The following is a 69,946-nucleotide window of genomic DNA, read 5'->3' on the forward strand; positions in this document are numbered from 1 at the left end:
CTGCAGCCCACGGTTCAAGGGGGTGGTTGGTCGGTTCCAGAAGAGCCACGAGAATGAGGAAAGAATTAGAAAACCTGCTTCATCGCGACAGACTCCAGCAGCTCGATCCACTGAGCTTAGCACAGAGAAGGTCCAGGGATGACCTGATCAGAGGAAGGTCTGACGTGATCCCATGGCTGGAAGCTGGAGCTGAACAAAGTCAGACTGGGAATAAGATGAACGTGTTTACTAGGGAGAGGAATTATCCCTTGGAACAGTTTCCGAAGGGTCCTGCTGGGTTCTCCATCAGTGGCTATTTTCAAGGCAAGCCTGGGTGCTTTTGCTGAGAGACCTGCTCTGGGAATCCTGTGGGGGACGTTCCCTGGCCTGTGACACAGGCAGTGGTTTCCCCAGGAATTGAAATTAGGGGGGGTGTTCGAATTTACAGGGGGGGTGTCAGGACCAATGAGATATATAAAAAAGATATGAATAAAGTAAATGTTTTGTTAGGATTATGCAAATTTAACATAAGAATAATGCAAGTTACACCAAAACACATAACAGGTCTAGATTTCTAAAAAAACATACATTTTAAAAAAAAAGTATTTAATTTAAATTGACTTTTGAAAAGTAAGCCATCATAGCGTAAGAGGAAAGTCCTCTCATGGATCAGTAACTGGTTAAAAGATGGGAAACAAAGGGTAGGAATAAATTATCAGTTTTCAGAATGGAGAGATAAAAAGTGGTATCCCTGAGGGGTCGGTACTGGTGCTGTTCAACATATTCATAAATGATCTGGAAAAATGGGTAAACAGTGAGGTGGTAAAATTTGCAGATGATGCAAAATTATTCAAGATAGGTAAGTCCCAGACAGACTGCGAAGAATTACAAAGGGATCTCATGAAACTGGGTGACTGGGCAACAAAAATGGCAGATGAAATTTAATGTTGATAAATGCAAAGTAATGTACATTGGAAAACAATCTCAACTATACATAATGAAGGAGTCTGAATTAGCTGTTAACACTCAAGAAAGATCTTGCAGTCATTGTGGATAGTTCTCTGAAAACATCCACTCAGTGTGCAGCTGCAGCCAGTGATTCCCAACATTCTGTTTGCTTTTTTAAAAAGAACAGGAGCACTTGTGGCACCTTAGAGACTAACAAATTTATTTGAGCATAAGCTTTCGTGGGCTACAGTCCACTTCATCGGATGTAGCCCATGAAAGCTTATGTTCTTTTTGCAGTACAGACTAACATGGCTGCTACTCTGAAACCTTTGCATTTTAAAGAAAGTGATAGATAATAAGACAGAAAATATCATATTGCCTCTATATAAATCCATGGCACATGTACACCTTGAATACTGTGTGCAGATCTGGTTACCCCATCCCAAAAAAGACATACTGGAAAGGCACAAAGTACAGAAATGGGCAACTAAAATGATTAGGAGTATGAAATAGGAGAAGAAATTAAAATGACTGGGAATATTCAGCTTAGAAAAGAGATGACTAAGGGGGGATATGCTAAAGGTCTATAAAATCTTGACTGATGTGAAGAAAGTGAACAAAGTAAATGTTTTGTTAGGATAATGCAAATTTAACATGAGGAAAATGCAAGTTACACCAAAACACATAACAGATCTAGATTTCTAAAAAAATATATAATTTTAAAAAAATGTATTTAATTTAAATTGACTTTTGAAAAGTAAGCCATCATGGGGTAAGAGGGAATATCCTCTCATGGATCAGTAACTGGTTAAAAGATGGGAAACAAAGGGTAGGAATAAATTATCAGTTTTCAGAATGGAAAGAGATAAAAGTGGTATCCTTGAGGTGTCAGTACTGGGACCAGTCCTATTCAACATATTCATCTGGAAAAATGGGTAAACAGTGAGGTGGCAAAATTTGCAGATGATACAAAACTATTCAAGATAATTAAGTCCCAGGCAGACTGCGAAGAGCTACAAAGGGATCTCACACAACTGGGTGACTGGGCAATAAAATGGCAAATTAAATTCAGTGTTGATAAATGCAAAGTAATGCACATTGGAAAGCAATCTCAACTATACATACAAAATGATGGCATCTGAATTAGCTGTTAACACTCAAGGAAGAGATCTTGGAGTCATTGTGGATAGTTCTCTGAAAACATCCACTCCATGTGCAGCAACAGTCACAAAAGCAAACAATGTTGGGAATCATTAAGAAAGGGATAGATAATAAGACAGAAAATATCATATTGCCTCTATATAAATCCATGGTACGTGCACACCTTGAATAGTGTGTGTAGATCTGGTCACTCATCCTAAAAATATATATATTGGAATTGGAAAAGGTACAGAGATGGGCAACTAAAATGATGAGGGGTATGAAACAGGAGGAGAGATTAAAGTGACTGGGAATTTTCAGCTTAGAAAAGAGATGACTAATGGGGTTATGATAGAGGTCTACAAAATCTTGACTGGTGCGAAAAAGTGAATAAGGAAATTTTATTTAATTCTTCACATAACACAAGAACTAGCAGTCACCCAATTAAATTAATAGGCAGCAGATTTAAAAAAAACAAAAGAAAGTATTTCTTCACACAATATAAAGTCAACCCAGGGAACTCTTTGCCAGGGGATGCTGTGAAGACCAAAACTATAACAGGATTTTAAAAAGAACTAGATAAATTCCTGGAGAACAGGTCCATCTGTGGCTATTGGCCTGGATGAGAGGGATGCAACGCCATGCTCTGAGTGTCCCTAGCCTGTTTGCCAGAAGCTGGGAATGGGCAACAGGGGATGGATCACTTGATGATTCCCTGTTCTATTCATTCCCTCTGAAGCACCTGGCCTTGACCACTGTTGTAAGACAGGGTATTGGGCTATATGGACCATGGGTCTGACCCAGTATGACCATTCTTATGTAAAAATTAATTATAATAAAAATGTTTAGTACAGAAACTCCCCAACATAATGACCTTCCAAGATAGCAACAATGTGAGATAACAACCTTGGCAAATACTGCATTTTAAAAATCTTGGCCTACTGGGAAACATATTTATATAAGTTTCCATTCCCAGTCACAAATCCAGCATTCTGGAGCAAACTGACTAAAATATAGTCCAACAAACAAATGTTTATTTAACATGCCCCTCACTTTTCCCTCCACCACTCCACTCACCGGTGTTGTCCTTGGTCAGTGGAGACTCAGAGTTCAGAGGTGCTTTCACGTGAATACACCTTCCAGGTGGGGGACAAAAAGGCACAGTTTGCTCTGGCCACGGCTGTTCGTTGTGCCACCGTTCACTCCACCGCTCTGTTGCCAATGGCCCTGCACAGTCACCTTCTGCTGTCACCTACCACTGTGACCTCTATGAGTTGGTCTCTTGAGGTTCCACCAGCTCTCAGTGATTTCAGCTGAGCTCTCAGTGCGGGAACCTCGCTGCTAGTGCAGTCTGGGCTGTCTCTTACACAAAAACACTGTACCCACAGGAACACTGTCCCCACAACAGGACTAAGCACTTAGACCTGATTGTCAGTGATTTCAACTGCAGTGGTCACTTAACAGAACAAAAGACTATCTATGGAGCCTAGTCAGCTCTGTCTTTAAACAGTGGAGAGGGACAGGTCCCCACCCTCTCTCTTGATGCCTTCAAATCATCACAGGCTAAGCACAGTTCTACTGCCCTTTACTCATACAATAAGAACAACATTTCATCCCTTTTCCCCCCACATTCAAGTGGTTTGTAACCCAACCCCAGCCAAAATCTATCACTTGGACAACACAGCTCTGTTTGCTGGATACCTAGGTAGATTAGGTGTGAATGTGAATATAATCTGGCCCTGAAGTCTTAGCCCCCAGCTCATCACTAGCTGTCAGGGAGAGCTCATTTAGACTTTGCTTACAAATCATCATTTGAAATTATTAGGTTGGCCAACATCACCGAAATGAATGCACTGACATCATAAAAAACAGCTGTATAAGGAAGCAAGGAAGCTAGTCTATGTTCATACTTTTCAAATCTATTATACTTTTTCAGATACACATATTTTATCATACACTATATAAGCTTTTAAAGTGTGTATTAATGTTTCAGTTTAAATTCAGATTTCCAAACAGTCACTAAATTGGTATGTAACTAGCTCACAAAACTAGGGGGGGTGTTGGGAAAATTCAGGGTGGGTGTAGGGAAATCACTGGACAGGCGGTCGGACATGATGGCCCCGGTGGATCCCGTCTGGCCTGGGACGTCCAGGCAGAGGAAAGCATCACACCAGCCACTCCCACAGCCAGGATGAGCGCTCTAACCACTAGGTTGCTGGACAACACGAGGCTTCCTCGTCCGGCCATATTGTGGGGGGGTCAGCGTGCTCCATGACACGTGCTGGACTGGACCGCTCGGGCTCCTGCTCTCCCCTTAGCTCTGCCCTGCCTCAGCCAGCCCCAGCTCACACAGAGGACAGACCCTGGGCTCCTGACTCCCTCATTGGCCCACTGCCCTGTCAATCAGGCTGATCTGGAGTGCTGGCCTCTCCCTATTGGCCCTGAGGCCTGTCAGTCTCAGGACAATAACTCCTATTCGGACCTCCCCCTTTCTTTGGGTACTGGGAGAGGGCCAACCAACCCCTCCCCCCGTCACATTTCAGTGAGGGGCCAACAATGAGGGTGACGAGACGTCCCGATATTAGGGGCTTTGTCTTATATACACAACTATCCCCCTCTCCCCCCCCAAAAAAAGTGTCTGATTTTTCACTCTTGCTCTCTGGCCACCCTACCAATGGCCCTTGACAGTAGGACACGAGGAGCCAGTCTGGCCCAGCCGGGTGGGCAGGAGCCTCGGGGCACCGGCTGCCTGGTGGTCGTCAGGCGTTCTGCGGGTCTGGTGCCAAGGAGGGGATGGTGCCAAGAGCGGGATTTGCAGGCATACAATGAACTGGGTGAAGGTTTCCAACTGAAGCTTTTCTCGGAGAGGCACACGGCCCCGGAGGCCTGGAGACGCGCTGCGAGTTCTTGCCATGAAATCTCGAGCTAGCAAGTGCCAGGGTGGGAGCTCCCACCCCCGCCCTAGGGAACGGTTGGATGGATAATTCCCCTCCCTGCTAAACATTTGGCTTTTGCCCACTTTGGCCCAGATCAGCCCCAGCCATCTGTCATGCCCACCCCAAAGTTGTGTGGGGAGCCCCTCACCCCAGCACTCTGCAGCATCACTCCTCACCTTGGTCAGTGAGTCACATCAGGACAAACCCCTGCCTAGTTGAACCCAGGAGTCCTGACACTCAGCCCCTCCTGGCCCTGTGCTCTAACCACTAGACCTCCCTCCTAGGGCCAGCTCTAGGCACCAGCCGACCAAGCACGTGCTTGGGGAGGCACCTCATAAGGGGCAGCCAATCTTGGTTCGGTGGGGCAGAGCTCGGTTTTTTTGTTTGTTTGTTTTGTTTTTTGGTTCGGTGGGGCGGTGCTCCGAGGGGGAGGGAGTGATTTTCTTTTTGGTTTAGCGGAGTGGCGCTCGGGGGGTGGTGTTTTTGGTTCAGCGGAGCGGCGCTGGGTTTTTTGTTGTGGTGGTTTTCGGTTCGGCAGGGCAGCGCTCGGAGTTTTATGGTGGTGGTGGTTTTGGTTCGGCGCTCGTGGGGGTGTTGTTTTGGTACGGTGGGGCGGCACTGGGGGCATGTTTTTGGTTCGGCAGAGCAGCGCTCAGGTTTTTGTGGTTGTCGGTCTTGGTTCGGCGCTCGCGGGGGTGTTGTTTTTGGTTTGGCGGGGCGGCGCTCAGGTTCTTTTGTTGGTGGTGTTGGTTTTGGTTTGGCAGAGCTGCGCTCGGAGGGGTTGGTTTTGGTTCGGGGGGGGTGGCTCTTTGTTTTTTTATTGCTTGGGGTGGCAAAAAAGTTAGAGCCGCCCCTGCGCCCTCCAGTCCCTGAGCTGGGGATGGAACCCAGGAGTCCTGGCTCCCGGGAGATAGGGACAGAGCGGATTCTCCATTCTTAAATCAAGACACTTCTTTCTTTCTAAAGGATGTAGCTCGTTTCCACACTCCGCTCTGGGTAAAGGATCCCTGTATAAACAGCCCCCGTGCTCCACCCCAGAGACAGCTTGTGACGAAGTGGGGGATTTTCTTGGTTTTTCCAATGGTTTGCATGCAGAGGGAGGGGACTCAGTGTCCCTGGGTCTTACTGGTTAGACGAAGGGAGGGGAGAGGGAGTTTGTTGGTACAGAGGACCAGAGAGGGAGCTTGGGACCCCGGCCGATGGCCTGGAGGATGGAGACCCCAGGGACCTGGTCACCTGGTGACCCAGAGACCCAACTCAGGAGCCGCAGCTGGTTCTGTCCAGTGGGGACAACGGGCTGCAGGGAGAGGACGCCGGTGACCTGACCAGCTGGTTCCAGCCAGAAGGGCCAGAGGACAGAAGAGAGGAGAGGAGACCCAGGCGACCCTGTTTACGACCCTGTTTCCCTGGAGAGAAGCCAATGGACAGAGGGGGCTTGGGGCCACGGGTATCAGATGCCCAGCGGGGAAGCAGGGGGGCTCGGGGCTGGAGAGGGGGAGCAGGCAGAGCCCCCCTGGCTGCAGGGGGACTGGGATGTGCTGAGCTGGGGGAGGCCAGGCCTGAGGCTCTGAGAGTTTCCTGTGCTGGGTTCAACTCTCAATAAACCTCCTGTGTTATGCTGGGGGAGAGTCGCTCCGGGCTAGAGAACAGGGCTGGCGGGGGAGGGGGGGCATTATCCCCTTCGGGGGTGGAGGCCCAGGGGCCCAGAGCGAGGGGACTCGCTGAGGGGGCCCACGGCAGAGACAGACGTGCTGAGGATCAGAGAGGTGCGGCTCCAGACAGGGGCGACTCCAGGCCCCAGCACGCCAAGCATATGCTTGGGGCAGCATGCCACAGGGGGGCGCTCTGCCGGTCCACGGGAGGGCGGCAGGCAGCTCCAGTGGATCTCCCGCAGACGTGCCTGCGGAGGGTCCGCTGGTCCCACGCGGCTTCATTGGAGCTGCGGGACCAGCGGACCGTCCATAGGCACGCCTGCAGGAGGTCCACCGGAGCCGCGGGACCGGCGACCGGCAGAGCGCCCGCCGTGGCATGCCACCCTGCTTGGGGTGGTGAAATGTGTAGAGCCGCCCCTGGCTCCAGGGGATGGAGGGGCCTGACCCCGAGAGAGAGGGGACCCCCGAGAAGGGCTGTCACCCCGAAAGGGGCACCCCCCACGGACCGCACGGGGCCACCAGTGGGCACGATCTGTGAGTCCATGACACAGCTGCATCTCAGCACTGGGTGACCAGCAGTGTGGACGTTGCAGGGGAGAGCCCGCAGGGTCCCACAGCTCAGGCTTCAGGAAAGGTGCAAAATAAAACCCACGTTCGACATTCCCAGAACCCCATGTGGGTGCCCAGGGTGTGGATATACACAGAGCCGAGCAAATTCTCCTGTGGCTAATGCATCTGCCAGCGCCCCAGGCTCAGCCAGAGGCACCAACTTCCCGAGTTCCTGGGGAGTCCTCCCCCGCCTCCGCCTCAGGACCCACCCCCCACTCCACCCCTTCCCTGAAGCCCCGCCACTCCTCTTCCCACCCCCACTCTGCCCCTGCCCCTTCTTGCCCCTGCCCCTTCCTGCCCCCGCTCCCCCACTTCCCCCCAGCACCTCCTGCACTCCGCTGAACAGCTCAGCACCGGTGGGCGGGAGGGCTGGGGGGAGGGGGAGGAGCTGATCTGCGGGGCTGCCAGGGGGTGCCCCAGGGCTGGAGCACCCACGGAGTCGGTGCCTATGGGATCAGCAACGGGCAGCCCGCACACAACACCACACCGGGAGCTTTTATCTCGGATCCTGATTTATTTGGTGAATTTGCTAATGCACAGAGAGATTCCAGCCAGCCGTGAGGCACCGGGACAGACACACCCATACGCTGGGCAGACCCTTGGCTATGCAGCGGCCCCTTTGCATCGCCCGGCAGCGCGGAGGGGCCTCAGAGGGGGTGCAGCTGGGACTTCAGGCCTTTATTCACAGGCACCAGGTGCTGCGTGTGCCGGGCCGGGCGAGGGTCAGGAGAGCAGCTTCACCAGCAGCAGCCCAGTCAGGCCAGGCAGGTAGAGGGTGAAGGAGAATCTCCCCAGAGCCGGGCTGGCCCCACTGGTGGCTTTCTCCGCAGGTTTGGAGGTCGCCTGGGTGAACACGTACGTGTAGATGGTAGAAATCCGGGTGGTTAAACTTTTAATGTTTTGTGCAGATGCAGTAGCGCAGCCTTTTGCAACAAATGTTGCTTGATCTGAAGGAACTGTACCTGAGGAAGAAAAGCAGCATGTTATTAGGCGGGAGCAGCTCTGGTTCCTTCTCTGCCCCCGTAACCTCTGTCTCCACCATCCAGCGGTTCCCACCTCTGCCTCCCGTTCCCACCCCCCGGTGCTCTCCCTGCTCTCGCTGTAACCGGCCACGGCAGGGCGGGCGTCTGGTCCCCTCTTGCCTCCCCCGCGCCCCTTTCTGCAGCTTCACAAGGGACTGAAGCTGGAGTTTGGAACCAGCTGATCTCCGGGGAAGGCTCCTTCCCCAGCGCACGGCCCCCCGTGGAACATGCCCAGCTCTCACCCGACCGCTCGGTTCAGTTATTTTATAAACACCCCAAAGCGCTGGGAGTCCTGGACACACACTGAGAACAGGAGCTTCCGCACTGAGCAATAGCTTAGCTCCACCTTAAACATACAGGGAGTGGGGTCTAGTGGTTAGAGCAGTGGGGGCTGGGAGCAAGGACTCCTGGGTTCTCTCCCAAGCTCTGCATCATCGGCATAACAACCCTTCCCATGGCAAGAGACATGTTATCGTAACTCCAGGAGCAGGGCGCCATCACTCAGAGGTGGGAGCTGGCCTGGAAGGCAAAACTCCACGACAGTTTACAGTGGTATAAGTTATGTCACTGAGGGGTGTGAATAAGCCACTCCCCTGAGCAAGTTTCACCAACCTAAGTGCTGGTGTGCACAGCGCTATGCTGGCGGAGGAGCTGCCGTCGCTCGTGCAGATGGATTTATTATCCCGACTGGAGAGCTCTCTCCTGCCAGCACAGAGCATCTTCACCAGATGTGGTACAATGGTGCAGTGTAGACTGGCCCTAGGTTTCACCAGCTCTCTGGGGAGTTCCTGAGGTGTGAGATTCCCAGGGTAGCTCCCGCTCTGCAGCCAGCTGGCAGCATTTACCATTCACTAGGTACCCAGCGAAATCGACGCAATAGGTCTCGTTCCCGGTACAAGGGGTGATTTGGCTGTGGCAGGGATCAGAGTTCAGAGCGAAGCAGGTTGGGCACTGGAGCCCATTCGCGGTGGTGCTCCCCTTGGGTGCTGAAAACCGAGAGATTGAGAGACACATATGGTTACATGGTGGATTAAAGTTCATTTATCCCATGTTGTGCACCTGCTGTCCCGCATTCCCCATGCGTGCAAAGGCCCCACCCCCAGCCCGATGGCACATCTCTGTCTGTCTGTCACACGGCAACCTCTGAACCTCACAGCTGATGAATTCCAGAATTTCTGGGCATTTTCTCGGCACCCAGGGCCAGAAGTCTGCTGAGAAATCGGAACCCCACCCCCACCCTCGCCAGCTGATCAGCCCAGCCACCTCCGCGACTGTCTCAGATCAAACACCTGATCGATGGCCCCACTGACACCCCATCTCCGCTCTGCCCAGCGTCCCCGGAGGTGTAACATGGTGACACCCGGAATGACCCATCTCCCAGACAGAAAGGAGGATGGTGGGGGAGAGGGGGAATGTCGGCGAAGGGGGAATATACACATACCTGGCATGGGGGGAGGGGAGGAATGGGGCAAAAGGAGATGGGGGGGTGCCCTATATCTATGGCAGAGCAGGGGAAACTGGAATAAAAAGTTGTTGCTGAGGCATTCCAAAAATTTGTTGTACAATCTGTGCCCAGTTGTGTTATTTTCCCAGCCAATCTCTGGGTGGCTGAAGTGCCCCGTCATCCTGGGCTTTGCATGATTGTGTTAGCTACTTAAAGACAGCCTCATTCGCCTCTTCTTCTTGGTTAACTGGTCTGGAGCCGGCCCCTACCATGGCATCCCCCTGGTTTTTCCCCTTGTATCCTTCCTCAGAGACTTTCAACATGTCCGTCTCCTATTCCCATCTCAGCCTCTGAGCAGGTGCAGACACCTTTGCTATCCAAGGCAACCCCTCCTCCCGCTATCCCTGCCTGCCTGCCCGGAGCAAGCTGTGCCCCTGGGTGCGGATATCCCAGCCATGTGTGTTCTCCCCACACGGCTCTGTGACGCCGGCGATGTCACAGCTGGGATCACTCACTGCTTCAAACGCTGAAAGCGACAGGAAACCACATTGTTTGGGGAAATGGCCAAACGGGCGGTTTTGAATTATTTGCACAAGGACCCACGGGGATAAAGTGGCCGGCGATGAACAGCCCCAAGGATCCAAACCCAGTTTCCAGCCATCAGACGAGGGCGGTCTTGGAGCAGCTTCCCACGGGAAGAGTTGGAGGCAAAGCCCCTAACTAGTTTGAAGGTGGAGCCTGACAGGTTCAGGGAGGTTTAGATTGGAGCCCATCCCGGGTGCTGCCCCCTCTCTCGCGTGCCGCCCTCGCCCATCTGATTTCACAAGGGCCCCAACTGTTCCACCTCCTGGTTTGGGGACCTGCCAGCGACAGGCATTTCAGTGGCGACAGAAATGATATTTGAGTGAATGGATGTTGGGGGCAGTAAAGGGGAGAAATGAGAACAAATACAATTGTGCCGGGGCTGGTCCACATCAACCATTCGACTCTGGCAATGAGTGAGGGGATGTAAGGGTTCGGCGGGGTGTAAATCTACCCTGCCTGCCACGGCCCAGCTGTCTCTGTGCGCCCTGCTGACGCGCGTGAACCGTTCGTTAATGTGCTTTGAGCTAGTGCCCTTCCAAGGTGCTCGAATGGTGACGTGCATCAGCAGGGGGCACACGGAGAGCTGGATTCACACCCCAGCTCAGCACCATCTAACTGTGCGTGTGGACAAGCCATGAAACAGCGACAGTAAAAACAGACCCATAACTTACCTGCCAGTGTGCCCGAGTTACAGTTATCTGCGTTGTTGCATCGTGTGGTGCTGATCCTCAGATACTTGTCCTTCCCAGCAGTGAGAGTGATGAGGTCTTTTATGCCACTAGTATAGTCACTCAGACAGCGTCTGGAGAAGCCCGTGAACTTTGATCCATCTGTTGTAACTAAGAAAACAAAGAACGGAACTGAGAGGCTGGGAGGGGAACCTCGAGGAGGAGCAGGGTTAGTTATTTTTTATCTCCATATTTGGCCCTGGGGCGACGCAGCTGGGAGCCTGTGCCCAGTTCTGGGCCCCACCGTTCAGGAAGGAGGTTGGTCAGTTGGGGACGGGTCAGAGAAGAGCCGTGAGGACGATTGAAGGGTTAGAAAACCTGCCCTAGAGCGAGAGAGGCCAGGGGCTCGTTCCGTGGAGCTGAACACAGAGACGGTTCAGGGGCGACGTGGTCCCCGTCTGCCAGAACCTACCCGGGGAACAAACGTTCACTGACGGGCTCCTCAGTCGGGCGGCGGAAGGTCGGACGCCGTCCCGTGGCTGGGAGTTGGAGCCGGACACACTCAGACTGGGAATAAGGGGAAGGTTTTTCACAGGGAGGGTCGTTAACCACTGGGACGATTTCCCAGGGGCCGTGGTGGATTCTCCATCAGGGACAACGTGTAAAGCCAGACGGGAGGTTTCTTTCCCAGCTCTGCCCTAGGGATGATCTAGGGCAGGTCTCTGGCCTGTGCTGGGCCGGGGGTCAGACGAGACGATCCCAACAGTCCCTTGTGGCCATGGGGTCTAGGACTCGGTGGCCGTGTCTGCGCTGCAGAGTGAACCCGGGTTAGCCACGCCCTGGGGTGAGCGTCCGCACTGCGAAGCCTCCCGGGGGTTAGATCCACCCGGACACCACCCGGCCGGTGCTGCACTAACCCCGGGGCAGCGCTAGGCCTTTGGGGGCATGTCCCAGGTCTCCTAGCGCTGCCCTAAGCTGGGCCATTCTCTGCCGCGAGTCTCTGCGATGGCGTCTCTGCCTGAGAGCCGGGTAGAGCCGGAGCCGGCTGCAGGGGACGTGGGGTTTGAAACATCACCAAGGGCTGTGTAAACCAGCAGGTGACTTCTGGTGCAGCTAAAGGGGACAAGCAGAAGGGCAGGAAAACATAGGCCCAAAGGAATTATGGGAAGGCGTTGGAGGACTCTCAGCATCCCTGTGCGGTAACCTGGGTTCCAGTTGCATCCCAACTGCAAACCGGGTGGGTTCCAGCCTAAATTAAAGTGGAACCAGGGAATAAGTTACACTCCAAACAGCATCAGGTGCCCTGAGCTCAAATCTCGTATCCACTGAGTTTGAAGGTTTTTGTGTGTGAATAGTAGGTTGGGGGAGTCTTAGGGCTAAACCCTGGGTCACAGAGCTCATTAACTCTGCAGTGGGTGGAAGTTTATAAATCCATTTGTGACTGTGCTGGGAAAATTTCCTGTGTGGAGAGACAGAGATAGAGGGGATGTATGGGATACAGAGAGAGTGTGAGGGGTGTGTGGAGCTAGATAGCTAGATTGAGTGTATGGGGATAGATAGATAAACAGATAGGTAGGTAGATAATGACAGAGCACATCAAAGCTGATGCTGTGCTATGCATCCTTCTTACAGGGTAAATGGAAGGAGCCATTAAACCTCTTTAATTCAATGGAAGGATGAACAGAACTGGGTCTGTAACTCAGGTTTTTTATTCCAAAGGGCAAACATTGAGAAATGACAGGAACTAGTGGAGTCCACTGGCCTGAAGAGCTCAGGTAGCTGAACACGGGGAAGGTTCGGAATCTCTTTAAGTCAAAAGGGAAAAAACATCTTGAATTTGCATCCCAAGCAAGGGGCAAAATCTTGTACGGCAGGGCTCCAGCCCTGAGCAGTGACTAACAGCTTCATTGGGAGCAAGGCGGCAGTGTACAAGGGATCTCAGCGCCAATTTCCTGTTTTTAACATGATTCAGAATGGGCATCTCCACCCAAAGCAGCTTTGCTTGTTGCAGCGCAGCCGTCCATTGTGGAGATGAAAACTTAGTGAATAATATTCAATAAATAAAGAAAACCTGACCCCAGTGAAGTCAATGGGAGATTTGCAATTTGGGGCCAGGATTTCGAACCGCCATGTCTTCCAGTCGCTACGTAAGATACAGTAACGTTGCCTGAATGAATGAAGCGTCGAGCACAGACTGAGTGCTCTGTGCCGGGTGACCGTGCTTTGTTGATGGACTGTTTGGGGTTAGCCTTAGCGATGAGGTGAGGCTAGTGACAGATTGTGAGGTAGGATGTGCCTGGGTTGCTGGCAATGTCACCTACCCAGTGTATTTTCTTCTGCCACCGTAATGCAGCCGCCTGTAGCCTTTGGTACTGTGCAAGGCAGTTCCACATTCTGGCAGGTGTCTCCTGCGATGGCGCACTCGCTACATTTCAAGGTGTCACCTGGAGAAAGAAGAAGAAGTATTTCCTTCTTACTGTGGCGTGACAGTGTCACTCTGACACGTCCCTTAGCCCCAGTCGTCCCCCTTTGCTCTAAACAAGCCGAGGGGTTAACGGACCCAATTTCCTCCCGGACACTCGGTAATTGCACAATTTCAGCCACTGGGCCAGCTGTACCAGGGGGCCAGACTGGGGATGGGTGAAGGGGATGATGCTCTTCCCAAGCTCCGCTCACAAAATAAGCTCCGCCCACCCCATACGTGGCTTCCGTTGTGCACATATTTACAGTACTGGAGAGTCGCTCCCTTCGCAGCCTGTGTTGGCAGAGTCTGTCGCACCGCCAGGGGTTCCAGGCAGCCCCCATGGTCCTCACAGACTTCTCAGATGCCTCTCCCCCATATCTGTCTCAGGGATGCCATGCAAGCCCCCTACCTCATGCCAGGGGCTCTGTGTACCCCATCCCACATATCACGGTCTCCCATTTTCCCACCTCCCCCATGCCAGGGGCTCTGTGTGGCCCCCATTCCTCCTCCCCCACGCCATCATCCATCTTTCTATCTGGAGATCAGCTGCTCAGGGTGTAACATGTTACGCTTCATGGGGACACTGACAGAGCTGGGCTGGGGGGATTGATGGGCTGGAAGATATCAATGGCGCCACCAACTGTGATGCCAGAAACTTTGGAATTGATCACATGCAGGATTCAGATGTTATCACGTTGCAAGAAATAGGGAAATACCATTGAGGTGAGTGTGGCCAGGTTCTCCGGGCTGCCAGCCGGCCAGCAGAGGGGTCTGACGGAAAGGTTTGGGGTGCAGAAGCCATTGTCTTGGCCCCCAGACTCATGGGGATTGATCCCCATTGATAAGGCTCCCAGATGGACTAGACCCCAGGTTTACAGCCCGGTTACACGGCCCTGAGCCTCCGGGACATAAAAGTGGCTTAAGGAAAAGCCAGCTTTGCACACTTCCCTCTGGATCAGCCCTGCCATTGCAATATGTGGGGAATGGGAAGGATGGAAATTGTCAGGCAAAACACTGTGTTAAACAGAACAAAAGGATGTTCCTTGTCCCTTATTCTCTGAATTACCATAGACAGAAGTAGCATTAACCCCCGCGCATGGGCATGCGCAGACCTCTTGGGGACATGTAAAGTGTATAATCACTGCCCTTTAGTCCTTATGTACAAACAGCTTCGCAACTTTTCTTTTACAGAGGCTTAGATTTTCAGGCTATGACGATGATCATAGCCTGAAACCAGAGAACCTCGCCCAGCCATTCCTCCCTGCAGTCCACATCTGATATTTGAGCTTTTTAGAAGGATATCCAATCAGGGCCGGCTCCAGACCCCAGCGTGCCAAGCAGGTGCGTGGGGCGGCATTTTGCCGGCAGGGAGGCATTTGGCTCCGGCGGACCTTCCGCAGTCATGGCTGCGGGAGGTCCACCAGAGCCCCGGGACGAGCGGACCTGCCGCAGGCATGACTGCGGAGGGTGCGCTGGTCCTGCGGCTCGGACGGAGCTCCAGCAGGTATGCCTGTGGATGCTCCACCGGAGCCGCGGGGACCCTCTGCAGGCACTTCTGCCCTGGCCGCGGGACCGGGGAAGGGCGGCGGAATTTCTAGAGCTGCCCCTGCGTCCAATCTCAATGGAAAGATTCAACAAACATGTGGACAAGGGGGATCCGGTGGACATAGTGTACTTGGATTTCCAGAAAGCCTTTGAAAAGATCCCTCACCAAAGGCTCTTACGTAAATTAAGTTGTCATGGGATAAAGGGGAAGGTCCTTTCATGGATTGAGAACTGATTAAAAGACAGGGAACAAAGGGTAGGAATTAATGGTAAATTCTCAGAATGGAGAGGGGTAACTAGTGGTGTTCCCCAAGGGTCAGTCCTAGGACCAATCCTATTCAATTTATTCATAAATGATCTGGAGAAAGGGGTAAACAGTGAGGTGGCAAAGTTTGCAGATGATACTAAACTGCTCAAGATAGTTAAGACCAAAGCAGATTGTGAAGAACTTCAAAAAGATCTCACAAAACTAAGTGATTGGGCAACAAAAATGGCAAATGAAATTTAATGTGGAGAAATGTAAAGTAATGCACATTGGAAAAAATAACCCCAACTATACATACAATATGATGGGGGCTAATTTAGCTACAACGAGTCAAGAAAAAGATCTTGGAGTCATTGTGGATAGTTCTCTGAAGATGTCCACGCAGTGTGCAGAGGTGATCAAAAAAGCAAACAGGATGTTAGGAATCATTAAAAAGGGGATAGAGAACAAGACGGAGAATATAGTATTGCCCTTATATAAATCCATGGTACGCCCACATCTCGAATACTGTGTACAGATGTGGTCTCCTCACCTCAAAAAAGATATTCTAGTACTAGAAAAGGTTCAGAAAAGGGCAACTAAAATGATTAGGGGTTTGGAGAGGGTCCCATACGAGGAAAGATTAAAGAGGCTAGGACTCTTCAGCTTGGAAAAGAGGAGACTAAGGGGGGATATGATAGATGTATATAAAATCATGAGTGATGTTGAGAAAGTGGATAAGGAAAAGTTATTTACTTATTCCCATAATACGGGAACTAGGGGTCACCAAATGAAATTAATAGGCAGCAGGTTTAAAACAAATAAAAGGAAGTTCTTCTTCACGCAGCGCACAGTCAACTTGTGGAACTCCTTACCTGAGGAGGTTGTGAAGGCTAGGACTATAACAATGTTTAAAAGGGAACTGGATAAATTCATGGTGGCTAAGTCCACAAATGGCTATTAGCCAGGATGGGTAAGAATGGTGTCCCTAGCCTCTGTTCGTCAGGGGATGGAGATGGATGGCAGGAGGAAGATCACTTGATCATTGCCTGTTAGGTTCACTCCCTCTGGGGCACCTGGCATTGGCCACTGTCGGTAGACAGATACTGGGCTAGATGGACCTTTGGTCTGACCCGGTACGGCCTTTCTTATGTTCTTATGATTCCAAGTGATGGAGAATCCACCCCCCCCCACTCCTCTTGAGAACCTGCTGCCAGGGTTAATTCCACCTTGGACTGGTCTAAATTCAACTCCCAGCCATTGGAGCTCATTCGGCCTCTGTTTGCTCGGTTGGAGAGCCCGCTGCTACCGGAAACTGTCGGCCTGATTCCAGGTCACACTCAGTCCCCTAACAGTGTAATTTACTCCTGTATTTAGTCCCCTTTCTGCTGCCAAAGCTGGGCAGAGGGGCCTTCGTGGAAATTAGAATTCAGAGCAATGTCCAGTAATGGTGCCCCTCAGGCCTGGTCTACACTATACAGGTTGTTATAGCTACGGCACTTGGGGGGGGAGGGAGATCCACACCCTGAGCACTGCAGCTAGGCCGATCTAGTCCCTGGAGTAGGTGCAGGTCAATGTGTGGATCCCACAGGGATAGAAAAACCTCGTCCATTGGCATAGGCGGTGTCTTCACTATGGGGCTCTGCCGGCCCAGCTACAGCGCTGCGGGTAAGTCACTACAGCAGCCATAGTGTAGACAGGGCCCTGTACCCCACCCAGAGCTAATCCCCCCTCCTTGCATAGATTGTTCCCAGGACTGGGGATCCCTGGGGTGTAAAGTCTCCAAGTCCAGAGGGGGGGTTACATGGCCACAGCAGCGAGTGACTCACCTTGTGCACTCGTTGTAGCTAGGAGAGCAGGGAGCAGGCAGAGGATGAAGGAAACCATCCTGGTGCTGGGAGGCGCACAGGGCCGGGCTCGGAGCTGAATGGAACTTCTCACGCCTGACACGGTGAGCGCTGCCAGAAGGGAGGAGGAGAGAGTCAAGAGTGAAATGAGGAGGAAAAGGGAATAACAGCCGAGATCTTGGAGGGGTGCGGAAGCACCAGCCAACAGAGCCGAACAAACAACCAATTTTATGATTTGCTGGCAGTTCCAAAAGATCGGAAAAAAATCATTTTTGGTTGACCCAAAATTCTCGTCCAACTGAAAAGCTGTTCGAAAAAATGGTTTTAGTTCATTTTCAAGCATTTTAAAACATTTGTAAATTGGTTTTTAAATTAAAATTTCCATCAACTTTGAAAGGAATTTAAAAAAATTGATTAATTCTGGAGGTGTCCAGACAGAACATTTCCATTTTTCAGGATTTTTTTCCTGCTGAAGCAATGAAATCGACACAAACCTGCATTTTTCAGTGGAGAAAAGTTTTGGTTAGAGAATTTCCCCCAGCTCCCCATGGCACAGACATGCCCAGCAGTAGCAGAGCGGGGGCTCCGGGACATCTGGAGACGGGCGCTCGGTAGGGCAATCCCTGTAATAGTCATTGCTCTGGACGGAATCATGGTGACCAGCAAAGCGGAGACGTCAAATGGAGCCAGTGAGAGTCACGGGGACACGACCTGCCCCTGCCTCACGTCTTGTTACACCAAATAGATTGAATGTAGAAGGAAACAGTTAAACAGCAAGTCAGCCTATAGCCTGGGTGCTTACTGCCAGGCGGCCAGGGCCCTAGCAAGCAAATGGGTCCATTGACTTCAACAATTACACTGGTGAACACTGGCTGGGGATCCGGCCCCTTGAGTCTGATGAAACTAAGGCCAATTGATCCCAGCTGAGATCTGGGCCATGGACTCCAATGGAGCTGCAACCCATTGGGGTCCAGCTGGGATTTGGCCCCATTGACTCCAATGGAGCTATGACTGACTGACCCCAGCAGGGATCTAGCCCAGTTTTCACTCCCTCGTTCATATTTGCTCCAGGTCTGCACCGTCCCTTCTGACATGGGGCGACCAGCACGGCCTGTGGGGCGCCAGGGTCAGAGCATCCTGCTGGTCTGCAGAGGGGCCCTGCAGTGTTTTCACATTATCTCCATCCCCTTGGGCAGCCCAACAGCTTCTTCGCTTTTCTCTTCTGCAGCTGCACAGACAGCTGAGGTGTCCATTGAATGGGGACGCTCTGGTCCTTTCCCTGGATCAGCCTGGTTCAGTTAGAACCTGTCAGGTCTAGGAGGCTTCAAACCCCTCAGCCCCCATGTGCGTTACTTTGCATTGATCAAAACTCAGCTTCATCCGCCATCACATTGCCCATTGACCCAGCTCCGTTCGCTCTCGCTGAGGTTCCCGACTAACCTCAGTAAGTTGCCTCCTCTGCAGATTTCACCCACCTCCTTGCTCACCCCCCGTCAGATCATTTGAGTCACTTGAACGCTGGGTCTAGGATAGAGCTTGGAGGCCTCCACTTTTAAGTTTTTGCCATCACACAAAATTCCCATGAATTCTGGCTCTGTTTTCTAGAGACACAAGGTGGGGGAAGAGACGAGTGTCCGAGCAGCACTGAGCTCTTCTGCGGGTCAACGGAGCTCCAGAGCTTGTGTCTCTCCCCAGCAGAAGCTGGTCCAATAAAAGCTTTTCCCTCACCCACCTTTTCTGTCTAGAATCCTGGGACCCACACGGCTACAACAACGCTGGAAACTCCTCTGCTCTCTGGCTATTGTCCTGTTTCTGCTCCATGACACTCCCTTGCCTCCCGCCCCAGCACTGCTTCGATTCCTTACTGCCCCGCGGCGAGGGAGTTTGCCGAAGGCTTTTTGACAGTCCAAATCTGTTGGGAATGGAATGTGAAATGCTGAGATTGTTTAGGCTTCTGGGACGAGCCGATTACGCTGGGAACTGTGTGTAAGGCCTGGCCTTCAGCCCATTCTCATCGGCCAGCTAATTGTAAATAGGATGATAAGTCAAACAGGTGTTAGGATGATAATTACCCTATGGGGTTACAGCTGCGACTGTGTAAATTTAATTAACCAATTAGCAACTGTTTGATTGCTTGCTATAATGGTATATAAGAGCATGCTGGAAATGAATAAAGAACTCTCTGTTTTATCATCACATGGGTTGTCAGACTCTGTCCATGCTCTCCTGCGATGCAACAAATGGTGACCCCGACGTGATTGAACGAGGATAGTGTTGGTGGCCTGAACTGAAAAGAAGAAAAGGAGGCGCACCTGAGTCTCAGTGTCGAGCGGCTAGGAGCCGCAGGGCGTCCGAAAAGAGGGGCGCACCTGAGCTCAGTGTTGAGCGGCAGCCGCAGGGCGTCCGAAAAGAAGGGCGCACCTGAGTCTCAGTGTCGAGCGGCTAGGAGCCGCAGGGCGTCCGAAAAGAGGGGCGCACCTGAGCTCAGTGTTGAGCGGCAAGCCGCAGGGTGTCTGAAAAGGGAGGCACACCCCAGCCCAGAGGTGAGCAGCTAACATGGGAACCGCTGCATCAGCGGAAGAAAGGACGGTGCATGAATATTTGATGCGCATCGCGGAGCGGCAGGGAGAGAAGCTCCCCTCTGATACGTTATCCCGTCTGCTGCGGTGGGGACGGAGAAGGGGACTTTCTGTTCAACCAAGTACAATTTTTGATAAAACTGTTTGGGAGCGGCTAGGCTCCGAGCTTTGGAAGTCGGTGGCTCAGGGCGATAAGGAGGCCTTCTCCCTGAGTCCAGTATGGAATAAGGCGAAGGAGATAGTAGAAACTCTCGCGGCCGAGGCAGGAGTGCAGGCGGCCCTTTCTGAGCTCTGCCGCCCAACGCCCGGAATGCCTTCTGTGTTGCCGGTTGGAGCCAGAGAGTTTTTCGGTGGTGAGGACACAGTGATACCTTTGGCTTCCGACCCCTTCCCCATGGATGATGTTGCCCCTGCTACGGCCCCACTACCCTCCAATGTGGCTATCGGCCCCGACATGATTGATCCTGCTACGGTCCCGTTACCCCCCGATACGCCCGAGCCTATGGAGACAGCCTTGCCGTATGCACCCCCTCCAAAGCCATGCCGTGTCCACGGGGCCTGGGGGTGCCACGATTGCGGGGGGACAGAGGAGGTTCGGGTAGAACATGTGCCATCGAACCCATATCCCGATTTGACTACGTTTACTCAGTTTACTCAGTCTGATGCCTTCTATAAGGAGATGGAGCGCCAGGGTCGACATCTGCAGCATATATGTGACAAGTTGGACCAATTGGAAGGTTTTCCACCTGGATCATCGCGATCGCATCTTCACAAGTGCTTTCATTCGACTCACCCCCGCGCCCCGCCTGGCCCCGGGGACCCTCCAACTGGGGACCCTCCGGATCCGGTACAGCGCTGGCATGGGGTTTTAAGAGAAGCCATCCTTGAAGGTCTAACACCTGAGGCCTTTCCGGTGATTACGCCAGACCCTCAACACCCTAATCATAGACGGTGGGCCCCTTTGGATTGGAAGTTGATCCGTGAGGCACAGAAATCGATCATGGCTTATGGACTAGATAATCCGTATGTACAGTCTATCATTGAACAGGTATTTGCTGGCCAAGCAATGTGTCCGTACGATGCAATTAAGCTAGCTGACATGCTTCTTACACCAACACAGAAACTGTTGTGGAAAGATGATTGGGCTAAGAGAGTTGACTTGGCTCTTGTCCGCAATTTGGATTTACCGGATGATGATCCTCGGCGCGTGGCCACTGCTGATATGTTTTTGGGAGCCGGTCGCTTTGTTGACCCGCATTTGCAAGCTCGCCTTGAACCCCGGATCCTGCAGCAATCACAGGAACTAGCCTTGGCTGCCTTTAAAGCGGTGCCCCAGATGGGGAAGCCGACCCCTCCCTATGCTAAAATTACACAAGGCCCATCGGAACCGTATTCCACCTTTTTGGATCGCCTTCGAGAGGCTATTGATAGATCTCCTAATCTGACGCCAGAGGCCAGAACTGCAGTTGGACTTGATCTTGCAACCCAGAATGCAAATCCCACTTGCCGCCGTATATTAGCCACCTTGCCCAAGACTGCGACCCTGATGGAAATGATTGAGGCATGTGGTAGGGCCGCTATGCTTGAGGAGACGGATAAGGCAGCAATTCATGCTAAGGCACAGGCCTCTGCACTGGCCGTGGCGTTACAACCCCTGCTCGGGCGACAGCGGGGGGCTAGAAGACCGACCCGGCCAGCCGGCCCCTGTTTTGGTTGCGGAAAACCCGGGCATTTCCGGCGGGACTGCCCTATGCAAAATGAGCAGCGGGCCTCTGATGTGTTACCTGTAGCTGCAACTGGCGCTTGCACACGATGTGATAAGTTTGGACATCGCGCCGCCGACTGTTGGGCGCGTTACAAGAAGGATGGAACACCACTGCCGGGAAACGGATCACGGAGCGCCCCTCGGAGGAGCGCGACGACACAAGTGCCTCCACCCGCCAACCCGGCTGCCTGGAACACCTCACCGGAGCAACCCGTGGCAGTGCCGGAGTGGATTTGGCCACAGCGACAGATGTAGTTTTACAGACTGACGAGGTTCAAGTTCTTCCTTCCAACACCGATGGCCCATTAGGATTTGGATTGAGTGCCCTTTTGATTGGCCGTTCGTCAACATCGAAACAAGGTATTTTTGTTTTGCCTGGCCTTATTGATGCCGACCATACGGGGAATATTGGGATAATGGTACGCGCCCTTTGTCCCCCTGTGACTATAACTGCTGGTACACGTCTTGCTCAGTTAATACCTTTCGAGGGATGTGTGCCCCGATCGACCCCGATTGACCGCGGGTCTCGAGGGTTTGGATCCACTGGCCCTCCCCAACCTGCCTTTGCTATGGACATCACTTTGCGCAAGCCCACCCGAACTGCTCGGCTTCAGGGATCCGATGGGCGGCAGATCACTCAGGAAGCTTTTATTGGGGATGCAATGCAGAGTGGGGTAACTGAGGCACCTGTGACGACAGAGGTAGAAGATACTGTGTTTACCTTGGAATCAGAGCCCACTGAAGCGGTTGCAGCTGAGGCCCCCATGCAGAATGATGTAGGAGATGCGCCATCTAACCTAGTATCAGAATGCCCAGGGGCAGTTGTAAATGGGGCCCCTCTACAGAGCGACATGTGTCCTCAAGAACTGCCTGTGTGTGGAAAGGGAAACGAAGAGGAGCCTATGGAAGCAAAACAAACACTTCTACTGACTGCGACAAGTTCAAATGACAATCAGCGAGAGGAAACCAAGTTTGAGCTAATGACGGAAGTGGAAAAAGATTTGTTTGAATCTGGAAAATTAGAACTTGCAAGCGGTGATAAACTTTATTCAACTCCAGTGCAGCTGGAAGATATTGGCTCACCCATTCCTAGTACTGAAAGCTCTGAGGCTCAAAAAGCATCTGTGCCTGTTACAGCTGCAGCAATTGAAGAACAAATCATTGCAGAAATTGTAACATCTATGGAAACCTCAGCTGAAACTTTAAAGCCTTTAGAAGCAGTGCCTGGAAAACTATTTCCTGAACTAGTCCAAGATATTACCACTGCTCATTTGGGATTTGAGGCTGCAAACAGTAGGACTGAAGAAACTGCAACAGTGTCAGTATCAGAGATGACTGCTGCAATGGTGGATGGAATGACTGAGAAAGCAACAAGATGTACACACCCTGAGCCCCTGGAGGACAACTGCTTGTTAGCTGTGCCAGGATCCTTTTTGTTTGATCCTCCCTGAATGATTTAATTGATTGAGATAATTTTTGCTTTGCCTGAATGTATAGGATGATGTCCTGATAATTTCCCCCGTAGAACTTGAACCACGATGGTGGTGGAACAGAAGAAAAAACACTCACATCATTGATATTGCCAATGTCTAGAAATTCCTGACTAAAAGGGCATTGAGAACTGACCCTGGTAAAGAAGCAAAGAATTGCACACTGGCAGGAAAAAATTTGGGACTCCTGCTAAAAAATGTGGTATTGATTGGATTTTGGGGTTTATTTTACAGGCTGCGCCCTGTGTTGTGGAATTTTTTTTTAGCATGTATTGCCCTCCCTAATTGGATTGTAAATGATATTACCCCCCCCCCATTACTAACCCCTGTTTTTTAGAGCCTAATTGTTTTTTGTTTTTAAAGTTTGAGAAAACTCAGCCAAAAGGTTTGTTGAGTATTCTCAAAGGGGGGGGGGAGTTTATGGTGTTATTTAGGCATAAATCTAGGTAATTTGGGAGAATGGCTTTGAATTTATGTGACCCAAAATACCTTTATGTAAAGTGCCTTTGTTAGCCTTTTTAGATTTCTGTAAATTCTGTATTATGTATTGATTATTGGCAGTTGTATGATTGTTTGATATTTGATGTAGCCCCCATGGTGGGAAAGTACAGATAGTTGTTCACAGAAGATACCAGAAGGGTAGGGGCTAGTTAAGAAGTACACCCTCCTAGCTAAATTGATAGTGGGATAAGTTGGTGTCCATAAAAGGAACGGTTTAGCAAGAGGAAATATGGATCGGGCCCAGGCAGGCACGCAATAGATAGAGAACTTGAAGAGGAAAAAAGGATCGGGCCCAGGCGGCGGGCAACAGACAACAAGCTTGGAATACTGGTTGATAACCTTGAGGGTGTAGTTGATAGAAAAGGTAATTAACTACTAGCGAGTAATGTTAGGCAGAGTACAAAGTTAACTCTGTGGTTGCTGGAGGGAATAGCAGTTGAATTTTGTAAAGATGCTAAAGAGAAAAGTTTTTGGTGTTTTTGAAATGTTTGTACATAAATTTGGGCAAAGAAATTAGTTTGCAATTGTTTGATCATAAATAATTTTGTTGCATTAGTTGAAGATTGTATATTGTGCTATGTAATTGTAATTGTATTAGGCAAAGGGTATATAAGTGGTGATTTTTGGGGGGGGGTTAAAAGTAGAAGTTAATAGTAAGAACCCTTAATCTGTGAATAGCTTTGAATTCAGAAGTAAGTTAGGATGCAATTGTATTACTGTAAATGATTTAATTGATGATGTAATTTTTTTTGCCTGATGGTATTAAGGGTATTTGTATATTGTATGTAATGATTGCTCGCCCAGTAGGGGTAGTTTTGTTTTGTTTTTTAGATATTAAGAAAATTGGTGTTAGCTGCATAGCATTTTATGTACCATGCATTTATTTATAGAGTTAAATTTATGTTATGTGTCTTATGTTTTGTTTTGTGGTGTTTGTTTGTTTGTTTTTCTGGCCAGAATTGTCTTTTGCGTTTTATGTGGTTTATGTTGTGTTTTTTCTAGGACCCCCCCCCCCTCAGTGTCAGTTTGATCGCCTGACATCTGAGGGATGATTTGGTAATAGAAGTTTGCCACAAGTTGGTGTGCTATAGAGAAGGGGGGACTCCTGTAGAATTTACACCATTTATTTGTTGTGCTTTGTTTTTGTTTGGTGGTGTTGGGGTTATGTTAAGAATTGCATGGTTATATAGGTTGGCTTTATAAAGTTTTAATTTTGGCTTGTGATAGATTGTGGTGTTATGCTGTTATAAGTTGGAAATGTTTTGCTTATGTTTTTATTCCTTTTTTCTTTCCCTCCTTTTTGATTTTGGGTAGAGGGGGGAGGTGTTGGGAATGGAATGTGAAATGCTGAGATTGTTTAGGCTTCTGGGACGAGCCGATTACGCTGGGAACTGTGTGTAAGGGCTGGCCTTCAGCCCATTCTCATCGGCCAGCTAATTGTAAATAGGATGATAAGTCAAACAGGTGTTAGGATGATAATTACCCTATGGGGTTACAGCTGCGGCTGTGTAAATTTAATTAACCAATTAGCAACTGTTTGATTGCTTGCTATAATGGTATATAAGAGCATGCTGGAAATGAATAAAGAACTCTCTGTTTTATCATCACATGGGTTGTCAGACTCTGTCCATGCTCTCCTGCGATGCAACACAAATCAAGTACGTCAACTGGTTCCTCTCTGCTCCCTAAGCCTGGATGTTCAGAGCAGCCGAACGGAGTTCGAGGCCCGACTCCCAGGGAGTTTCAACAGACGCTGGCCCCCTCGCTTCCAGTTTAGCCTTTGAAAATCTCCCTATTTCGCTCACACACCATTCCATGAGTGGGGCTGCTTTTCCTTTGCACAAACTGAGCTGCTTTATCCCTGCAGCTTGCATTTACAAGCTTTCAGCAGATCATCAGTGATGACAAGCAATAATTTAACACGGCATTAAAAACTCTTACCTTCAGCCGCACCACGGTTCCGTTCACCTCCAAGTTCTCTGTAATATCGAAGAGGTGAACTGACCTGTCGAGCACGGCCCCTTCCTCTGTACATAGTCCAATGACACAGTCTGATTAATCTAGAAACTGGGAGTAACAGTGAATGATTTACTGAAATGTAATAAATTGCACAACCCCCATACCTGGCCACTCCCTCTTCAAATACCATTCAGATCGACCCTTTCTCAATCCATCAGCTATTGTTTTATTGAACTTGTCCCATACTGTCTGCTGGTTCATGCAACAGAGATACGGGGCGATACTCAGCTCAGTCACGGGTAGAGTTGCAACGTTTGCATACCAGAGGTGTTTATCCATGTCCTGAGGTGCAGTAAATGATAGAGGAACCGGTAAATTCACAGCAGCTGGGGATCTGGCTCCATTGATTCCACTGGAGCAAGGACCAATTGATACCAAATGGGGGTCGGGTGAGATTGTCAGAATGAAACTAAGGATGGCCATGGAGTTGGCCCCATTACGACAGCTCCCCGCCCATTCCCAGAACAGGTTGTTAAATTCCTTCTCATTCAATTGTGTTAATATTCACTGCGGACAGATTTTCTTATCTGCCCCATACCAGGGGGTGGCGTCAAACTGGGTCTCATGTGCATGAGGTCGCACCCGGCTGGGGGAATTTAGTTACAGAATAACTGAGCAAAGAAGATTGTTTCAGCCTTGGCTGCATTTCAGGCCAGCTTTGCTCCTGGAGGTTGTCAAGATGGGCAGGGGGCTTCCAGACAGAATCCAGGTGTTAGGCTCTCCAGATGTCTAACAAGAGAGAGCGGTTGGAGATTGATTGATGAACAGTGCCATGGAAAAGCTGGGGATTAGTTATAACCATATATGAACTCATGGCTCAGATTCAGCCAGGCGGTGGTGGTCTCCTAGTGGCACCTCACTGAATCTTCAGCCTTGTTCTCTAGGATCTCGTCTGCCATTGAACGCACACGAGTAAGGCCGGGTCAACACCAGAAACCTTTGCTGGCACAGCTCTGCGGGTCGGGGCGCGTGATCTCCTGGGACATCGTTGTGCAGGCCAAAGCCCCAGCATGGGGCAGTTATACCGGCAGAAAACCCCTTTACCCATAGACGTTATTTCTGCCTCCTATGGACGCTGTCCCACGGTGTGTAACTGAAACATTCATTGGAGCAAGAGCCTGAGTCTCCCAACCTCCAGGTCCATCCTTCTCTCACTTGTGCACTCGTTCACTGTGGCCCAGCAAACAGGGGGACTCTCATGTAGAAGCAGGGAGGGGATTTTCCCTCTGGCTTTGGCCCTGGGGCGACGCTGCTGGGATCCAGTGTTCAGTTCCTTAGCCCACGGTTCAAGGGGGTGGTTGGTCGATTGCAGAAGAGCCACGAGAATGAGGAAAGAATTAGAAAACCTGCTTCATCGCGACAGACTCCAGCAGCTTGGTCCACTGAGCTTAGCACAGAGAAGGTCCAGGGGTGACCTGATCCCGCCTGTCAGTCCCTACACGGGGAACGAATATTTACTAACGGGCTCTTTGATCCAGCAGAGGAAGGTCTGGTGCGATCCCATGGCTGGAAGCTGGAGCTGGACAAAGTCAGACTGGGAATAAGATGAAAGTGTTTACCAGGGAGGGGAATTACCCCTTGGAACAGTTTCCGACGGCTCCTGCTGGGTTCTCCGTCGGTGGCTGTTTTCAAGGCAAGCCTGGGTGCTTTTGCTGAGAGACCTGCTCTGGGAATCCTGTGGGGGACATTCCCTGGCCTGTGACACAGGAGGTCAGACACGATGGCCCTGGTGGGTCCCGTCTGGCCTGGGGATCTGCGACTCTTTAAATAGTTTATCCCAAGTGGAAGAGCTGGAAAAGGAGAGATTGAGCGAGACCCCCCCGGAAGGACCTACAGCCTGGGGGTCAGGCCGTGCCCCTGGAAGGGACGTCCAGGCAAAGGGAAGCATCACACCAGCCTCTCCCACAGCCAGGATGAGCGCTCTAACCACTAGGCTGCTGGACACCACGAGGCTTCCTCATCGGCCATATTGTGGGGGGGTCGGCGTGCTCCATGACACGTGCTAGACTGGACCGCTCGGGCTGCTGCTCTCCCCTTAGCTCTGCCCTGCCTCAGCCAGCCCCAGCTCACATGGAGGACGGGCCCTGGGCTCCTGACTCCCACACTGGTCTGCTGCGCTGTCAATCAGGCCGACCTGGAGCGCTGGCTTCTCCCCATTGGCCCTGGGCCCTGTCAGTCTCAGGACAATGACTCCTCTTCAGCCCGCCCCCTTTCTTTGGGTACTGGGAGAGGGCTGACCAACCCCTCCCCCCCTCACATTTCAGTGAGGGGCCAACAATGAGGGTGACGAGACGTCCCGATATTAGGGGCTTTGTCTTATATACACAACTATCCCCCTCTCCCCCCCCAAAAAAGTGTCTGATTTTTCACTCTTGCTCTCTGGCCACCCTACCAATGGCCATTGACAGTAGGACACGAGGAGCCAGTCTGGCCCAGCGGGGTGGGCAGGAGCCTCGGGGCACCGGCTGCCTGGTGGTCGTCTGGCGTTCTGCGGGTCTGGTGCCAAGGAGGGGATGGTGCTAAGATGGGGATTTGCAGGCGTACAATGAACTGGGTGAAAGTTTCCAACTGAAGCTTTTCTCGGTGAAGCCCATGGCCCCGGGGGCCTGAAGATGCACTGCGAGTTCTTGCCATGAAATCTCAAGCTAACAAACAACAGGGTCAGAACTCCCACCCCCGCCCTAGGTAACTGTTATATTGAACTTGAACTATATTGAACTTGCTTTGATCCACCAGAGTGTGCAGCTCCGCACCCCCCGCCCCCACCCTGCTCCCCCGGAGCACTGTTTTACTGCGTTATATCTGAATTTGTGCTATATCGGGTGCAGTGGTGAGCTGCAGCCGGTTCGCACCGGTTCGCTAGAACCGGTTGTTAAATTTAGAAGCCCGTTTAGAACCGGTTGTTCCTGGAGGGACAACTAGTTCCAAAAGGGCTTTTAAATTTAACTAAAGCTCTAGTAGCTCTCTACCCTTCCCCCAGCCCCAGCTCACCTCACTCCGCCTCCTCTGCTGAAGCGCCTCCGGCTTCTCCTCCCCCTCCCCAGCTTCCCGAAAATCAGCTGTTCGCGTGGGAAGCCTGGGAGGGCTGAGAAGAAAGCAGAGGCTTCCTGCAGGTGAGCTTTAGCTGAGGCTGGGACTGGGGGGGCAGGGGCACCAGCGGGTGGAGGGCTCCAGGCGCCGCGCCGCCCGGGGAGGTTGCGGCCAGATCCTGGGGCGGGGCAGCACGGCTCCTGCCCCCCGGGGTCCAGCTGTGACCTCGCAGTGCAGCACATCGCGGCTCCGGCCCGGCCCCCGGGTCCTGCCGTGAACTCGGCCCGGTGGCGCAGCTCCGGTCCGGCCCCCGGGTGCGGCCCTGGGTCCGGCCGGGCAGTGCAGCTCCTGCCTGGTCCCCGGATCCGGCCCGGCAGAGCGGCTCCTGCCCAGTCCCCGGGTCCAGCCCCGACGTCAGCTGGGTGGCTCTGGTCCCAGCCCCAGCCCAGCTGGGCCCCCACCTCCAGGCAGCAGGGTAAGGGAGCAGGGAGCGGGTGTTGGAAGAGGGCAGGGGAGTTGGGGGGGTGGATTAGTGTTGGAGCGGTCAGAGGGCAGGGAACAGGGGGATTGAACGGGGGCAAGGGTCCCGGGGGGGGCAGTCAGGAAGGAGAAGGGGTTGGATGGGGCGGTGTGGGGCAGTAAGGGTAGGGATTCCAGGGACAGTCAGGGGACAGAGAGAAGGGGTGGCTGGATGGTGTTGGGGTCCTGGGGTGCCATCAGGAATGAGAGAAGGGGTTGGATGGGGTGGCAAGGGGCAGATAGGGACAGGGAAGGGGGATGGATAGGGCACAGGTCCCGGGGGGGGGCTGTCAAGGAACATGGGGAGGTTGGATGGAGCAGGAGTCCCCGGGGGGGGGAGGGGGCATGACCCCTCATGGGGTGAGGAGGAGGGAACCGGTTGTTAGTATTTTGGCAGCACATCACTGATCGGGTGGTGTTTGTGGTAGAGTTGTATATATATATAGGGAAGAGGAGCTCAGGCCGGGAGAAGAAAGGAAGACGCCCCCATCTCTGTTCTGCTCACTGACACACAGGGGGCTGAAGGTCAGAGATTCCCCAGCATAGAATTGACGGCCAAGGAACCGTCACGGTGATCCAGTCTGGTTTCCTGCACAGCCCAGGCTGGCGAATGTCCCCCCGTGAGTTCACCATGTAGCCCATGACATCTGGCCTGGAAAGAGCTGCCCAGATGTGACTGGCCGAGTCGTTTATGATCTGAGCTTGGTCCATGCTGAAAGCTTAGGTCGACAGAACGGTGATGCTCAGCTGAGTGCTTTGATCCTTCCGGTCAAAGAACCAAACCCCTGGCAGCCCTACCCATGAGCCCCTGGCCTAAGTGACCACAAGAAGACTGGGGATGCAGCCCCCCAGGGATCCTGGGCCCAGCCTTGTCGGGGTTACAAAGACTCTGCCATGCAGGAGGGAGGAAGGGGAGCCCTTGAGAGCAGGCCGGCCTCTGGGTGAAGGACTTGGAGCAAGGAGTCAGATCCTGCCACCATCCGATACCACCGGGGCAGTGCAGATTCCAAGAAAGTTCCCCGCAGTAGCGGGACCATCCCCCACTGGCATAGACAAGGCCTCAGAGCATCTCTGCTGTATCTGGGTGAGGGAGGAGGAGAACTGCGTAGTGTGAGAATCACACCTGGCATTTGTGTGTGGGGCAGACCCTTAGTTTCCCAGGTCCCACCAAGTCATTAAAGTTTGTGATGCCCTCAGATACCATGGCAAGAACTCCAGAGACAGGTGCAGGCAGTGAGTCCATCGTTCAGCGCAGCACAGTGCTGGGTTAGAACGGCGGGTGTGAAATACGTCCTGGAGTATCACCCCACAGCGAGAAGGAAAAGACGTATTGCCTGAGGCAGGGCTGCCGTGGAGAGCACAGTGTGTGATCATGGAATCAAAGGCGGTAGCACACTGCAAATGCACCAGGGATTGAATTAAGCTTCTAATGGCAACGTGTGTCCTGGCTTTTCCTAACTTCTCAGTGCTTGAGTGGGCAACCTCCATGGTGTGCTTGGAACGTAGATTTTTAATTCAAGTATTATGTCTACACACACACACACACACACACACACACACACACAGAGCCAAGCAAATTCTTCTGTGACTAAAGCATCTGACAGCCCCCCAGTCTCATGCGGACAGGCTCAGCAACGGGTAACTTGACCATACCATAAGGCTTGGGACCTATGAACTTTGGCACAGATAAATGACCCAACAGTCACCCCTAAATTTGAGGGGCCTGGGAACAGAGTGTTTAAAGGGGCGGTTTGTCCGTAACGACACCAGCCAGCCACAGGGACGTGAGCTAACCCCGGCTTTGGGATATTGTAGGACGGGAACGTCTGCAGATGTCTGACCACAAGCCGGCCATGGCAAGGAATTGACGTGTCTGAGAATAAGCTGAGATCAGTAACATCCTAACCTACAGGAGAAGGCACCCCGACATTGGCAGGGTGAGGAGATACAGATAAGGCGCAGGGGAGAAGCCCCTACTGAATAGGCATTAGGCACAGTGGCATCAGTATAACATATTTAAAAGTCGTACCCTAGCTTGTGGGCAGGGGGTGAGTGAAATGTAGCATTTGGGGGTCCCCAGATCACAGCCACTGGAAACGATGAGGCAGGTGATGGTGAGGAGGAAGACAATGGCTAACGTTTCCAGTTGTTCCATAAGGGGCATGTGTGGGGATGAGCAGATGGGCATTGTGTATTACCGCTGTCCTCCTTCCTGGGCTGGAGCATTTGGGACTCTGCTAAATGTGCTAATCCATTATTAGAAACACAGAAGGTTCCTACAGTGCAAGGGCTGCAACCGGCTCCATCAGGGATCCTAACTGAACTGCAATTTTAATAACACTGGGATGGATCTAGGGCCCAGAATCTGCCAGACCTCCCAGCGAGCACTGGGAATTTGTAAGTAATCAATAGAATTAACATACGATTCCGAGCTCGGGCTGCAACGCGCAGGAATCAGGTGCTGCGTGGGCCATGCTGGGCGGGGGTCAGGAGAGCAGCTTCACCAGCAGCAGCCCAGTCAGGCCAGGCAGGTAGAGGGCGAAGGAGAATCGCCCCAGGGCCGGGCCGGCCCCACTGGGGGGTGTTTTCTCCGCAGGTTTGGAGGTCGCCTGGGTGAACACGTACGTGTAGATGGTAGAAATCCAGGTGGTTAAACTTTTAATGTTTTGTGCAGATGCAGTAGCGCAACCTTTTGCAACAAATGTTGCTTGATATGAAGGAGCTGTACCTGAGGGAGAAAACCAGCCTGTATTAGGCAGGGGCAGCTCTGGTTCCTTCTCTGCCCCAGAACCTCTGTCTCCACCATCCAGCGGTTCCCACCTCTGCCTCCCGTTCCCACCCCCCGGTGCTCTCCCTGCTTCGCTGTAACCGGCCACGGCAGAGCGGGCATCTGGTCCCCTCCTGCCTCCCCCGCGCCCCTTTCTGCAGCTCCACACGAGACTGAAGCTGGAGTTTGGAACCAGCTGATCTCCGGGGGCAGCTCCTTCCCCAGCACGCGGCCCCCCGGGGAACACGCCCGGCTCTCACCGTCCCCGGCAGCCCCAACCGCTCGGTTCAGTTATTTTATAAACACCCCAAAGCGCTGGGAGTCCTGGACACACACTGAGAACAGGAGCTTCCGCACTGAGCAATAGCTTAGTTGCGTTAAACATAAAGGGAGTGGGGTCTAGTGGTTAGAGCAGTGGTTCTGTGAGCCAGGACTCCTGGGTTCTCTCCCCAACTCTGCATCATCGAAATAACAGCCCTTCCCATGGCAAGAGACTGTGTTGTCATAACGCCAGGGGCAGGGCGGCACCGCTGAGAGGCGGGAGCTGGCCTGGAAGGGAAAACTCCCCAATTCCTCTCTCCTTCCCCCTGGACAAGAAACCCCCTTGGCTGCCCTTACCCTCCAAGGGCCCAGCACAGGCCAAGGGTCTGGGAGACTCTAGGGGCTTGTCTACACGACAGTTTACAGTGGTATAAGTTATGTCACTCAGGGATGTGAATAAGCCACTCCCCTGAGCAAGTTTCACCAACCTAAGTGCTGGTGTGCACAGCGCTATGCTGGCGGAGGAGCTTCTCCCAACGACGGACCTGCCGTCGCTCGTGGAGGTGGATTTATTATGCCGACTGGAGAGTTCTCTCCTGCCAGCACAGAGCATCTTCACCAGATGTGGTACAATGGTGCAGTGTAGACTGGCCCTAGGTTTCACCAGCTCTCTGGGGAGCAGGGCCGGCTCCAGACCCCAGCGCGCCAAGCGTGCGCTTGGGGCAGCGTGCCGCGGGAGGGTGGCAGGCGGCTCCGGTGGACCTCCCGCAGGCATGCCTGCGGAGGTCCACCGGAGCCATGGGACTGGCAACCGCCAGAGCGCCCCCCGCAGCGTGCTGTCCTGCTTGGGGCAGCGCAATTCCTAGAGCTGCCCCTGCAGGGGAGTTCCTGAGGTGTGAGATTCCTGGGGTAGCTCCCGCTCTGCAGCCAGCTGGCAGCATTTACCTTTCTCTAGGTACCCAGCGAAATCGACGCAATAGGTCTCATCCCCGGTACAAGGGGTTATTTGGCTGTGGCAGGGATCAGAGTTCAGAGCGAAGCAGGTTGGGCACTGCAGCCCATTCGCGGTGGTGCTCCCCGTGGGCGCTGAGAACTGAGAGAGAGAGAGACACATGGTTACACGGTGGATTAAAGTTCATTTATCTCGTGTTGTGCACCTGTTGTCCCACATTGCCCATGCATGCAAAGGCCCCACCCCCAGCCTGACGGCACATCTCTGTCTGTCTGTGAAACGGCAACCTCTGAACCTCACAGCCAATAAATTCCAGAATTTCTGGGCATTTTCTAGGCACCCAGGGCCAGAATTCTGCCGTCTTTGGGAGAAATCGGAACCCCACCCCCACCCTCGCCAGCTGATCAGCCCAGCCACCTCTGCGACTATCTCAGATCAAACAACTGGTCGATGGCCCCATGACACCCCATCTCTGCTCATCCCAGCATCCCCGGGGGTGTAACATAGAATCATAGAATCATAGAATTCAAGATCAGAAGGGACCATTATGATCATCTAGTCTGACCTCCTGCAAGATGCAGGCCACATAAGCCGATCCACCCACTCCTTAGCAAGCGACCCCTGCCCCATGCTTCGGAGGAAGGCGAAAAACCTCCAGGGCCATTGCCAATCTTCCCTGGAGGAAAATTCCTTCCCGACCCCAAATATGGCGGTCAGCTGAACCCCGAGCATGCGGGCAAGACTCTCCAGCCAAACCCTCTGGAAAAGGTTATATCATACCATTGGCCCATTGTACTATTTACCAGTGTGGCACTTAATTGACCTATTGACTAAGCCCGTTATCCTATCATACCATCTCCTCCATGAACTTATCTAGCTTAATCTTAAAGTCATGGAGGTCCTTCACCCCCACTGTTTCCCTCGGTAGGCTGTTCCAGTATTGCACTCCCCTGATGGTTAGAAACCTTCGTCTAATTTCTAGCCTGAATTTCCTGACTGACAATTTATATCCGTTTGTCCTCGTGTCCACATTAGCACTGAGCTGAAATAATTCCTCTCCTTCCCTGGTATTTATCCCTCTGATATATTTAAAGAGTGTAATCATATCTCCTCTTATCCTTCTTTTGGTTAAGGAAAACAAACCGAGCTCCTCAAGTCTCCTTTCATACGAAAGGCCTTCCATTCCTCGGATCATTCTAGTGGCCCTTCTTTGTACCTGTTCTAGTTTGAATTCATCCTTCTTAAACATGGGAGACCAAAACTGCACACAATACTCCAAATGAGGTCTCACCAACGCCTTATATAACGGGACTAGCACCTCCTTATCCCTACTAGAAATACCTCGCCTAATGCAACCCAAGACCGCATTAGCTTTTTTAACGGCCACATCACATTGCCTACTCATAGTCATCCTAGGTCCTTCTCCTCCTCCGTTACTTCCAACTGGTGCGTCCCCAGCTTATAACTAAAGTTCTTGTTAGTCATCCCTAAATGCATAACCTTACACTTCTCACTATTGAATTTCATCCTGTTACTAATACTCCAGTTTACAAGGTCATCTAAATCTCCCTGGAGAATATCCCGATCCTCTTCCGAATTGGCAATACCCCCCAACTTGGTGTCATCCGCAAACTTTATCAGCCCACTCCTACTCTTGGTTCCCAGGTCAGCAATAAATAGATTGAATAAAATCGGACCCAAAACCGAGCCTTGAGGAACTCCACTGGTAACCCTCCAACCGGACAGTTCCCCTTCAATACTTCCCTTTGCAGTCTCCCTTTAACCAGCTCCTTATCCACCTCTGGATTTTCATTTGATCCCCATCTTTTCCAATTTAACCAGTAATTCTTCATGCGGTACCGTATCAAACGCCTTACTGAAATCCAGATATATTAGATCCACCGCATTTCCCTTGTCTAAAAATCTGTTACTTTCTCAAAGAAGGAGATCAGGTTGGTTTGGCACGATCAACCTTTCGTAAATCCATGCTGTAATCTATCCCAGTTGCCATCGGCCTCATGCTCCGAACCACTCTCTCTTTTAAGATTTTTTCCATGACTTTGCATACTACAGATGTTAGACTAACAGGCCTATAGTTCCCCGGGTCACTTTTTTTCCCCTTCTTGAATATAGGAACTACATTAGCTAATCTCCAGTCAGTCGGTACAATCCCCGAATTTAGGATTTATTAAAGATTATCGCTAACGGGCTAGCAATATCCTCGCCAATTCCTTAATATTCTAGGATGAAGATTATCCGGGCCCCCCGATTTACTTCCGTTAAGCCGTTCAAGTTTGGCTTCTACCTCAGATACTGTAATGTCTACCCCCATATCTTCATTCCCATCGGTCCCTCTATCACTATTCCTTAGCCCTTCATTAGCCTCATTAAAGACCGAGGCAAAGTATTCGTTCAGATATTGTGCCATTCCAAGATTATCCTAATCTCCACTCCGCTTAAAGTTTTAAGCGGTCCACTTCTTCTTTCTTGGTTTTCTTCCTATTTATATGGCTAAAAACCGTTTGCTATTGGTTTTAATCCTCTTCGCTAGGTCCATCTCCACTTGTCGCTTTGCCTTTCTCACAGCTTCCTGCACCCTCTGACCTCAATAAGGTAGGTTTCCTTGCTGATCCCTCCCATTTTCCACTCCTGGTACGCTTTCTGTTTTTCTTAATGACCCTCTAAGACGCTTGCTCATCCAGCTCGGTCTAAAACTGCTACCTATGAGCCGTTTCCCTTCTCGGGATACATGCCTCTGACAACTCCTGCAACTTCAACCTGAAGTAACCCCAGGCGTCATCTGCCCTTAGATCCCTAAATATGTTAGCCCAGTCCACTTCCCTAACTAGTCGCCTTAATTTAGTAAAGTTAGCCCTTTTGAAATCGTACACCCTAGTCTCAGATGCACTATTGATTATCCTCCCATTTATTTGGAAACGAATTAGCTCATGATCACTCGAGCCAAGGTTGTCCCCTACAACAATTTCCTCAACAAGGTCCTCGTTACTCACCAAAATCAAATCTAAAATGGCATCCCCCCTCGTCGGTTCAGCAACCACTTGATGAAGGAATTCATTAGCTATCACGTCTAGGAAAAGCTGAGCCCTATTATTATTACTAGCATTTGTTTCCCAATCTATATCCGGGAAGTTAAAGTCCCCCATGATCAAGCAGTTCCTATTAGTGTTTACCTCCTTAAAAACATTAAAGAGCTCTCTATCCGTCTCCAAGCTAGATCCTGGTGGTCTATAGCACACCCCAATCACTATCCCGGGTGAGGCTCTGGTAGTTTTCTTCCCCAATGTGACCATTGCCCAAACAGACTCTGTATTATCCATTGCATTGCTAGTTATCTCATTACATTTCACCTCATTATTGATATACAGTGCTACTCCCCCACCTTTACCTTTGCATCGGTCTTTCCTAAACAGCACATACCCTTCCATACCTGTACTCCAGTCATGGCTACCGTTCCACCATGTTTCGGTTATTCCTACGATATCCGGTTTCAATTCCCGGACCAGGAGCTCCAGGTCCTCCATTTTGTTACCTAAGCTTCTCGCATTGGTGAACAAACATCCTAATTTTTCCTGTTGGGCTCCTCTCACTCTTTTCACCCAACTCGGTAGGGACACAGTACTTCCAGTATGACTTATAGATCTAGTATCCATCCCCCCCCTCTTCCTTACACGAAACTGCCCCCCTCTGGCTATATCTGTTGTTATCTTGTTGTCCTCACTCCCAATGTATGAATTTGGCGTGGAGAGCAGCAGGACCTCTCCCGGTGACATGGTGACACCCGGAATGACCCATCTCCCAGAAATAAAGGAGGATGGTGAGGGGGAGGGGGAATGTGGGTGAAGGGGGAATATACACAGACCTGGCATGGAGGGTAGGGGGGACTGGGGCAAAAAGGGGTGGGGGTGCCCTGAATGGCAGAGCAGGGGAAACTGGAATAAAAAATTGTCTCCAAGGCATTCCAAGAATTTGTTGGACAATCTGTGCCCAGCTGTGTTATTTTCCCAACAAATCTCTGGGTGGCTGAAGTCCCCCGTCACCACACGTCCTGGGCTTTGCATGATTGTGTTAGTTATTTAAAGACAGCCTCATTCACCTCTTCTTCCTAGTTAGCTGGTATGGAGCCATCCACTACCATGACATCCCCCTGGTTTTTCCCCTTGTATCCTTCCCCAGAGACTTTCATCACATCCGTCTCCTATTCCCATCTCAGCCTTAGAGCAGGTGCAGAGACCTTTGCTATCCAAGGCAACCCCTCCTCCCGCAATCCCTGCCTGCCTGCCCGAAGCAAGCTGTGCCCCTAGGTGTGGATATCCCACCCGTGTGTGTTCTCCCCACACGGCTCTGTTACGCCAGTGATGTCACAGCTGGGATCACTCACTGCTTCAAACGCTGAAAGCGACAGGAAACCACATTGTTTGGGGAAATGGCAAACGGGTGGTTTTGAATTGTTCGCACAAGGGCCGATGGGACTAAACTGGCCGGCGATGAACAGCGCCAGGGCTCCGAACCCAGTTTCCAGCTATCAGACAAGGGAGGTCTTGGAGCAGCTTCCCACGGGAAGAGTTGGGGGCAAAGCCCCCAGCTAGTTTGAAGGTGGAGCCTGACAGGTTCAGGGAGGTTTAGACTGGAGCCCATCCCGGCTGCTGCCCCCTCTCTCGCGTGCAGCCCTCGCCCGTCTGATTTCACATGGGCCCCAACTGTTCCAGCCCCTGGTTTGGGGACCTGCCAGCGACAGGCATTTCAGTGGCGACAGAAATGACATTCGAGTGAATGGACGTTGGGGGCAGTAAAGGGGAGAAATGGGAACAAATACAATTGTGCCGGGGCTGGTCCATATGACCCATTTGACTCTGGCAATGGGTGAGGGGATGTAAGGGTTCGGCGGGGTGTAAATCTACCCTGCCTGCCACGGCCCAGTTGTCCACGTGTGCCCTGCTGACGCATGTGAACCGTTCGTTAATGTGCTTTGAGCTGGTGCCCTTCGAAAGTGCTCAAATGATCTGTTCACGAGCATCAGCAGGGGGCACACGGAGAGCTGGATTCACACCCCAGCTCAGCGCCATCTCACTGTGCGTGTGGACAAGCCATTAAAGAGGGATGGTAAAAACAGACCCATAACTTACCTGGCAGTGTGCCCGAGTTACAGTTATCTGCGTTGTTGCATCATTTGGTGCTGCAGATACTTGCCCTTCCCAGCAGTGATAGTGACGGAGTCTTTTATGCCACTGTTATAGTCACTCAGACAGCATCTGGAGAAGCCCGTGAACTTTGACCCATCTGTTGTAACTAAGAAAACAAAGAACAGAAATGAGAGGCTGGGAGGGCAACCTCGAATCGGAGCAGGGAGGTTATTTTTTACCTCCATATTTGGCCCTGGCGACGCTGCTGGGATCCCGTGTCTAGTTCTGGGCCCCACCATTCAGGAAGGAGGTCAGGTCGGTAGTGGGGAGGGGTCAGAGAAGAGCCATGAGGACGATTGAAGGGTTAGAAAACCTGCCTTAGCGCGAGAGACGCCAGGAGCTCGATCCGTGGAGCTGAACACAGAGACGGTTCAGGGGTGACGTGGTCCCCGTCTGCCAGAACGGGGAACAAACATTCACTGACGGGCTTCTCAGTCGGGCGGCGGAAGGTCGGACGCCGTCCCGTGGCTGGGAGTTGGAGCCGGACACACTCAGACTGGGAATAAGGGGAAGGTTTTTCACAGGGAGGGTTGTTAACCACTGGGACGATCTCCCAGGGGCCGGGGTGGATTCTCCATCAGGGACAATGTGTAACGCCAGATGGGAGGTTTCTCTCCCAGCTCTGCCCTAGGGATGATCTGGGGCAGGTCTCTGGCCTGTGCTGAGCCGGGGGTCAGATGAGACAATACCAACGTCTAGGACTCGGTGGCCGTGTCTGCACTGCAGAGTGAACCCGGGTTAGCCACGCCCTGGGGTGAGCGTCCGCACCGCGAAGCCTCCCGGGGGTTGGATCCACCCGGACACCACCCGGCCGGTGCTGCACTAACCCCGGGGCAGCACTAGGCCTTTGGGGACATGTCCCAGGGCTCCTAGCGCTGCCCTGAGCTGGGCCGTTCTCTGCCGCGAGTCTCTGCGACGGCGTCTCTGCCTGAGAGCCGGGTAGAGCCGGAGCCGGCTGCAGGGAACGTGGGGTTTGAAACATCACCAAGGGATGTGTAAACCGGCAGGTGATTTCAGTGCAGCAAAATGGGACAAGCAAAAGGGCAGGAAAACATAGGCCCAAAGGAATTATGGGAAGGCATTATGGAGGACTCTCAACATCGCTGTGAGGTTTACTCTCTTTAATGTAATGGAAGGATGAACAGAACTGGGTCTGTAACTAAGGTTTTTTATTCCAAAGGGCAAACATTGAGAAATGACGGGAACTAGTGAAATCCGCCGGCCTGAAGAGCTCAGGGAGCTGAACAAAGAGAAGGTTTGGAATCTCTTTAAGTCAAGTGGGCAAAAACTGCCTTGAATTTGCACCCCAAGCAAGGGGAAGAAAGTTGTAAGGCAGGGCTCCAGCCCTGAGCAGGGGACTAACAGCTTCAGACAGGACCGTGGGAGCAAGCCGACAGTCTACAAGGGATCTCAGCGCCAATCTCCTGTTTTTAACACATTTCAGAATGTGCATTTCCACCAAAGCAGCTTCGCTTGTGGCAGCGCAGCCATCCATTGGGGAGCTGAAAACTTAGTGAAATCCTGGCCCCACTGAAGCGAATGGGAGATCTGCAATATGGGGCCAGGATTTCAAACCTCCATGTCTTCCAGTCACTACATAAGACACAGTAACGTTGCCTGAGCATTGAGCACAGACTGAGTGTTCTGTGCCGGGTGAATGTGCTTTGTTGATGGACTGTGTTGGGGTTGGCCTTAGCGATGAGGTGAGGCTGGTGACAGGATGTGACTGGATTGACGGCAATGTCACCTACCCAGTGTATTTTCTTCTGCCACCGTAATGCAGCCGCCTGTAGCCTTTGGTACTGTGCAAAGCTCTGCCACACTCTGGCAGGTGTCTCCTGCGATGATGCACTTGTTACATTTCAGATTCTCACCTGGAGAAAGAAGAACAAGTGTTTCCTTCTTACTGTGGCGTGACAGTGTCACTGTGACATGTCCCTTAGCCCCAGTCTTCCCCCTCTGCTCCAAATGAGCCGAGGCGTTAACAGACCCAATTTCCTCCCAGACAATCGGCAATTGCACAATTTCAGCCGCTGGACCAGCGGTACTGGGGGGTCAAACTGGTGATGGGTGAAGGGGCTGATGCTTTTTTGAAGCTCCGCCCACAAAATAAGCTCCGCCCGCCCATAAGCTTCCGTTGTGCAGGTATTTACAGTACTGGAGAGTCGCTCCCTTCGCATCCTGTGTTGGCAGAGTCTGTCGCACCGCCAGGGGTTCCAGGCAGCCCCCATGGTCCTCACTGACTCCTCAGATGCCTCTCCCCCATTTCTATCTCAGGGATGCCATGCAAGCCCCCTACCTCATGCCAGGGGCTCTGTGTACCCCATCCCACATGTCTCCCATTGCCCCCACCCCCATGCCAGGGGCTCTGTGTGGCCCCCATTCCTCCTCCCCCACACTATCATCCATCTTTCTGTCTGGAGATCAGCTGCTCAGGGTGTAACATGTTACGCTTCATGGGGACACTGACAGAGCTGGGCTGGGGGGATTGATGGGCTGGAAGATGTCAATGGCGCCACCAACTGTGATGCCAGAAACTTTGGAATTGATCACATGCAGGATTCAGATGTTATCACGATGCACAGAAATAGGGAAATGCCATTGAGGTGAAAGCAGCCAGGCTCTCTAGGCTCTCAGCCGGCCAGCAGAGGGGTCTGACGGAAAGGTTTGGGGTGCAGAAGCCATTGTCTTGGCCCCCAGACTCATGAGGATTGATCCCCATTGACAAGGCTCCCAGATGGACTAGACCCCAGGTTTACAGCCCGGTTACACGGCCCTGAGCCTCCGGGACATAAAAGTGGCTTAAGGAAAAGCCAACTTTGCACACATCCCTCTGGATCAGCCCTGCCATTGCAATATATGGGGAATGGGAAGGGTGGAAATTGTCAGGCAAAAAACTGTGTTAAACAGAACAAAAGGATGTTCCTTGTCCCTTATTCTCTGAATTACCATAGACAGAAGTAGCATTAACCCCCGCGCATGGGCATGCACAGACCTCTTGGGGACATGTAAGTGTATAATCACTGCCCTTTAGTCCTTATGTACAAACAGCTTCGCAACTTTTCTTTTAGAGAGGCTTAGATTTTCGGGCTATGACGATGATCATAGCCTGAAACCAGAGAACCTCACCCAGCCATTCCTCCCTGCAGCCCATATCTGATAGTTGAGCTTTTTAGAAGGACGTCCAATCTCAACGTAAAGATTCCAAGTGATGGAGAATCCACCCCCCTCCTCTTGAGAACCTGCTGCCAGGGTTAATTCCACCTTGGACTGGTCTAAATTCAACTCCCAGCCATTGGAGCTCATTCGGCCTCTGTTTGCTCGGTTGGAGAGCCCTCTGCTACCGGAAATTGTAGGCCTGATTCCAGGTCACACTCAGTCCCCTAACAGTGTAATTTACTCCTGTATTTAGTCCCCTTTCTGCTGCCAAAGCTGGGCAGAGGGGCCTTCGAGGAAATAAGAATTCAGGGCAATGTCCCGTAATGGTGCCCCTCAGGCCTGGTCTACACTATACAGGTTGTTATAGCTACGGCACTTGGGGGGGGAGGGAGATCCACACCCTGAGCACTGCAGCTAGGCCGATCTAGTCCCTGGAGTAGGTGCAGGTCGATGTGTGGATCCCACAGGGATAGAAAAACCTCGTCCATTGGCATAGGCGGTGTCTTCACTATGGGGCTCTGCCGGCCCAGCAACAGCGCTGCGGGTAAGTCACTACAGCAGCCGTAGTATAGACAGGGCCCTGTACCCCACCCAGCGTTAATCCCCCCTCCCTGCATAGATTGTTCCCAGGACTGGGGATCCGGGGGGTGTAAAGTTTCCAAGTCCAGAGGGGGGGTTACATGGCCACAGCAGCGAGTGACTCACCTTGTGCACTCGTTGTAGCTAGGAGAGCAGGGAGCAGGCAGAGGATGAAGGAAACCATCCTGGTGCTGGGAGGCACCCTGGGCTGGGCTCGGAGCTGAACGGAGCTTCTCACGGCTGACACAGCGAGCGCTGCCAGAAGGGAGGAGGCGAGAGTCAAGAGGGAAATGAGGAGGAAAAGGGAATAACAGCCGAGATCTTGGAGGGGTGCGGAAGCACCAGCCAACAGAGCCGCACAAATAACCGATTTTATGATTTGCTGGCAGTTCCAAAAGATCGGGAAAAATCATTTTTGGTTGACCCAAAATTCTCGTCCAACTGAAAAGCTGTTCGAAAAAATGGTTTTAGTTCATTTTCAAGCATTTTAAAACATTTGTAAATTGGTTTTTAAATTTAAAATTTCCATCAACTTTGAAAGGAGTTAAAAAAAATTGATTAATTCTGGAGGTGTCCAGACAGAACATTTCCATTTTTCAGGATTTTTTTTCTAGAGTTTTTTTCCTGCTGAAGCAATGAAATCGACACAAACCTGCATTTTTCAGTGGAGAAAAGTTTTGGTTAGAGAATTTCTCCCAGCTCCTCATGGCACAGACATGCCCAGCAGTAGCAGAGCGGGGGCTCCGGGACATCTGGAGATGGGCGCTCGGTAGGGCAATCCCTGTAATAGTCATTGCTCCGGACGGAATCGTGGTGACCAGCAAAGCGGAGACGTCAAATGGAGCCAGTGAGAGTCACGGAGACACGACCTGCCCCTGCCTCACATCTTGTTACACCAAATAGATTGAATGTAGAAGGAAACAGTTAAACAGCAAGTCAGCCTATAGCCTGGGTACGTATTGCCAGACGGCCAGGGCCCCAGCCAGCCCATGGGTCCATTGACTTCAACAGTTACCCTGGTGAACACTGGCTGGGGATCCGGCCCCTTGAGTCTGATGGAACTAAGGCCCATTGACCGCAGCTGAGATCTGGGCCATGGACCCCAATGGAGCTACAACCCATTGACCCCAGCTGGGATTTGGCCCCATTGAGTCCAGTCGAGCTATGGCTGATTGACCACACCACGGCCCTGGCCCATTGACTCCAATGGAGCTACCGACCCCAGTTGGGATCTGGCCCATTGACTCCAATGGAGCTATGACTGATTGACACCAGCTGGGAATCGGGCCCAGTTTTCACTCCCTCGTCCGTATTTGCTCCAGGTCTGCACTGTCCCTTCTGACATGGGGCGACCAGCACGGCCTGTGGGGCGCCAGGGTCAGAGCATCCTGCTGGTCTGCAGAGGGGCACTGCAGTGTTTTCACATTATCTCCATCCCCTTGGGCAGCCCAACGGCTTCTTCGCTTTTCTCTTCTGCAGCCGCACAGCGAGCTGAGGTGTCCACTGATCTTCCTACAGGGATGCTCAGGTCCCTTCCCTGAATCAGCTGGGTTCAGTTAGAACCTGTCAGGTCTAGGAGGCTTCAAACCCCTCTGCCCCCATGTGCGTTATTTTGCATTAATCAAAACAACTTCACCTGCCATCGCATTGCCCATTGACCCAGCTCCGTTCGATCTCCCTGAAGTATCCAAAGAACCTCAGTAAGTTGCCTCCTCTGCAGATTTCACCCACCTCCTTCCTCACCCCCTGTCAGATCATTTGAGTCACTTGAACGCTGGGTCTAGCATAGAGCTTGGAGGCCTCCACTCTTAAGCTTTTATCCCTGCCACTTGCACCTGAAATATATCTCCAGCCTTTACCCACTTTCAGCAGATCATCAGTGATGACAAGCAATAATTTAACACGGCATTAAAAACTCTTACCTTCAGCCGCACCACGGTTCCGTTCACCTCCAACTTCTCTGTAATATCGAAGAGATGCACTAACCTGTCGAGCACGGCCCCTTCCTCGCTATATAGCCAATGCCACAGTCTGATTAATCTAGAAACTGAGAGTAACAGTGAATGATTTACTGAAATGTAATAAATTGCACGACCCTCATACCTGGGCACTCCCTCTTCAAATACAATCCAGATCGACCCTTTCTCAATCCATCAGCTATTGTTTTATTGAACTTGTCCCATACTGTTCGTGCAACAGAGATAAGAGGCGATACACAGCTCAGTCACAGGGGTAGAGGTGCAACGTTCGCATACCAGAGGTGTTTATCCACATCCTGAGGTGCTGTAAATGATAGAGGAACGGGTAAATTCACAGCAGCTGGGGATCCGGCTCCATTGATTCCACTGGAGCAAGGACCAATTGATACCAAATGGGGGTCGGGTGAGATTGTCAGAATAAAACTAAGGATGGCCATGGAGTTGGCCCCATTACGACAGCTCCCCGCCCATTCCCAGAACAGGTTGTTAAATTTCTTCTCATTAAATTGTGTTAATATTAATTGGGGAAAGATTTTCTTATCTGCCCCATACCAGGGGGTGGCATCAAACTGGTCTCAAGAGCACGACATCACACCCAGCTGGAGGAATTTAATTACAGAATAACTGAGTGGAGAAGAGCGTTTTGACCTTGATTGCTTCCAGGCCAGTTTTGCTCTTGGAGATCGTAGAGATGGGTAGGGGGCTTCCACACAGAATCCAGGTGTTAGGCTCTCCAGGAGTCTAACGAGAGAGAGTGGCTGGAGATCAACTGATGAACAGTGCAATGGAAAAGCTAGGGATTAGTTATAACCACATATGAACTCCCAGCTCAGATTCAGCCAGGCGGTGGTGGTCTCCTAGTGGCACCTCACTGAATCTGCAGCCTTGTTCTCTAGGATCTCGTCTGCCATTGAACGCACATGAGTAAGGTCGGGTGGATACCAGAAACGTTTGCTGGCACAGCTCTGCGGGTCGGGGCGCGTGATCTCCTGGGACATTGCTGTGCAGGCCAAAGCCCCAGCATGGGGCAGTTATACCGGCAGAAAACCCCTTTTACCCATAGACGTTATTTCTGCCTCCTACTGATGCTGTCCCACGGTGTGTAACTGAAACATTCATTGGAGCAAGAGCCTGAGTCTCCCAACCTCCAGGTCCATCCTTCTCTCTCTCGTGTGCTCGTTCGCTGTGACCCAATAAACAGGGGGACTCTCACGTAGGAGCAGGGAGGGGATTTTCCCTCTGGCTTTGGCCCTGGGGCGACGCTGCTGGGATCCAGTGTCCAGTTCTGCAGCCCACGGTTCAAGGGGGTGGTTGGTCGGTTGCAGAAGAGCCACGAGAATGAGGAAAGAATTAGAAAACCTGCTTCATCGCGACAGACTCCAGCAGCTCGATCCACTGAGCTTAGCACGGAGAAGGTCCAGGGATGACCTGATCCTGGCCTGTCAGTTCCTACACAGGAAACGAATATTTGTTAACGAGCTGCTCAACAGAGCAGAGGAAGGTCTGACGTGATCCCATGGCTGGAAGCTGGAGCTGGACAAAGTCAGACTAGGAATAAGATGAACGTGTTTACTAGGGAGAGGAATTATCCCTTGGAACAGTTTCCGAAGGGTCCTGCTGGGTTCTCCATCAGTGGCCGTTTTCAAGGCGAGCCTGGGTGCTTTTGCTGAGAGACCTGCTCTGGGAATCCTGTGGGGGACGTTCCCTGGCCTGTGACACAGGCGGTCGGACATGATGGCCCCGGTGGGTCCCATCTGGCCTGGGACGTCCAGGCAGAGGAAAGCATCACACCAGCCTCTCCCACAGCCAGGATGAGCGCTCTAACCACTAGGCTGCTGGACAACACGAGGCTTCCTCGTCCGGCCATATTGTGCGGGGGTCGGCGTGCTCCATGACACGTGCTGTACTGGACCGCTCGGGCTGCTGCTCTCCCCTTAGCTCTGCCCTGCCTCAGCCAGCCCCAGCTCACACGGAGGACGGGCCCTGGGCTCCTGACTCCCTCATTGGCCCACTGTCCTGTCAATCAGGCTGATCTGGAGTGCTGCCCTCTCCCTATTTGCCCTGAGGCCTGTCAGTCTCAGGACAATGACTCCTCTTCGGACCTCCCCCTTTCTTTGGGTACTGGGAGGGGGCTGACCAACTCCTCCCCCCGTCACATTTCAGTGAGGGGCCAACAATGAGGGTGACGAGACGTCCCGATATTAGGGGCTTTGTCTTATATACACAACTATCCCCCTCCCCCCCCCCCAAAAAAAGTGTCTGATTTTTCACTCTTGCTCTCTGGCCACCCTACCAATGGCCCTTGACAGTAGGACACAAGGAGCCAGTCTGGCCCAGCCGGGTGGGCAGGAGCCTCGGGGCACCGGCTGCCTGGTGGTCGTCTGGCGTTCTGCGGGTCTGGTGCCAAGGAGGGGATGGTGCCAAGAGCGGGATTTGCAGGCCTACAATGAACTGGGTGAAGGTTTCCAACTGAAGCTTTTCTCAGCGAGGCACACGGCCCCGGAGGCCTGGAGACGCGCTGCGAGTTCTTGCCACAAAATCTCGAGCTAACGAGTGCCAGGGTGGGAGCTCCCACCCCCGTTCTAGGGAACTGTTGAATGGATAATTCCTCTCCCTGCTAAACATTTGGATTGTGCCCACTTTGGCCCAGAACAGCCCCAGCCGCCTGTCATGCCCACCCCAAAGTTGTGTGGGGAGCCCCTCACCCCAGCACTCTGCAGCATCACTCCTCACCTTGGTCATTGAGTCACATCAGGACAAACCCCTGCCTAGTTGAACCCAGGAGTCCTGACACTCGGCCCCTCCTGGCCCTGTGCTCTAACCACTAGACCTCCCTCCTAGGGCCAGCTCTAGGCACCAGCCGACCAAGCACGTGCTTGGGGTGGCACCTCATAAGGGGCGGCCAATCTTGGTTCGGTGGGGCAGAGCTCGGTTTTTTTGTTTGTTTGTTTTGTTTTTTGGTTCGGTGGGGCGGCACTCCAAGGGGGGGCGCTCGATGGGGTGTTGTTTTTGGTTCGGTGGGGTGGCGCTCCGAGGGGGAGGGAGTGATTTTCTTTTTGGTTTAGCGGAGTGGCGCTCGGGGGGTGGTGTTTTTGGTTCAGCGGAGCGGTGCTGGGTTTTTTGTTGTTGTGGTTTTTGGTTCGGCAGGGCAGCGCTCGGTTTTTTTTTGTTGGTGGTGGTTTTGGTTCGGCGCTCGCGGGGGTGTTGTTTTTGGTACGGTGGGGCGGCACTGGGGGGCATGTTTTTGGTTCGGCAGAGCAGCGCTCAGGTTTTTGTTGTTGTTGGTTTTGGTTCGGCGCTCGCGGGGGTGTTGTTTTTGGTTTGGCGGGGCGGCGCTCAGGTTCTTTTGTTGGTGGAGTTGGTTTTGGTTTGGCAGAGCAGCGCTCGGAGGGGTTGGTTTTGGTTCGGGGGGGTGGCTCTTTGTTTTTTATTGCTTGGGGTGGCAAAAAAGTTAGAGCCGCTCCTGCGCCCTCCAGTCCCTGAGCTGGGGATGGAACCCAGGAGTCCTGGCTCCCGGGAGATAGGGACAGAGCGGATTCTCCATTCTTAAATCAAGACACTTCTTTCTTTCTAAAGGATGTGGCTCGTTTCCACACTCCGCTCTGGGTAAAGGATCCCTGTATAAACAGACCCCGTGCTCCACCCCAGAGACAGCTTGTGACGAAGTGGGGGATTTTCTTGGTTTTTCCAATGGTTTGCATGCAGAGGGAGGGGACTCAGTGTCCCTGGGTCTTACTGGTTAGACGAAGGGAGGGGAGAGGGAATTTGTTGGTACAGAGGACCAGAGAGGGAGCTTGGGACCCCGGCCGATAGCCTGGAGGATGGAGACCCCAGGGACCTGGTCACCTGGTGACCCAGAGACCCAGCTCAGGAGCCGAAGCTGGTTCTGTCCAGTGGGGACAACGGGCTGCAGGGAGAGGACGCCGGTGACCTGACCAGCCGGTTCCAGCCAGAAGGGCCAGAGGACAGAAGAGAGCAGAGGAGACCCAGGCAACCCTGTTTACGACCCTGTTTCCCTGGAGAGAAGCCAATGGACAGAGGGGGCTTGGTGCTGGGGGGTATCAGATGCCCAGTGGGGAAGCAGGGGGCTCGGGGCTGGAGGGGGGAGCAGGCAGAGCCCCCCTGGCTGCAGGGGGACTGGGATGTGCTGAGCTGGGGGAGGCCAGGCCTGAGGCTCTGAGAGTTTCCTGTGCTGGGTTCAACTCTCAATAAACCCTCCTGTGTTACGCTGACTGATAATCGTTCCGGGCTAGAGAACAGGGCTGGCGGGGGAGGGGGGGCATTATCCCCTTCAGCGGTGGAGGCAGGGGCGGCTCTACAAATTTGGCCGCCCCAAGCAGTCATGCCCGGGAGGCGCCCCCGAGCCGCGGGAGCAGCGGACCTGCCGCGGGCATGACTGCGGAGGGTCCGCTGGTCGCGCGGCTCAGCTGGACCTCCCGCAGCTGCGGACGGTTCGTTGGTCCGGCGGCTCCGGTTGAGCTGCCACAGTCATGCCTGCGGGAGGTCCAGCCGAGCCGCGGGACCAGCGAACCGTCCGCAGTCATGCCTGCGGCAGGTCCGGTCGTCCCGGGGCTCCAGTGGACCTCCCGCAGGCATGACTGCGGCAGGTCCACCGGCCCAGCCTGCCGCCCCACTGGGAAAGGGCCGCCCCAGGCGGGTGCTTGGCCCACTGGGCTCTAGAGCCGCCCCTGGGTGGAGGCCCAGGGGCCCAGAGTGAGGGGACTCCCTGAGGGGGCCCACGGCAGAGACAGACATGCTGAGGATCAGAGAGGTGCGGCTCCAGGCAGGGGCGGCTCCAGGCCCCAGCACGCCAAGCACATGCTTGCGGCAGCATGCCACAGGGGGGCGCTCTGCCAGTCCCCGGGAGGGCAGCAGGCGACTCCGGTGGACCTCCCGCAGACGTGCCTGCGGAGGGTCCGCTGGTCCCGCGCGGCTTCAGTGGAGCCGTGGGACTGGCGGACCGTCCATAGGCACGCCTGCAGGAGGTCCACCGGAGCCGCGGGACCGGCGACCGGCAGAGCGCCCCCCGCGGCATGCCGCCCTGCTTGGGGCGGTGAAATGTCTAGAGCCGCCCCTGGCTCCAGGAGATGGAGGGGCCTGACCCTGAGAGAGAGAGGGGACCCCCGAGAAGGGCTGTCGCACTGGAAGGGGCACCCCCCATGGACCGCACGGGGCCACCAGTGGGCACGATCTGTGAATCCGTGACACAGCTGCATCTCAGCACTGGGTGACCAGCAGTGTGGACGTTGCAGGGGAGACCCCGCAGGGTCCCAGAGCTCAGGCTTCAGCGCAGGCACAAAATAAAACCCACATTCGACATTCCCAGAACCCCATGTGAGTTGCCCAGGATGTGGATATACACAGGGCCAAGCAAATTCTCCTGTGGCTAATGCATCTGACAGCGCCCCAGGCTCAGGCAGACGGGCTCAGCCAGAGGCACCCGAGTTCCTGGGGAGTCCTCCCCCGCCTCCGCTTCAGGACCTGCCCCCCACTCCGCCCCTTCTCTGAAGCGCCCGCCCCTCCTCTTCCCACCCCCACTCTGCCCCTGCCCCTTCTTGCCCCTGCCCCTTCCTGCCCCCGCTCCCCCACTTCCCCCCAGCACCTCCTGCACTCCGCTGAACAGCTCAGCACCGGTGGGTGGGAGGGCTGGGGGGAGGGGCAGGAGCTGATCTGTGGGGCTGCCAGTGGGTGCTCCAGGGCTGGGATCAGCAACGGGGCACCAGAACAACAACACCACACCGAAGGCCTTTATTTCGGATCCTGATTTATTCAGTGAATTTGCTAATGCACAGAGAGATTCCAGCCAGCCGTGAGGCACCGGGACAGACACACCCATGCGCTGGGCAGACCCTTGGCTATGCAGCGGCCCCTTTTGTGTCGCCCGGCAGCGCGGAGGGGCTTTGGAGGGGGGTGCAGCTGGGACTTCAGGCCTTTATTCTGTCACCCATCGAGCCAGCTTTAGCATTCATTTCATCCAGCTGCAACACAAGGAACCCCCAGGCCTGTCTCCCGTAAGACGCTGGCTGTAGCAGGTACCATAAGGCTTGGGGGCGCCTATGAACTTTGGCACAGATCAATGGCCCAATGGTCACCCCTAAATTTGAGGGGCCTGGGAACAGAGTGTTTAAAGGGGCGGTTTGTCCGTAACGACACCAGCCAGCCACAGGGACGTGAGCTAAGACCGGCTTTGGGATATTGTAGGACGGGAACGTCTACAGATGTCTGACCACAAACCAGCCCTGGCAAGGAACTGACGTGTCTGAGAAAAAGCTGAGATCAGTAACATCCTAACCTACAGGAGAAGGGACCCCGACATCGGCGGCGTGAGGAGTTAAGGCGGAGGGGAGAAGCCCGTACTGAATAGGCATTAGGCACAGTGGCGACAGCGTAACATTATAAAAGTCGTACCCCAGCCTGTGGACAGGAGGTGAGCGAGATGCAGTGTTTGGGGGGTGCCCGGATCACGGCCCTGGGGGATGAGGAGGAAGGTGCTGGTGAGGAGGAAGATAATGACTAACATTTCCGGTTGTTCCGCAAGGGGCGGTGCGAGAAAGGGGCGGCTCAGATGGACATTCTGTGTTACCGCTGTGCCCCTTCCTGGGCTGGAGCCTTTGGGACTCTGCTTAATGTGTTGATAAAGGATTACAAATAAGAAGTGTTTCTCCAGTGCAATGGGGTTCCCAACTGAACAGCAATTTTAATAACACTGGAACGGATCTAGAGACCAGAACCTGTCAGACCTCCCAGCGAGCACTGGGACTTCATATGTAATCAATAGAATTAATGTACAATTCATAGATCGAGCTACCACGCGCAGGCACCAGGTGCTGCGTGGGCCGTGCCGGGTGGGGGTCAGGAGAGCAGCTTCACCAGCAGCAGCCCAGTCAGGCCAGGCAGGTAGAGGGCGAAGGAGAATCGCCCCAGAGCCGGGCTGCTTCCGCTGTTGGTTAATTTCTCCGCAGGTTTGGCGGTCGCCTTTGTGAACACGAACGCGGAGAGTGCAGAAACTAGGGGGCTTCCAGTTGTAATGTCTTTTGCATATGTAGTAGCACAGCCTTTTGCAACAAATGTTGAGATATCTGAAGCAGATGTAGCTGGTGAAGCAGTTGTAGTTGAGGGAGAAAATCAGCCTGTTATTAGGTGCAGGCAGCTCTGGTTACTTCTCTGCCCCCAGAACCTCTGTCTCCACCATCCAGCAGTTCCCACCTCTGGCTCCCGTTACCCCCCCCCCCCCCGGTGCTCTCCCTGCTCTCGCTGTATCAGGGTCAGCATCTGTTGCCTTCTTGATTCCCCCGCGCCCCTTTCTGCAGCGCCACACAAGAGACTGAAGCTGGAGTTTGGAACCAGCTGATCGCTCGGAGGCAGCTCCTTCCCCAGTGCACGGCCCCCCGGGGAACACGCCCGGTTCTCACCATCCCCGGCAGCCCCGACCACTCGTTTCAGTTATTTTATAAACACCCCAAAGCGCTCGGAGTCCTGGACACACACTGAGAACAGAAGCTTCTGCACTGAGCAATAGTTTAGTTCCATCTTAAAACATAGGGGGTGGGGTCTAGTGGTTAGAGCAGTGGGGCTGGGAGCCAGAATTCCTGGGTTCTCTCCCAAGCTCTGAGAAGGAGCAGGGTCTAGTGAGTTAGAGCAGTGTGCGGGTCAGCTGGAAGCAGGACTCTTGGGTTTTCTTTCCTGCCCTCACAGAGGAGAGAGGGGCTGGGAGCCAGGACTCCTGGGTTCTCTCCCCAGTTCTGCATCATTGACATAACAACCCATCCCATGGCAAGAGACATATTGTCATAACTCCAGGAGCAGGGCGCCATCACTGGGAGGAGGGAAACTGGTGCAGAAGGGAAAACTTCCTAATTCCTCTCTCCTTCCCTCTGGCCCAAATCCCTCTTGGCCGCACTCTCCCGCCCAAGGGCTCAGCACAGCCCGAGGGTCTGGGAGACTCTAGGGGCCTGTCTACACTACAGCTTGGGTCAGTATGTCGCTCAGGGGTATGAATATGTCACCCCCCTCAGCAATGTAAGTTACACCAACCCGAGCACCGGTGCCCACCTCCCACTGACATCCCCACTGCCCCTCGCGGAGCTGGATTTATTGTGCCGACAGCAGAGCTCTCTCCCGTCAGCACAGAGCGTCTTCACCAGATGCGGTACAATGGCGCAGTGTAGACTGGCCCTAGGTTTCACCAGCTCTCTGGGGAGTTCCTGAGCCATGAGCGTCCCAGGGCAGCTCCCGCACTGCGGCCAGCTGGCAGCATTTACCTTTCTGTAGAATCCCAGCGAAATCGATGCAATAGGTCTCGTCCCCCATACAAGGGGTGACTGAGCTGTTGCATGGATCAGAGTTCAGAGAAAAGCAGGTTGGGCACTGCAGCCCGTTCTTGGTGGTGTTCTCCTTGGGCACTAAGAACCGAGAGAGAGAGAGAGAGAGAGAGAGACGGTCACAGGGTGGGTTAAACCTCGTTCAAACGGCCACACATGCCTGCTGACCTGCATTGGTCAAGCATGTGAAGGCCCCATCTCTGTCACACAGCAATCTCTGAACCCTGCAGCTGATCAGTTCCAGAATTTCCAGGTACTTTCTAGACACTTAGGGCCAGAACCCTGCTGTCTTTGGGAGAAATTGGAAACACCCTCCTGCCATCTGATCATCCCAGCCGCCTCTGCGATTGTCTCAGATCAAACACCTGTTTCATGGCCCCACTGACACCCCCACACTCCCACCTCCGCTCTGCCCAGTGTCCCAGGCGGTTCAACATGGCAACATCTGGAATGACTGATCTCTCAGACAGCAAGAAGGAGGATGGTGTGGGGAGGGGGAATGGGGGAAGAGGGGTATGGGGGACGGGCACTGAATCCATGGCAAGGTGGGGGAGATTTCAATACAAAGTGTCTCCAATGCATTCCCAGAACTTGCTGGATGATCTGGGCCCGGCTGTGTTATTTTCCCAACCGATCTCTGGGTGGTTGAAATCCCCCGTCACCACCACGTCCTGGGCTTTGCATGATTTTGTGAGTTGTTTAAAAAAATCCTAACTCACCTCTTCTTCCTGGCTAGCTGGTCTGTAGCCAACCTTACCGTGGATCCCCCTTGGTTTTTACCCCTTTTATCCCTACTCAGGGACTTTCAACAAGTCCGTCTCCTATTCCCATCTCAGCCTCTGAGCAGGTGCAGACACCTTTGCTATCGAAGGCAACCCCTCCTCCAGCTATCCCTGCCCGCCCGCCCGGAGCAAGCTGGGCCCCTGGGTGCAGATATCCAGGGCCAGCTCTGGCTTTTTTGCCACCCGAAGAAAAAAAAATTGCAGGGGGCCAGAGCAGCAAAGCGAAAAACAAAACACCTGTGGGGTGGCTGGAGCAGCAAAGCAGAAGAAAAAAAAAAAGGCCTGCCGGGCGGCCAGGGTGCAGGGGGACTCCCTGTGCTGCAGACGTGCAGAGGAGTGCGTGCCAGGTCTAGCGGGGGGGAGAGGGGAAGACAGAGAAGTGGGGCCACCAGGGCTTCAGCAGGGCGCTCACCCCGTGCCCCCTCCTGCAGCGCCACCTGCCGGGAGGGCTCCGTGCTGCTCCAGTCAGCGGGGAGGGAAGGACATGGGTTGCCCTGCCGAGCCTGCTGCAGGGGGCTCCCCTCTTCCATGTTGCTGCCCCCTACAGGGCAGCAAGGGAACCAAAAAGAAAAAGGGGAAAAAACGGCGGCCGGAGGCCACCCCTTGGAATCTGCCGCCTCAAGCACGAGGTTGCTCGGCTGGTGCCTGGAGCCGGCCCTGGCGATATCCCAGCTGTGTGTGTTCACCCCCCACAGCTCTGTCACACCAGTTATGTCACAGTTTCATTCACTGCTTCAAACGCTGAAAGCAACAGGAAATCACATTGTTTGGGGAAATGGCCAAACTGGCAAATTTGTCACACAAAGACCCATGGGAATAGATTGGCCAGCGATGAACAGCCCTGGGGCTCCGAACCCAGTTTCCAGCAGTAGAACAGGGAGATATTGGAGCAGTTTCCCACAAGAAGAGTGGGGAGGTGGGGGCAAAGCCCCCACTAGTTTGAAGGTGGAGCCTGACAGGTTCGGGGAGGTTTAGACTGGAGCCCAGCCCGGCTGCTGCCCCCTCTCTCGCGTGCAGCCCTCACCCGTCTGATTTCACAAGGGCCCGGACTGTTCCAGCCCCTGGTTTGGGGACCCGCCAGCGACAGGCATTTCAATGGCGACAGAAATGACATTCGAGTGAATGGACGTTGGGGGCAGTAAAGGGGAGAAATGGGAACAAATACAATTTTGCCGGGGCTTGTCCACATCAACCATTCGACTGTGGCAAGATGGGTCGGGGTGTAAGCATCTGCCAGGGTGTGAATCGACCCTGCGCCAGCCTGCCACGGCCTAGCTGGCCACGTGCCCCCTGCTAATTGCAAGAACCGTTCATTAATGTGCTTTGAGCTAGTTCCCTTTCAAGGCACGTGCATCAGCAGGGGGCACACGGAGAGCTGGATTCACACCCCAGCTCAGTGCCATCTAACTGTGCATGTGGACAAGCCATTAAAGAGGGACAGTAAAAACAGACCCCTAACTTACCTTCCAGTTTAGCCGCGTTACAGTTATCTGTGTTGCATATTTCGGTGCTGAGCCTCACATACTTTCCCTTCCCAACAGTGAAAGAGATGACTTCTTTGCGGTTATTCTGGTCTCCTGAACAGCCTCTGGAGAAGGCCTTGGTCTGTGTCCCCTCTGTTTTAAAGAAAGAAAACAGAAAAAAGGAACTAAGAGGTGAATGTCGAGGAGCAGGGAGGTTATTTTACCTCCGCGTTTGGCTCTGGGGTGACGCCGCTGGTAGCCTGAGTCCTGTTCAGGGCCCCACGATTCAGGAAGGAGGTCGGGTTGGTCGGTGGGGGAAGGTCAGAGAACAGCTGCGAGGACAACTGAAGGGTTAGGAAACCTGCCTTAGCGCGAGAGACGCCAGGAGCTCGATCCGTGGAGCTGAACACAGAGACGGTTCAGGAGTGACGTGATCCCGTCTGCCAGAACCTACCCGGGGAACAAACATTCACTGACGGGCTCCTCAGTCGGGCGGCGAAAGGTCGGACGCCGTCCCGTGGCTGGGAGTTGGAGCCGGTCACACTCAGACTGGGAATAAGGGGAAGGTTTTTCACAGGGAGGGTCATTAACCACTGGGACGATCTCCCAGGAGCCGGGGTGGATTCTCCATCAGGGACAATGTGTAAAGCCAGATGGGAGGTTTCTCTCCCAGCTCTGCTCTAGGGATGATCTGGGGCAGGTCTCTGGCCTGTGCTGGGCCAGGGGTCAGACGAGATGATCCCAATGGTCCCTTGTGGCCCTGGGGTCTAGGACTCGGTGGCCGTGTCTGCACTGCCAAGTGAACCCAGGTTAGCCACGCCCTGGGGTGAGCGTCTGCACTGCGAAGCCTCCCAGGGGTTAGATCCACCCGGACACCAACCAGCCGGTGCTGCACTAACCCCGGGGCAGTGCTAGGCCTTTGGGGGCATGTCCCAGGGCTCCTAGCACTGCCCTGAGCTGGGCCGTTCTCTGCCGCGAGTCTCTGCGACGGCGTCTCTGCCTGAGAGCCGGGTAGAGCCGGAGCCGGCTGCAGGGAACGTGGGGTTTGAAACGTCACCAAGGTCTGTGCAAACCGGCAGGTGATTCAGTGCAGGAGAAGGGAGTGGGGAGAAGGGCAGGAAAACACGGCTCTGCAGGAATTATGGGAAGGCGTTGGAGGACTATCGGCACCGTGTGAAGTAACCCAGGTCACAGCCGCGTCCCCACTGCAGAGTGGGCGGGTTCCAGCCAAGTTAAAGTGGAGCCGGGGTCTAAGCTGCACCCTGAACTGTGTCAGCTGAGCTCACAGCTCGTATCCACGGAGGCTAAAGGGGTTTGTGGGGGGGTAGTAGGGGATGGTGGGGGTGGGGGGGCAGGTTGGGGCTAAACCCCGGGTCACAGCTCACATTAACTCTGCAGTGAGGCCACACCGTGAGTGGGGGGAAGTTTTAATCAACCCATTTGTGACTGTGCTGGGAAAATTTCCTGAGTGTGGTCAGATTGAGAGAGAGAGAGAGGCATAGATATGACAGAGCACATTAAAGCTGATGCTGTGCTATGCCTCCTTCTTACAGGGAAAATGGAAGGAGCCATTAAACCTCTTTAATTCAATGGGAGCATGAACAAAGCCAGGTCTGTAACTGAATTTTCGATTCCAAGGGGCAAACATTGAGAACTGAAGGGAACCAGTGAAATCCGCCGGCCTGAAGAGCTCAGGGAGCTGAACACGGAGAAGGTTTGGAATCTCTTTAAGTCAAAAGGGCAAAAACCATCTTGAATTTGCATCCCAAGCTAGGGGGAAAACGTGTTATGCCGGGCTCCAGGCCTGAGCAGGGGACTAGCAGCTCAGACAGGACATTGGGAGCCCAGCGTGTACAAGGGATCTTGGCGCCAATTTCCTGTTTTTAAACATGATTCAGAACGTGCATTTCCACCAAAGCAGCTTCGCTTGTTGCAGCGCAGCCATCCATTGGGGAGCTGAATACTCAGTGAATAAAGATCAATAACTAAAGCCCAAGGGGTGAAATTCTTGCCCAACTGAAGTCAATGGGAGATTTGCAGCTGGCTCCATGGGGCAGGATTTCAAACCGCTGTGTCTTCCGGTCACCATGTAAGACACTGTAACGTTGCCTCAATCAATCAAGCTTTGAGCACCGCCTGAGTGCTCTGTGCCATGTTGATGGACTGCTTGGGGTTGGCCTTAGTGATGAGGCTGATGACTGCAGGGTAGGATGTGCCTGGGTTGAAGGTAATGTCACCTACCCAGTGTATTTTCTTCTGCCATCATAAAGCAGCCACGATAAACCGTGTCTATTTGGCAGGTCGCTGTCGGATTGTCACAGGAGTCCGCTGAAGCAGGGCACATTTTGCATGTCACAGTCACTGCTGGAGAAAGAACGAGAACAAGTGTTTCCTTCTTACTGTGGCGTAACAGCGTCACCTCCCTTAGCCCCAGTCTTCCCCCTCTGCTCCAAACTAGCCAGGGGGTTAATGGACCCAATTTCCCCCGGGACCCTCAGCACTGGCACAATTTCATCCCCTGGGGGATCCCATTGGGGACAGGTGAAAGGGATGATGCTTTCCCCAATCTCCGCCCACAAAATAAGCCCCACCCACCCCAGATGTGGCTCCCGTTAATGGACCCAATTTCCCCCGGGACCCTCAGCACTGGCACAATTTCATCCCCTGGGCCAACAGTACCCAGGGGTCCCATTGGGGACGGGTGAAGGGGATGGTGCTTTCCCCAATCTCCGCCCACAAAATAAGCTCCGCCCACCCCAGATGTGGCTCCCGTTGTGCAGGTATTCACAGTACTGGAGAGTCACTCGCTTCGCAGCCTGTGTTGGCTGAGTCCATTGCACGCCCCCCCCCCGGGCTCCTGGCAGCCCCCCGTGGCCCTCGCATGCCCCTCCCATCCCTTTCCATTGCAGGGATGCCATGTAACCCCCCCACATCCTATATCATGCCAGGGGCTCTGTGTGTCCCCCCATTCCCCATACCATGGTCCCCCATTCCTCCCCATACCAGGGGCTCTCCCCACCACCATCAATTTTCTTTCTGTCTGGGAGATCAGCTGCTCAGGGTATAACATGTTAAGCTCCATGGGGACGCTGGGCAGAGCTGGGCTGGGGGGGTTGATGGGCTGGAAGGTGTCAATGGTGCCACCCACTGGTTCTTTGATCAACACACAGTCACAGGGGGAGCTTGCAAGTGTGGCTGGTCTGGCCAGACACCAACGGCTCTGTGTGTCCCCGATTCTCCCCTTCCGGTTTTGTGATATTCCCCAAAATCAACATGGTCCTGCCCAGTGATGTCTAGACCATCCCCTGAAATTCTGGAGTTGATGGAACGTAGCGTTAGAAAATTATTTAGTTGCACAGAAATAGGGAAATACCACTGAGGTGAGTGCGGCCAGGCTCTCTGGGCTCCCAGCCGGCCTGCAGAGGGGTCTGACGGAAAGGTTTGGGGTGCAGAGCAGAAGCCAGTGTCTTGGCCCCTAGGCTCGTGGGGATTGCTCCCCATTGGGAAGGCTCCACTGGACTGGTCCCCGCAGGTTTACACCTGGTTACATGGCCCTGAGCTTTAGTTAAAGCCAATTTTGCCCACATCCCTCTGGATCAGCCCAGCCATTTGCAATATGTGGGGGATGGGAAGGATGGAAATTGTCAGGCAAAAGCTGTGTTAAACAGAACAAAGGGACATTCATTGTCTCCTGTTCCCCAAATTACCATTGATACAGTCACGTTAACCACAGCGCGTGGACACGCACAGACCTCTTGGGGACATGGAAGTGAACAATCTCCGCACTTCCGTCCTTATGTACAGCACCCTGCACACAAGCTGTGTAAGTGCAGCAGCTTCTTATCAAGAGTCTAAGATTTTCAGGGTCTGATGCTGATCTAGTCTGAGCTCCTTCATAGCTGAAACCAGAGAACCTCCCCCAGCCCTTCCTCCATGCACCCAATTCTGATGGCTGAGCTACAGCCGATATTTTAGAAGGATGTCCAATCTCGGTGTAAAGAGTCCAAGGGATGGAGATCCCCTCGAGAAGCTGCTGCCAGGGCTAATTCCACCTTGGACTGGTCTAAATTCAGCTCCCAGCCACTGGAGCTCATTCTGCCTCTGTTTGCTCGGATGGAGAGCCCCCTGCTACCGGAAATTGTCGGCCTGATTCCAGGTTACACTCAGTCCCCAAGCAGTGTCATTTACTCCTATATTAGTCCCCTTTGTGCTGCCAAAGCCGGGCAGAGGGGCCTTCGAAGGAATAAGAATCTAGGGCAGTGTCCAGTAATGCTGTACCTCAGGCCTGGTCCACACTCAACACTTAGGTTGTTATAGCTACGGCGCTTGGGGAAGTCACACCCTCAGCACTGCAGTGAGGCCAGTCTAACTCCTGGAGGAGATGGAAGTCGATGGGTGAATCCTTCCCTCAACACGGCTTCCATCGCTTGGGGAGGGGAGTTCCTAGAGGGATGGAAACCCCCGTCCATTGGGACAGGCGGCGTCTTCACTAGGGGGCTCTGCCAGCCCATCTACAGCACTGTGGGTAAGTCATTACAGTAGCCGTAGTGTAGACAGGGCCCTGTACCCCACCCAGAGCTAATCCCCCCTCCTTGCACATGCTGGATGTTCCCCTGACTGGGGATCCGTGGGGTGTAAACTCTCAAAGTCCAGGAGGGTTACGTGGCCACAGCAGTGGATGACTCACCTTGTGCACTCGTAGCTAGGAGAGCAGGGAGCAGGCAGAGGATGAAGGAAACCATCCTGGTGCTGGGAGGCCCACGGGGCCGGGCTCGGAGCTGAACGGAGCTTCTCACGGCTGACACAGCGAGCGCTGCCGGGGGGGAGAAGGAGAGAGACAAGACCGAAATGAGAAGGGAAAGGGACTAACAGCCGAGATTCGGGGGGTAAAGCACCAGGGAACAGAGCTGCACAAACAACAGATTTTTTGGTTCACTGGCAGTTGTCAAAGATCGGGGAGGGGGAGGGGAATCTTTTTTGGTCGGCCCAAAATTCAAATCCAACTAAAAACCCGAACAAAAAATGGTTTTGTTTCTTTTTCAAGTATCTCAAAGTATTTTTAAATTGGTTTTAAAATAAAAATTGCCGTCAATTTTGAAATGAAAAGACACTTTGAGTTGAAAAAAATCAAACCATTTAATTCTGGAAATGTCAAGACAAAACATTTCCTTTTTTCTGGATTTGTTTTTCTAGAATTTTTTCATGCTGAAGCAATGCAGCAAAATAGACACAAATTTGTGAAATGTTTCAGTGGCCCCAAACCTGCATTTTTCAGTAGAGAAAAGTTTTGGTTAGAGAAATTCTCCCAGCTCCCCATGGCACAGACATGCCCAGCAGGAGCAGGGTGGGGCTCCGGGACATCCGGAGACGGGCGCTCGGTAGGGCAATCCCTGTAATAGTCATTGCTCCGGACGGAATCGTGGTGACCAGCAAAGCGGAGACGTCAAATGGAGCCAGTGAGACTCACGGGGACATGACCTGCCCCTACCTCACGAATTGTTACAGCAAATAGCTTCAGTGTAGAAGGAATCGGTTAAACAGCAAGTCAGCCTATAGCCTGGGTCCTTACTGCCAGACGGCCAGGACCCCAGCAAGCAAAGGGGTCCATTGACTTCAACAGTTACCCTGGTGAACACCAGCTGGGATCCGGCCCCATTGACTCTCATGGAACTACGACCGATTGACCCCAGCTGGGGATCGCGCCCAGTTTTCACTCCCTCGTCCATATTTGCTCCAGGTCTGCACCGTCCCTTCTGACATGGGGCGACCGACACGGCCTGTGGGGCGCCAGGGTCAGAGCATCCTGCTGGTCTGCAGAGGGACACTGCAGTGTTTTCACATTATCCCCATCCCCTTGGGCAGCCCAACGGCTTCTTCGCTTTTCTCTTCTGCAGCTACACAGCGAGCTGAGGTGTCCATTGAATGGGGATGCTCTGGTCCCTTCCCTGGATCAGCCTGGTTCAGTTAGAACCTGTCAGGTCTAGGTCTATATCTCCAGCCTTTACCCACTTTCAGCAGATCATCAGTGATGACAAGCAATAATTTAACACGGCATTAAAAACTCTTACCTTCAGCCACACCACGGTTCCGTTCACCTCCAACTTCTCTGTAATATCGAAGAGATGAACTGACCTGTCGAGCACGGCCCCTTCCTCTGTACATAGTCCAATGACACAGTCTGATTAATCTAGAAACTGGGAGTAACAGTGAATGATTTACTGAAATGTAATAAATTGCACGACCGTCATACCAGGCCACTCCCTCTTCAAATACCATTCAGATCGATCATTTCTCAATCCATCAGCTATTGTTTTATTGAACTTGTCCCATACTGTCTGCTGGTTCATGCAACAGAGATAAGGGGCGATACTCAGCTCAGTCACGGGTAGAGTTGCAACGTTTGCATACCAGAGGTGTTTATCCAGATCCTGGGGTGCTGTAAATGATAGAGGAACTGGTAAATTCACAGCATCTTGGGATCCGGCTCCATTGATTCCACTGGAGCAAGGGCCAATTGAGGGGTCGGGTGAGATCATCAGAATGAAACTAAGGATGGCCATGGAGTTGGCCTCATTATGACAGCTCCCCACCCATTCCCAGAACAGGTTGTTAAATTCCTTCTCATTCAATTGTGTTAATATTCACTGGGGACAGATTTTCTCATCTGCCCCATACTAGGGGGTGGCATCAAAATCGGTCTCACGTGCACGAGGTCACACACAGCTGGGGGAATTTAGTTACAGAATAACTGGGCGGAGAAGATTGTTTCGGCCTTGGCTGCGTTCCAGGCCAGCTTTGCTCCCAGAGGTTGTCAAGAAGGGCAGGGGGCTTCCAGACAGAATCCAGGTGTTAGGCTCTCCAGATGTCTAACAAGAAAGAGCGGTTGGAGATTGACTGATGAACAGTGCCATGGAAAAGCTGGGGATTACTTATAACCAGATATGAACTCAGATTCAGCCAGGTGGTGGTGGTCTCCTAGTGGCACCTCACTGAATCTGCAGCCTTGTTCTCTAGGATCTTGTCTGCCATTGAACGCACATGAGTAAGGCCCGGTCGACACCAGAAACGTTTGCTGGCACAGCTCTGCGGGTCAGGGCGCTTGATCTCCTGGGACATCGCTGTGCAGGCCAAAGCCCCAGCATGGGGCAATTATACCGGCAGAAAACCCTTTTTACCCATAGACATTATTTCTGCCTCCTACTGATGCTGTCCCACAGTGTGTAACTGAAACATTCATTGGAGCAAGAGCCTGTGTCTCCCAACCTCCAGGTCCATCCTTCTCTCTCTCGTGTGCTCGTTCGCTGTGACCCAACAAACAGGGGGATTCTCACGCAGGAGCAGGGAGGGGATTTTCCCTCTGGCTTTGGCCCTGGGGCGACGCTGCTGGGATCCAGTGTCCAGTTCTGCAGCCCACGGTTCAAGGGGGTGGTTGGTCGATTGCAGAAGAGCCACGAGAATGAGGAAAGAATTAGAAAACCTGCTTCATCGCGACAGACTCCAGCAGCTCGATCCACTGAGCTTAGCACAGAGAAGGTCCAGGGGTGACCTGATCCCGGCCTGTCAGTCCCTACACGGGGAACGAATATTTATTAACGGGCTCTTTGATCCAGCAGAGGAAGGTCTGGTGCGATCCCATGGCTGGAAGCTGGAGCTGGACAAAGTCAGACTGGGAATAAGATGAACGTGTTTACCAGGGAGGGGAATTACCCCTTGGAACAGTTTCCGAAGCCTCCTGATGGGTTCTCCGACAGTGGCCGTTTTCAAGGCGAGCCTGGGTGCTTTTGCTATGAGACCTGCTCTGGGAATCCTGTGGGGGACGTCCCCTGGCCTGTGACACAGGACGTTGGACGCGATGGCCCCGGTGGGTCCCGTCTGGCCTGGGGATCTGCGACTATTTAAATAGTTTATCCCAAGAGAAGGAGCTGGAAAAGGAGAGATTGAGCGAGACCCCCCCCCCCCGAAAGGACCTACAGCCTGGGGGTCAGGCCGTGCCCCTGGAAGGGACGTCCAGGCAGAGGGAAGCATCACACCAGCCTCTCCCACAGCCAGGATGAGCGCTCTAACCACTAGGCTGCTGGACACCATGAGGCTTCCTCATCCGGCCATATTGTGGGGGGCTCGGCGTGCTCCATGACATGTGCTGGACTGGGCTGCTCTCCCCTTAGTTCTGCCTTGCCTCAGCCAGCCCCAGCTCACACGGAGGACGGGCCATGGGCTCCTGACTCCCGCATTGGCCCTCTGCCCTGTCAATCAGGCCGACCTGGAGCGCTGGCCTCTCCCCATTGGCCCTGGGGCCTGTCAGTCTCAGGACAATGACTCCTCTTCAGCCCGCCCCCTTTCTTTGGGTACTGGGAGAGGGCCAACCAACCCCTCCCCCCCTCACATTTCAGTGAGGGGCCAACAATGAGGGTGATGAGACGTCCCGATATTAGGGGCTTTGTCTTATATACACAACTATCCCCCTGCCCCACCAAAAAAGTGTCTGATTTTTCACTCTTGCTCTCTGGCCACCCTACCAATGGCCCTTGACAGTAGGAGACGAGGAGCCAGTCTGGCCCAGCCGGCTGGCAGGAGCCTCGGGGCACCGGCTGCCTGGTGGTCGTCTGGTGTTCTGCAGGTCTGGTGCCAAGGAGGGGATGGTGCCAAGAGCGGGATTTGCAGGCGTGCAATGAACTGGGTGAAAGTTTCCAACTGAAGCTTTTCTCGGTGAAGCCCATGGCCCCGGGGGCCTGAAGATGCACTGCGAGTTCTTGCCATGAAATCTCAAGCTAACGAACAACAGGGTCAGAACTCCCACCCCCGCCCTAGGTAACTGTTATATTGAACTTGAACTATATTGAACTTGCTTTGATCCACCAGAGTGTGCAGCTCCGCACCCTCCGCCCCAACCCTGCTCCCCTGGAGCACTGTTTTACTGCGTTATATCTGAATTTGTGCTATATCGGGTGCAGTGGTGAGCTGCAGCCAGTTCGCACCGGTTCGCGAGAACCGGTTGTTAAATTTAGAAGCCCGTTTAGAACCGGTTGTTCCTGGAGGGACAACTAGTTCCAAAAGGGCTTTTAAATTTAACTAAAGCTCTAGTAGCTCTCTACCCTTCCCCCAGCCCCAGCTCACCTCACTCTGCCTCCTCTGCTGAAGCGCCTCCGGCTTCTCCTCCCCCTCCCCAGCTTCCCGCAAATCAGCTGTTCGCGTGGGAAGCCTGGGAGGGCTGAGAAGAAAGCAGAGGCTTCCTGCAGGTGAGCTTGAGCTGAGGCTGGGGCTGGGGGGGCAGGGGCGCCAGTGGGAGGAGGGCTCCAGGCGCCGCGCCGCCCGGCAAGGTCGCGGCCAGATCCTGGGGCGGGGCAGCGAGGCTCCTGCCCCCCGGGTCCAGCTGTGACCTCACAGTGCAGCACATCATGGCTCCGGCCCGGCCCCCGGGTCCTGCCGTGAACTCGGCCCGGTGGCGCGGCTCCTGCCCAGCCCCCCGGGTCCGGCCCTGGGTCCGGCTGGGCAGCCCGGATCCTGCCCGGTCCCCGGATCCGGCCCGGCAGAGCGGCTCCTGCCCGGCCCCCGGGTCCGACGCCGATGTCAGCTGCGTGGCTCCGGTCCCAGCCCCAGCTCAGCTGGGCCCCCACCTCCCGGCAGTGCGGTAAGGGAGCAGGGAGCGGGTGTTGGAGAGAGGGCAGGGGAGTTCGGGGGTGGAGGGGTGGATAGGGTTTGGTGGGGTCAGAGGGCAGGGAACAGGGGGATTGAACGGGGGCAAGGGTCCCGGGGGGCCAGTCAGGAAGGAGCAGGGGTTGGATGGGGCGGTGTGGGGCAGTTAGGGGTAGGGATTCCAGGGACAGTCAGGGGACAGAGAGAAGGGGTGGCTGAATGGTGTTGGGGTCCTGGGGTGCCATCAGGAATGAGAGAAGGGGTTGGATGGGGTGGCAAGGGGCAGTCAGGGACAGGGAAGGGGGGTGGATAGGGCACCGGTCCCAGGGGGGGCTGTCAAGGAACATGGGGAGGTTGGATGGAGCAGGAGTCCCTGAGGGGGGGCATGACCCCTCATGGGGTGAGGAGGAGGGAACCGGTTGTTAGTATTTTGGCAGCACATCACTGATCGGGTGGTGTTTGTGGTAGAGTTGTGTATATATATATATATAGGGAAGAGGAGCTCAGGCCGGGAGAAGAAAGGAAGATGCCCCCATCTCTGTTGTGCTCTCTGACACACAGGGGGCTGAAGGTCAGAGATTCCCCGGCATAGAATTGACGGCCAAGGAACTGTCACGGTGATCCAGTCTGGTTTCCTGCACAGCCCAGGCTGACGAATGTCCCCCTGTGAGTTCCCCGTGTAGCCCATGACATCTGGTCCAGAAAGAGGTGCCAAGATGTGACTGGCCGAGTCGTTTACAATCCGGCTTGGTCCATGCTGAAAGCTTAGGTCGGCAGAACGGTGATGCTCAGCTGAGTGCTTTGAGCCTTCTGGTCAAGAAACCAAACGTCTGGCAGCCCTACCCACGAGCCCCTGGCCTAAGTGACCACGAGAAGACTGGGGATGCAGCCCCCCAGGGATCCTGGGCCCAGCCTTGTCGGGGTTACAAAGATTCTGCCATGCAGGAGGGAGGAAGGGGAGCCCTCGAGAGCAGGCCGGCCTCTGGGTGAAGGACTTGGAGCGAGGACTCAGATCCTGCCACCATCCGATACCACCAGGCCAGAGAAGTCCAAAAAGTTCAGGCAGCAGCACACTGGCATAGACAAGGCCTCAGGCCTATCTCTATCTCTGCTGTCTGTATCTGGGGAGGGAGGAGGACTGTGTGAGTGTGAAATCACACCCTGCATGTGTGTGGGGCAGACCCTTTTCCCAGGTCCCACCAAGTCATTAAAGTTTGTGATGCCCTCAGATACCATGGCAAGAACTCCAGAGACAGGTGCAGGCAGTGGGTCCATCGTTCAGCGCAGCACAGTGCTGGGTTAGAACGGCGGGTGTGAAATACGTCCTGGAGTATCACCCCACAGCGAGAAGGAAAAGACGTATTGCCTGTGGTAGGGCTGCCGTGGAGAGCACAGTGTGTGATCATGGAATCAAAGGCTGTAGCACACTGCAAATGCCCCAGGGATTGAATTAAGCTTCTACTGGCAACGTGTGTCCTGCCTTTTCCTAACTTCTCAGTGCTTGAGTGGGCAACCTCCATGGTGTGCTTGGAACATAGATTTTTAATTCAAGTATTATGTCTACACACACACACACACACACACACACACACACACACACAGCCAAGCAAATTCTTCTGTGACTAAAGCATCTGACAGCCCCCCAGTCTCATGCGGACAGGCTAAGCAACGGGTAACTTGACCATACCATAAGGCTTGGGACCTATGAACTTTGGCACAGATAAATGACCCAACAGTCACCCCTAAATTTGAGGGGCCTGGGAACAGAGTGTTTAAAGGGGCGGTTTCTCCGTAACGACACCAGCCAGCCACAGGGATGTGAGCTAACCCCGGCTTTGGGATATTGTAGGACGGGAACGTCTGCAGATGTCTGACCACAAGCCGGCCATGGCAAGGAATTGACGTGTCTGAGAATAAGCTGAGATCAGTAACATCCTAACCTACAGGAGAAGGGACCCCGACATCGGCAGGGTGAGGAGATACAGATAAGGCGGAGGGTAGAAGCCTCTACTGAATAGGCATTAGGCACAGTGGCATCAGTATAACATATTTTAAAGTCGTACCCTAGCTTGTGGGCAGGGGGTGAGTGAAATGTAGCATTTGGGGGTCCCCAAATCACAGCCACTGGAAACGATGAGGCAGGTGATGGTGAGGAGGAAGACAATGGCTATCGTTTCCAGTTGTTCCATAAGGGGCATGTGTGGGGATGAGCAGATGGGCATTGTGTATTACCGCTGTCCTCCTTCCTGGGCTGGAGCATTTGGGACTCTGCTAAAAGTGCTGATCCATTATTAGAAACACAGAAGGTTCCTACAGTGCGAGGGCTGCAACCGGCTCCATCAGGGTTCCTAACTGAACTGCAATTTTAATAACACTGGGATGGATCTAGGGCCCAGAATCTGCCAAACCTCCCAGCAATCACTGGGAATTTGTAAGTAATCAATAGAATTAACATACGATTCAGAGCTCGGGCTGCAACGTGCAGGAATCAGGTGCTGCGTGGGCCGTGCCGGGCGGGGGTCAGGCGAGCAGCTTCACCAGCAGCAGCCCAGTCAGGCCAGGCAGGTAGAGGGCAAAGGAGAATCTCCCCAGAGCCGGGCTGGCCCCACTGGGGGGTGTTTTCTCCGCAGGTTTGGAGGTCACCTGGGTGAACACGTACGTGTAGATGGTAGAACTCAAGGCAGTTTCACTTTTAATGTTTTGTGCAGATGCAGTAGCGCAGCCTTTTGCAACAAATGTTGCTTGATATGAAGGAGCTGTACCTGAGGGAGAAAAACAGCCTGCTATTAGGTGGGGGCAGCTCTGGTTCCTTCTCTGCCCCCGTAACCTCTGTCTCCACCATCCAGCGGTTCCCACCTCTGCCTCCTGTTCCCACCCCCCGGTGCTCTCCCTGCTCTCGCTGTAACCGGCCACGGCAGAGCAGGCGTCTGGTCCCCTCCTGCCTCCCCCACGTCCCTTTCTGCAGCTCCACACGAGACTGAAGCTGGAGTTTGGAACCAGCTGATCTCCGGGGGCGGCTCCTTCCCCAGCGCGTGGCCCCCCGGGGAACATGCCCGGCTCTCACCGTCCCCGGCAGCCCCAACAGCTCGGTTCAGTTATTTTATAAACACCCCAACGCGCTGGGAGTCTTGGACACACACTGAGAACAGGAGCTTCCGCACTGAGCAATAGCTTAGTTGCGTTAAACATAAAGGGAGTGGGGTCTAGTGGTTAGAGCAGTGGTTCTGTGAGCCAGGACTCCTGGGTTCTCTCCCCAACTCTGCATCATCGAAATAACAGCCCTTCCCATGGCAAGAGACGTGTTGTCGTAACGCCAGGGGCAGGGCGGCACCACTGAGAGGCGGGAGCTGGCCTGGAAGGGAAAACTCCCCAATTCCTCTCTCCTTCCCCCTGGACAAGAAACCCCCTTGGCTGCCCTTACCCTCCAAGGGCCCAGCACAGGCCAAGGGTCTAGGAGACTCTAGGGGCTTGTCTACACGACAGTTTACAGTGGTATAAGTTATGTCACTCAGGGATGTGAATAAGCCACTCCCCTGAGCAAGTTTCACCAACCTAAGTGCTGGTGTGCACAGCGCTATGCTGGCGGAGGAGCTTCTCCCAACGACGGACCTGCCATCACTCGTGGAGGTGGATTTATTATGCCGACTGGAGAGCTCTCTCCTGCCAGCATAGAGCATCTTCACCAGATGTGGTACAATGGTGCAGTGTAGACTGGCCCTAGGTTTCACCAGCTCTCTGGGGAGCAGGGCCAGCTCCAGACCCCAGCGCGCCAAGTGCGCGCTTGGGGCGGCGTGCCGCGGGAGGGTGGCAGGCGGCTCCGGTGGACCTCCCGCAGGCATGCCTGCGGGAGGTCCACCGGAGCCACGGGACTGGCAACCGCCAGAGCGCCCCCCGCAGCGTGCTGCCCTGCTTGAGGCAGCGCAATTCCTAGAGCTGCCCCTGCAGGGGAGTTCCTGAGGTGTGAGATTCCTGGGGTAGCTCCCGCTCTGCAGCCAGCTGGCAGCATTTACCTTTCTCTAGGTACCCAGCGAAATCGACGCAATAGGTCTCATCCCTGGTACAAGGGGTGATTTGGCTGTGGCAGGGATCAGAGTTCAGAGCGAAGCAGGTTGCGCACTGCAGCCCATTCGCGGTGGTGCTCCCCGTGGGCGCTGAGAACTGAGAGAGAGAGAGACACATGGTTACACGGTGGATTAAAGTTCATTTATCTCGTGTTGTGCACCTGCTGTCCTGCATTGCCCATGCATGCAAAGGCCCCACCCCCAGCCTGACGGCACATCTCTGTCTGTCTGTGAAACGGCAACCTCTGAACCTCACAGCCAATAAATTCCAGAATTTCTGGGCATTTTCTAGGCACCCAGGGCCAGAATTCTGCCGTCTTTGGGAGAAATCGGAACCCCACCCCCACCCTCGCCAGCTGATCAGCCCAGCCACCTCTGCGACTGTCTCAGATCAAACAACTGGTCGATGGCCCCATGACACCCCATCTCTGCTCAGCCCAGCATCCCCGGGGGTGTAACATGGTGACACCCGGAATGACCCATCTCCCACAAATAAAGGAGGATGGTGAGGGGGAGGGGGAATGTGGGTGAAGGGGGAATATACACAGACCTGGCATGGGGGGTAGGGGGGAATGGGGCAAAAAGGGGATGGGGGTGCCCTGAATGGCAGAGCAGGGGAAACTGGAATAAAAAATTGTCTCCAAGGCATTCCAAGAATTTGTTGGACAATCTGTGCCCAGCTGTGTTATTTTCCCAACAAATCTCTGGGTGGCTGAAGTCCCCCCTCACCACACGTCCTGGGCTTTGCATGATTGTGTTAGTTATTTAAAGACAGCCTCATTCACCTCTTCTTCCTAGTTAGCTGGTCTGGAGCCATCCACTACCATGACATCCCCCTGGTTTTTCCCCTTGTATCCTTCCCCAGAGACTTTCATCACATCCGTCTCCTATTCCCATCTCAGCCTTAGAGCAGGTGCAGAGACCTTTGCTATCCAAGGCAACCCCTGCTCCCGCAATCCCTGCCTGCCTGCCTGCCTGCCCGGAGCAAGCTGTGCCCCTGGGTGTGGATATCCCACCCGTGTGTGTTCTCCCCACACGGCTCTGTTACGCCAGTGATGTCACAGCTGGGATCACTCACTGCTTCAAACGCTGAAAGCGACAGGAAATCACATTGTTTGGGGAAATGGCCAAACGGGCGGTTTTGAATTGTTCGCACAAGGGCCGATGGGACAAAACTGGACGGCGATGAACAGCGCCAGGGCTCCGAACCCAGTTTCCAGCCATCAGACAAGGGAGGTCTTGGAGCAGCTTCCCACGGGAAGAGTTGGGGGCAAAGCCCCCAGCTAGTTTGAAGGTGGAGCCTGACAGGTTCAGGGAGGTTTAGACTGGAGCCCATCCCGGCTGCTGCCCCCTCTCTCGCGTGCAGCCCTCGCCCGTCTGATTTCACATGGGCCGCAACTGTTCCAGCCCCTGGTTTGGGGACCTGCCAGCGACAGGCATTTCAGTGGCGACAGAAATGACATTCGAGTGAATGGACGTTGGGGGCAGTAAAGGGGAGAAATGGGAACAAATACAATTGTGCCGGGGCTGGTCCATATGACCCATTTGACTCTGGCAATGGGTGAGGGGATGTAAGGGTTCGGCGGGGTGTAAATCTACCCTGCCTGCCACGGCCCAGCTGTCCACATGTGCCCTGCTGACGCATGTGAACCGTTCGTTAATGTGCTTTGAGCTGGTGCCCTTCGAAAGTGCTCGAACGATCTGTTCACGAGCATCAGCAGGGGGCACATGGAGAGCTGGATTCACACCCCAGCTCAGCGCCGTCTCACTGTGCGTGTGGACAAGCCATTAAAGAGGGATGG

General features: G+C 53.5%; 2 protein-coding genes and 1 long non-coding RNA gene across 3 annotated transcripts; all 3 read right to left on the minus strand.

Moving 5' to 3' along the window:
• Positions 1-7,815: 7,815 nt before the first annotated feature.
• On the minus strand, positions 7,816-25,477 carry LOC120390434 (phospholipase A2 inhibitor and Ly6/PLAUR domain-containing protein-like). Its single transcript, XM_039513113.1, has 6 exons — positions 25,360-25,477; positions 17,066-17,194; positions 13,305-13,427; positions 10,987-11,154; positions 9,132-9,272; positions 7,816-8,226 (listed from the first exon to the last, which is right to left on the minus strand). Exons 1-6 carry the CDS (start codon positions 25,451-25,453, stop codon positions 7,988-7,990), a joined length of 894 nt encoding a protein of 297 aa, XP_039369047.1. The 5' UTR covers positions 25,454-25,477; the 3' UTR covers positions 7,816-7,987.
• Positions 25,478-31,361: 5,884 nt separating this feature from the next.
• On the minus strand, positions 31,362-33,454 carry LOC120389997. Its single transcript, XR_005591007.1, has 3 exons — positions 33,384-33,454; positions 32,960-33,107; positions 31,362-31,714 (listed from the first exon to the last, which is right to left on the minus strand). It is a non-coding gene; the product is annotated as an uncharacterized LOC120389997 (long non-coding RNA).
• A 17,282-nt stretch (positions 33,455-50,736) lies between these two features.
• LOC120390108 (phospholipase A2 inhibitor and Ly6/PLAUR domain-containing protein-like) lies at positions 50,737-56,794 on the minus strand. Its single transcript, XM_039512420.1, has 4 exons — positions 56,692-56,794; positions 54,451-54,603; positions 52,146-52,286; positions 50,737-50,978 (listed from the first exon to the last, which is right to left on the minus strand). Exons 1-4 carry the CDS (start codon positions 56,792-56,794, stop codon positions 50,737-50,739), a joined length of 639 nt encoding a protein of 212 aa, XP_039368354.1.
• Between the last annotated feature and the right edge of the window lie 13,152 nt (positions 56,795-69,946).

The sequence above is a fragment of the Mauremys reevesii genome, linkage group 24 (assembly GCF_016161935.1).
Source record: "Mauremys reevesii isolate NIE-2019 linkage group 24, ASM1616193v1, whole genome shotgun sequence".
In the NCBI taxonomy this organism is placed as follows: Eukaryota; Metazoa; Chordata; order Testudines; family Geoemydidae; genus Mauremys; species Mauremys reevesii.

What these genes read in the sequence shown, in the direction of transcription:
- LOC120390434 (XM_039513113.1), bottom strand. Translation starts at nt 25,453, where the DNA reads ATGTACAGAGGAAGGGGCCGTGCTCGACAGGTCAGTTCACCTCTTCGA. An exon ending in GAACCGTGGTGCGGCTGAAG is followed by an intron (nt 17,195 to 25,359) that starts GTAAGAGTTTTT and finishes CCCTTCTGGCAG; the next exon opens with CGCTCACCGTGTCAGGCGTG. An exon ending in TAACTCGGGCACACTGGCAG is followed by an intron (nt 9,273 to 10,986) that starts GTAAGTTATGGG and finishes CTCGGTTTTCAG; the next exon opens with CACCCAAGGGGAGCACCACC.
- LOC120390108 (XM_039512420.1), bottom strand. Translation starts at nt 56,794, where the DNA reads ATGTGCCCTGCTTCAGCGGACTCCTGTGACAATCCGACAGCGACCTGC. An exon ending in GGCAGAAGAAAATACACTGG is followed by an intron (nt 54,604 to 56,691) that starts GTAGGTGACATT and finishes TCTTTAAAACAG; the next exon opens with AGGGGACACAGACCAAGGCC. An exon ending in TAACGCGGCTAAACTGGAAG is followed by an intron (nt 52,287 to 54,450) that starts GTAAGTTAGGGG and finishes CTCGGTTCTTAG; the next exon opens with TGCCCAAGGAGAACACCACC.